The sequence below is a fragment of the Protopterus annectens genome, chromosome 2.part1 (assembly GCF_019279795.1).
Source record: "Protopterus annectens isolate FY-2018-M chromosome 2.part1, PAN1.0, whole genome shotgun sequence".
Lineage (NCBI taxonomy): Eukaryota > Metazoa > Chordata > Ceratodontiformes > Protopteridae > Protopterus > Protopterus annectens.
Genome location: NC_056729.1, coordinates 898,183,105 through 898,255,193, shown reverse-complemented (window position 1 = coordinate 898,255,193; position 72,089 = coordinate 898,183,105).

The window sequence follows — 72,089 nt, the reverse complement described above, 5'->3', positions numbered from 1 at the left end:
TACTTGGGCAGCGACATGAAGCACTGGTTGGACAGAAAGGGTTCTGCAGATTTTAGCTTGCCCAGCTAGGCTGAGATCTGGACCCTATAGCTGTGCCAGTGGTGGGTCTTATTAGGCAGTTGGGAGCAAGGGTGCGACCAGCCATGGACTGACTGTGATCTCTGTGTGCTCCTAAGGGAAATTGTACTTTACTGTGGGTATTTGTTATCCTTTACTCTCATATGAGACGCCCCCCTCTCTGGTGTTAGTGGTGAGGATTGACGCTCCTTGATTGATGGGCCAGGGCACGGGCGTCACACACCCCCATTACCTGATCCCTGTGCTAATGTTGATGTGATTATTGCACCTCATAGGATCATAGCATGTTACTAGGCTATAGACCCGGAGGCCATTTCAAGCCTAGTCATTTCATTCCAATGTAATACGACAGATACTCTAATCAACACCCAGGATTGTATTTATTAATGACTGCCCATGTCCTGGAGGGTTGTGGGTGCTACCCCTTGGAAGAATTTACAGTGCCCCATCCATTTGTCCAGGTTCCTTTTGATCAGTGTCATAGAGGTGGCCTGCTTCAAATGAATTGTGAGCCTATTCCAAGAACACGTCAGTCACTGGTAGACAATTCTGTCCCTAAAACACATCCTATTCAAGTCTCAAGCCGTATTTATGTCTCTGGAAAGGGTAAATCTAGTCTTGTGTTATTTATGGATGTGCAGCAAATTCATTAGGTTTGGGTTGGAGATTGCTCTTTAAGCCAGGCATAAGTCTCCCCTAAGAAGTGTATACAATGCTGAGTACAGTGACAGAGACTATAGTCAGTCTGTGTATGGCACATGCTGGAGTCTCTTGATCTTCTTAGTTAGAAACCGCTGAGGTATCTTCAATTGTTGCAGGTGCTTTGTATGGTACATGCCAAAAGGGGTGTTATACTTAATTATGGCCCTGATTAGTATTGAGTATAGAGGGGTTTTAACCACCTTTGCTCTAGAGGAGATGCCTTTGCTAATCAAGTGTGCTTCATAGAAAGCCTTCCTTACTAAAGTAGATACATGGTGGTCAAAGTTAAGGTCGCAGTCTACTTGAGATCCCAGATCTCTTTCCACTTTGTAGGTACATAGGCTATTATTTTTAATTTGATAGTGTGAAGGGACATTGTTTTTACCACAGGGAATGATGATGCATTTCTTTGTATTCAGTTTAAAACCGTGCCTAAGACACCAGTAGTTGGTCTGCGTAAGACCCTCCTGAATTATACTGACATCATTTGGGGATTTAGTAATTGCACCAAATTTGCAGTCATCCACAGACTTAGTCAGCCATGGCCCCTTAGGTTTGGCCTGAACCTCTGAGATGTATATACCAAACCATAGGGGGCCCAGCACTGATTCTTGTGGCACACCACTGGTGACAAGTCTGCTGGTTGATGTGCAGTGACCTATTTTGTTAGTGTGTGACTGGTTTGTGAGCCAATTGACAAACCATCTTACAACAAAGCGGTTTACATTCAGTTTACTAAATTTGTTGGTAATGCTTGAGTGTGGAATTGTGTTAAAGGACATTAACAAGTTTAGGTATTCTGTGTGCAAAGATTTTCCCTTGTCAATGGGCCTGGTCACATTTTTGAAGAAATCCACTAGATTTAACAGGCAGAACCTGCTCTTGACGAGTCAGATCCAGGATTTGGAGGTCGACTATGTTGTTATTTATGAATTCCATGATTATACATTCCATGGCTTTACAGAAGAGGCTAGTTAGACTTATGGGTCTATGATTCTCTGGGTCTGTTGCTAAGCCACCTTTCTGGAGGGGAATAACTGTTGCTATTCTCCATTCCACAGGAACAAAGCCATTGGTTAGGCTGTGATTGAATAAGGTACAGAATTGTGATGCTAGTCCATGTCTTAGTTTGTTTGGAAGACAGCCAGGGATGCTGTCTGATCCCACAGATGCTGTGTTTTTTGCCTTAGAAAAGGCTTTAATGATCTTCTCTTTGGATATGTATGGTGGAGAGGAAGCTGGGGGCAAAGTTTGTGATATGTTTGGAGGGGATAAAGGAGTGAAATTTTCACCAAATCTGTCCGCTAGTAGGTTTGCTATCTCTGCGGGATCAGTGTGTGTGTGATACCATTAGTCACTAGTTCAGCACATGCTTGGGTCCTATAGTTTAACTACATACGTAGTTGTAAAAGGCCTTATTCCTTTTCTGTGATTGTCAAGTTTTTCTCAAAGTTACCCTCAGAGGATATGGCATGTTGTCTTATTTGTCTGTTGAGACTGAGGAAGGTGCTTTTCCATTGTTGTGGCCTTGCCTTAATTTTCCTTTACAGCAACTTTTTGCATTTGTTGTAAAGTTTGTTGATGCTGGATGGCCACCAGGGCAGCTTTTTTTAACTTGGGCCTCTGGCTTTGATTCTTTCTGGAACAGCCAAGTCGATACACTTATACAAGTGATTGTACAGGGCTTTAGTGTAAGCTTTGGTGTAGTTACCACTTCCAGCTGGGGGTGGGGCCTGGAATGTATTTATACCTTCCCCAAGGAAGGAATAGTTTGTTATGGTGAAGATTTTAGTTTGACTTCATCCTTTGTGAGTTCTAGTGCCAGTTCTAAGGTGACTGATTTGTGGTCAGACTTAACTAATGAGGGTCTGACAGTAGTGGTGGTGCATCTGTTTGTTATGTTAGTGAGGACTAGATCCAGTATGTTTCTTCCTCTTGTTGGGGTTTGAACAATCCATTCCAGGGCATTTGAGTTAACAAAGTTGAGGAACTTTTGTGCTACTGAGTTACAGCTACAGTAGGTTTCCCAGTTGGGATAATTGCAATCCCCCATGACCAGAGAGGTTGGCAATATTTGTATTGACTACAGTTTCGTCAAATAGGTCTCATGTGCATCATGATCCATGGAGGTGGATCTATAACTAGCTATGACTTGAATGGAGGTCTTACACACAGTAATTTGAACATGGAGTAACTCCATGGAGTTGTCCAGTCAAATTAGTCAGTAGGTTAATTTATCTCTAATATAGACAGAAACACTGCCTCCTTTAGTTCTCAAACATTCTTTTTGCAGTCTGAAGGGACAGAAGGCATTGTAACCATGCAAGGTCAGGCACTGTATGAGGCTCGACCAGGTTTCTGTGACTGCACGGACATCTACATCCTCCAGTGATAGAACTGCTTCCAGGGTGTGCAGTTTTTGGTTTAAGCTCCTCAGATTTAGCAGCATAACCCTTATTTTGTTATGGTTGGTCATTTCCACATCGACAATTTTGTTTTTGAGACCTTGCCTAAAAAAGGCAATATGAGGGAGACAGCAGACTTTGCCAGCAGCCGAAAGCCTAGTAGTTCCAGGTGCAAACTCTCTCTGGCAAAGCAGCAGTGTTTGTCGATCATGTAATCCCAGGCTGACAGAAACTGGATCCCCTTTGAATGACACCAAAAACTAAGCCAATTATTGAAATTGATCATTTTTTTGTTTATACTGTGACATCATTCTAGGTGAGGGCAATATGCAGCTCAAGGCTAGGGACATACCTGCCTGAGACACATACGCGGAGGGCTCAGTCATGCCTCTCTTCAAATAGTCCAGTGAGGTATGTTTCAGGTTGTTCACTTCAGCATGAACTATGACAGAGTCATAATGGTACCTGTTGTCGAAAGACCTGAGTGCATGCATGATCTAACGAATCCCGGCAACGAACAGGCAGCTGACTTTGAATTTCTCCTTATCTAACCTGGTTAGTGGGACATCCGTATGTCTCATTATGGAGTCTACAATGACAAGAAAACATATTTTGTTGAGTGTTATACCTTAAGGGCTTGGTAGGTGAGACACTGGTGTTGCTATGTGTCTTAGGTGCTGTGGGAACTGTGTTAGCTGTCTTTTGTTTTGGAAGTCTAAGGTGTTTTGGTGCGTTTTTTGAGAGAACCTCCATGTATGTGGATTAATGTGTTGGATGCATACTATGTGTATGAGTAGTGGTGGGTGAGTTGATAACCTCTTCAGTGTTACTGATTTGAGTACAAGAGAGCAGGGATTCAAGATTCTTGGTGTCGATACATCTCTTGCACTCTGTACTAGAATGAGTTATTAATAGAGGGTTGTCAATGTACATGGGACACTTGCTACACTGCCTCAAGGGGCCCAAGTCAATAAGGCTGGCAGGCGAAACAAGGGTAGTCCATCTGTCCATAACGCTAGGTTTGAAGAACTGTTATCCCAAAGGGGGTGCTTTCAGGACTGATTTATGAGGTGCTCGGTAGATGGGTATTTCTGACTGGGTTTTTTTGCTGGTGGTTTAATAGGTCACAGCTCACTAGCAATACTTCCTAGACCAGAGATGTACTAAAGATGAGGACTACACTAATGTACTACAGCTGCTTTCCAAACAATGAAAAGTAACAACAGTTACTTTGCAAACAGTGAAAATAGGAAAAAAGCTTTGCAACAGTGAAAACAGGAACAAAATATGATTTAACAGGTACAATAAGGCAGACAAATGCAGTACAAAGAGTGCAGTTTAGTTTACAGAACTTAAATACAGTATTAAATAAGGAGAAGACAATAAAACGTGCAGTAAGTGGTATAATCAAGCAAAAAACAAAAAAAAAAAAAAAAACAGGCAACTTATGTTTTTTGAGACACTCAATAGCCTCTAGTCATCTAGTATTTCAGCTCAGAGTTGTGGCTGATAGCCCACCCAGCTTGGTTCAAACACAGGGCTTAAATACCAGAAGCTAAAAACTTAAAAAAAACTTAAAAGAATCAGTGAGGGTGCTTACTCTAAGCCTTAGACCAATCACAATTCACTAGACAGGATCAAATCAGAATAGTTCTCTCACAAGGGTGCAGAAGAGCCCTTTCCAATTAAAAATGGCTTTTAAAATGTGCTCAGAATACAACAGTCACTACAAACAGACCCTGTATCTGGACTATGCTACAGCTTCTAACTACTATAATTTAGGTTAGAACCATTAAAAAATGTTTTAAACAGCAGGAAAAACAGCAGTGAGACACTAAAAATATCCACCTTAATCTGCTCTGCCCCTACCCTCCAGCAACTTCATATCAAGACCCAAGAAGTGTTTACATCCATCAAAACCTGGCTAACAAACTCCCAGCTAATATTAAATCCTAAAAAGACCCCAACTTATGCTCTTCCATCCTTACAAAGCAGCAGCACCTACTCCCTCATTCTCTATTTCTGCATCAGATAATACCCCTATCTCCTCTATCACACAAATCAAATTACTGGGGCTCATTATTGACAATAATATGAAATTTGACAAACACATAGCTCATACAATAACCAAAGTCAACAAACAACTAGGTACTCTTACAGATGTAAACATTTCCTAACCAGCAACAGTCAAGTGACCCTAGCTTGTACCCATCTTCTCTCTACCTTACTGTATGATTCTCCTGCCCTAATTAATCTAAACAAGAGTGATTTAAACAAGCTATCAGTATGCTACAACAAAATAGCAAAATTCGCCATAAACTCCTCCTACCATACCCACCACTGTCAAGCCTAAAAAAGCTTTCCTGTGTGGAACTATCTAACACATTAGCTCTAAATCAACTTCTTCTAGCTCACCAAATACTGTAACAACCTGACAAAACTCCAGCCTTACATGACCTGATCACCATCTACTTCAATAACCCAGAACTTAAATCCACTAACAAGGCACTAATCGCAATATCCAAAAGCCATTACAGCTCTGGTGACCCCCTGTAGTATAGCAACATTGCCAAGACTTGGAACTCCCTATCAATACAAATCAGGGTACAGCCTAACAAAACCATCTTAAAAAAACAGCTTATTTCCCACCTAAACAATTAGGTTCATAGGTTCATAGGTTCATAGGTAGGTACTAGGCTATCGACCCAAGGGTCTACATAAGCCTAGCCAACAAGGTTCCCTGGCTTACGCCACCCAAGAAAGTTATTTTCCTGTGCCACTGTTAAGCGGAAATCTATTTCCAGTTCCAGGACATGCAACTGCCTAGCACCTGGATGACACATTCTAACATCTTTCCCCTACCCACTATACATCCTCATATTTAAACCTCCCACAGATGCACTATATATTATCACACGTTACTTGTAACTACCTATCACCTGGGTGACATATTCTAACTAATTTCCCCTACCCACTATCCAACCTCCTCTTTAAAACTCCCACAGATGCACTATATATTATCACACATTACTTGTGACTGCCTAGCACCTGGCTGACATATTCTAACTCCTTTCCCATACCCACTATCCAACCTCCTCTTTAAACCTCCCACAGATGCACTATATATTATCACATGTTACTTGTAACTGCCTAGCACCTGGGTGACATATTCTAACTCCTTTCCCCTACCCACTATCCAACCTCCTCTTTAAACCTCCCACAGATGCACTATATATTATCACACATTACTTGTAACTGCCTAGCACCTGGGTGACACATTCTAACTCCTTTCCCCTACCCACTATCCCCCCTCCTCTTTAAACCTCCCACAGATGCACTATATATTATCACATGTTACTTGTAACTGCCTAGCACCTGGCTGACATATTCTAACTCCTTTCCCCTACCCACTATCCAACCTCCTCTTTAAACCTCCCACAGATGCACTATATATTATCACATGTTACTTGTAACTGCCTAGCACCTGGGTGACATATTCTAACTCCTTTCCCCTACCCACTATCCAACCTCTTTAAAATTCCCACAGATGCACTATATATTATCACACATTACTTGTAACTGCCTAGCACCTGGCTGACATATTCTAACTCCTTTCCCCTACCCACTATCCAACCTCCTCTTTAAACCTCCCACAGATGCACTATATATTATCACATGTTACTTGTAACTGCCTAGCACCTGGCTGACATATTCTAACTCCTTTCCCCTACCCACTATCCAACCTCTTTAAAACTCCCACAGATGCACTATATATTATCACACATTACTTGTGACTGCCTAGCACCTGGCTGACATATTCTAACTCCTTTCCCCTACCCACTATCCAACCTCGTCTTTAAACCTCCCACAGATGCACTATATATTATCACACATTACTTGTAACTGCCTAGCACCTGGCTGACATATTCTAACATCTTTCCCCTACCCACTATCTACCCTCCACTTTAAACCTCCCACAGATGCACTATATATTATCACACATTACTTGTAACTGCCTAGCACCTGGGTGACATATTCTAACTCCTTTCCCCTACCCACTATCCAACCTCCTCTTTAAACCTCCCACTGATGCACTATATATTATCACACATTACTTGTAACTGCCTAGCACCTGGCTGACATATTCTAACTCCTTTCCCTACCCACTATCCAACCAACTCTTTAAACCTCCCACAGATGCACTATATATTATCACACATTACTTGTAACTGCCTAGCACCTGGCTGACATATTCTAACATCTTTCCCCTACCCACTATCTACCCTCCACTTTAAACCTCCCACAGATGCACTATATATTATCACACATTACTTGTAACTGCCTAGCACCTGAGTGACACATTCTAACATCTTTCCTCTACCCACTATCCACCCTCCACTTTAAACCTCCCACAGATGCACTATATATTATCACACGTTACTTGTAACTGCTTAGCACCTGGGTGACATATTCTAACTCCTTTCCCCTACCCACTATCCAACCTCCTCTTTAAACCTCCCACAGATGCACTATATATTATCACACATTACTTGTAACTGCCTAACACCTGGCTGACATATTCTAACTCATTTCCCCTACCCACTATCCAACCACCTCTTTAAAACTCCCACAGATGCACTATATATTATCACACGTTACTTGTAACTGCCTAGCACCTGGGTGATACATTCTAACTCCTTTCCCCTACCCACTATCCACCCTCCTCTTTAAAACTCCCACAGATGCACTATATATTACCACACGTTACTTACCAACTCACTGTCACCTCCTCCCCACTCTCCCATCTATACCCACTAACTATCCCCTAAACTAAGTTGAAAAGCTTTCCCTTAAAATGTCACTGAACCTCATATGAACTTGTCTATATTCCCTCCTTTGACAAACTGGCTTGTATTTTTAGTTTTTCCTTTCTTCTCATCTTCATCACATCTTCATGATTATCTCTACCAAACATCCTGTATAAACAACAATCATATGTTACTACCTGCTATACTTTTAATTGTATGTCTAAACCACTATGCTTATGTAAATATCTTATGCAATCATATGTTATCTGCTGTATTTTATAACTGTATGTGTAAACCACAATGCTCTTGTATATATCTTATGTATTGTATGTTAGCAATTGTTTCTGGAGTTTTCTCCCTGGTCCTTCACTGAAACAGACAGCTTTGTCCATTTGGACATCCCCGGTAAACAAATGTAAAATAAATAAATAAAAAATGTTTTACATAGCAGAAAAACAGCAAGTAGAATGCTTTAAACAGCAAACAAATCAGTTACTTAAAACACACAAGTGTAATCCCTGGTGTCTAGAGATTTACTCTCCCTGCTGATTCCTGAGCACCATCCTGCTGTTCCTGCTTTAGGACACTCTTCCCTGATGTTCAGTGTATACCCTGCCTATTCCCATAGTAATGTTGTGGCTGGTATGCCACTGTAGAGTGTGTATTCCCCACCTCCTGGTCCCTGTAGAAATAGTAGTTCTAACATGACACTTTTGCACATTATTCTCCTTGGTGTCTGGTTGCCCCCGCCCCCCCCACCATTCCCAGTCCCTATTCTGATGCTGACAATGTTATGGCATTTTTACAGTAAGCCCTGGCATCTAATAACTCTGCTCCACCATATTCATGTTTGCTACCATAACATGGTAGGCATGACTATGCTGATCTACATGGTTGAGCACTTTTTTGAATCACCTAGCCATGTACACGTCTTCCTGGGGCAGTTCTTGGGAGACAGCACTTGCTAATTATCAGATACAAGAGAGAAAGAGCACATGGCTAATTATCATATGCCTTTCTCCTCAGAATACCTTACTAGCATTCTGCACTGCCATGTGGCCAGACGATCTTAGTGCTGCATGTTTTTGAGTTCAAGAACCATGCAGCATCATATAAGAGTGCTTACTGATTACAGAAAATGCACTATGTTGGTTATGAATCTGGCCCTATGCCTTTCCTGAAAAATTCCAGGAAGCAAGCTTAGAAAAGACCCTGGCAGGGTGAATCCAAGAACAGGTGTCCTTTTTCCAAATCCCAACATCAAGTTAAAAATCAGACCACGTACCTCTCATCTAGTCAGCCTTGTGAATTGGTGCCAGATTCTGGGTGTTCACCTTCCTGTTTGCAACATACATTCTCAGATTCTTGGGTAGTGCACATCATTCTCAAGGGTTACCATTGACAGTATGATTTCCTATGTTTATTTTAGGTGATTCTCTCATACCCTTCCAATCAGACCCCTCTCTTTTCTCCCATTCTCCATCACATGCTGCCCCAGAGTATAATAGAACATGTGCCCTTTCCCATCATCCAACAGGGGAAAGGGGTTTCATTCAAGGATGATTTTGGTGCCAAAGAAAGGAGGAGCATGGAGACCTATTCTAGACATTTCTTTTCTCTACCTTGACATCAGTGTTACAAAATTCTGTCACTTCAGTCTGTCTTATCTCTTATTCCCCCTGACACCTTCCAAATGATGTTAGATTTAAAAAATACTTATTACCATATTCCAGTCCAAAAAATTTTTAGATGATTTCTGTGATTTTCTCTTGCCAGTTCCAATTTTTCAGTTTCATGTTTTGCTCTTTCAACTGTCTGCTAATCCCAGGCTATCTTCATAGTACCTGACACAAGTACTTGGCATTCACATTTTTCCATACCTAGATGACTGCTTGATGACTACCAAAATTCCCTCAACTGGATAATGAACTCTTTTCTCAGTCTGGGATTTCTGGTAAACTGAGAAAAAGTTTCTCTTATTCCCGTTCACAGAATAATATTTCAAGGATGTCTTCTGGATGCATCTTTAGTGATTGCTTTTCCTCCTCAAAACAAAGTATTGTTCTGTGCGGCACATTTTCTGGGTTTCGCTAATCTGGCTTAGTCACCTGCCAAGGAATATCTCATTCCCATGATTCCTCTGGTGAGACTTCATATGAGAAAAACTCAAGGGGTTGCCAACATTTCCTGGATTCAACGCTTACATCCCCTATCCTTTTGTATTCCTGTTTTGGAGTTGGTGAAAAGGGAGCTGCAATGGTGGAGAATTAATTGACACAACCCAAGTCTTCCTCTTATGCAAAGACGGCTACTCAGTTGGTGACATCAGATGGCTCAGAGTTTTCTTATTGAGCTGTGTTCAGTGGAGTAAAGGTTCACGGCCATTGGAATATCCCAAACAGGTTAAAACACATACAAAGAAATTCTGGATCATCCACATGCTCTCAAATCTCTCCACCATCTCTGGGTTCCAGGTCCTTTGCTTACCACCAAAGGCAATACTTCAGTGTACCAGGAGACAATCTCACAAATGAATATTTAATCTTGGGTCTTCCGGGAATTAGTCCTTCTGTGGAACACCTCTGGTAGAGCTGCTTGTCTCCAGCCAAAATGAACAGGTGATGATATTTCTTTGCAGGGCTCCATGCACTCAAGTCTGGAAGACAAATTCAGTTTTTATTCTCCTTGTTGGAAATATTCCATTTTGCCTTTGCAGTCTTTCCTCTAATAGCCAGAGTTTTTTAAAGATTGAGAAGAACACTACAAAGATTATAGTGGTAGAGATGCCCATGGTTCTCCCTTCAGTAGAAATAGGCCAAAGGCAGTTATGAAAAGCTTCTTCATAAGATGGACTAACTCACACAGGACAGGGGGTGGCTGATACACCCCAACCTTCAACTTCTGAGCTGACTGCCTGGATGACAGAATTTTAATTCCTTGTAAGCACATTTTTTTTTTTCTGAGGACATGCAGCAAGTATTGCAGGAAGCTAACAAACTTGTTCTAGAAAAATCATGGAAGTAGAAGACATTTTCTAGTTGGTGCCACTTTAAGAACCAGGACACTTTTCATGACCAGATGTCTCTGGCTCTTCAATTTTTGTGTGAGTTATTATTGCTGGTCTTTCCTATTTTTCTGTTAATCTTCACCCATTTTTGCTTGTCTGTTCGTAGATCCCCCTTTCTACATTACCATCAGTAAAAACATTTTAGAAAGGATATTTTGCATGTGTGCTTACCTATTAAATGGGTGGGTCTTGGTATCTTAAATTTGGTCTAGAAAAGCTTATATTGTTTCCTCGTGAAACTACTAAAGAAGTAAACTTGAATTTCCTTGTGAATCTACTTAAAAAGTGGAGGTGAAGTTTGTATCATGGAAAACAGTCTTAGTCACTTTGACATCTCCAGATGTGTATCTGAGTTACAAGCCTTAACAATGAGCCATCCTCATTTCATATGGCTTCCTTGAGAACTAAGCCTTTGTTCATGTCAAAGGCGGTTTCAGAGTTAACTTGAATTATGCCATTTATTTTACAGTTTTCCATCTAGGACTTAAAATTGTGGACAAAAGGATTCTCCATTCTCTGGATGTTCACAGACAACTCAAACTATATTGACAGAATCAAAACCTTGAGAATTGCTGATTGTCTGTTTATTTCCTATGTAGGTAAGAAAAAAGGGCAAGCAGTGTGTTAACAGATGATTTCTTGATGGTTGTCCAAAGCTATTATCTTTCGGTATTCTCATCATGGCAAAGTCAGGGTTCAATCTACTTGTGTTTTAACTTATACTGTGTCATTTTGGAAATGAGCAAACTCCAGAACTATACCAGAGGTGCCAACATAATCATTAATACACACTTTTGCCAAACAATACAAACTGGACTCCTGCTCTAGATCAAGAGTAGACTTCACTATGACTGTCTTCCAATCTTCCAATGGCTTTTGGATTCTGACCCTCCTGGCCTCTCAACACTGATGTTTATTACATGCAGCCCAGGCTGCTGCAGTGATCTAATGAAGAACATCATGCAATTGTGCAAGTCATTTACCATAACAATAGAAGTTTAAGCAGATGACAACTGTAGTAGCCCCCCCCCCGATTTTGTGGATGTTTTGATACAGTGTGTCTTTTTTGCTTCATTTTGGCATTTTCCCTATTTGTGGGACTATAAATCCCATCTTTCTCTGTTGTTTGGTGTTATAGCTGATCTTTGTTTTTTAAGTTATTTACACAGGTCAAAGCTATGGTGTATGGAAGGTGCCATAAAGCTTTGGAGGTAGTCCAATGGGAGTTGATCCTTGGCAGAACATTTCCATATAGCTTAGGCTACTGAAGCAGTGATCTATATGAATATTTACTCTTATGGTAAGATTACCTATACAACTGTATTTTAGTTTTCCATGTATTGCAACATATATGACTCCATTCCATAACCTTGCCTGTAGTAGTACTTGATTGCAGATTATCTCTGTTCCCCCAGTTCCCAGTTGTGCATAGGATCTGTTTTTTTCTGTTACTTCTCAGTAATGACTTAAAGTTGTAGCTATTTTATCTGCTTAATTTATATAAAACCAAGGGCTTGATTCCAAAAATGTTGAGTAGTGAATGGAAACAGCCTTTGCTCTCACTAGTACAAACTGCGACATCCACGTATATAGGTGGGACAGGGTTCACCAAATTAAATTTCTCAGTATTCCAAGGTACTGCACTGAAGACACTATACCGAAGCTCATAATGAAATATGTATAACACGTTGAGTAATTGAATCTGATTACCTGTATTGAGTATAGCCCCACACCTACCTAAGGGCTAGGTGAGGCTGCCAAAGCTAGTCAAACATCACCACTGCTGCATCTCCACCTATACATTAGAACAGGTACTGCAAGCAGGACATCTTCCTGCAATTCCATATGTCACATGTGCAGGGAGTTGCATGGCATTGATGCCAACTACTGCAGGAGCTCCATGTGTAGATTGGACTACTGAATGAAGGCGCAATGGCCATCATGCATTTATTCTTCCTATTCAGAATGATGGATGTAAATGTGGGGCTACTAGCCAGACAGGGAATGACATCTTGATTTAATTATCAGGTAACTGTGAGCTGTGCCATCATCATTAAGGGAATGGCTTGCACAATACCAAACTGCTGTTTGTAACCCCTGTCTTCCCTTGACTTCCAAAACCTGTAGTACAGTTTATACTGCATAAGGAACACAGTAGTACAGGCAATATGAGTTCCCAATATGTACTCTTTGCAGTATATAGGTCCACTAACAGATGGTCCTGCCATTTTGCAACACTATCCAATTCAGTTTTACTAGATTCTCCATTAATTTGCATTGATGAGCCTCACCAATTTACAACTCTGAATTAATTCATTGGAACAAGTCCAATGCCCTGTTGGATTCAAGCATAGGGCTCTGGCAATCCCCAATAATGTATGCTGTATGGGGAACAGAGAAGTTCAGAATCTGGTATTTAGGTATGTTGAATGCAATTTATTACTCTCTTCTAAAGTTATTTTGGAATCCAGCCCACAGTGCATAACTTTTTTTTTTTCAGTTAAGTAGTACATTTTATGAACATGTCTGCTTTATGTAATTTGTAGAGAATTGATTGGAGGAGTGTTTTCTTTACCAGTATGAAAGGACATAGCTTAATAAAACCATTTAACTCCTTCACATCTACAGTCTGTAGAATGCTTCACGTCAAATAAACTGTACTCATTCACAGTTTCCTAAGCATTTTCTGAGAATGTAACCCAAAAAGTGAAAATATCTTATGAACACTAAATGCTATCAAAAAGGCCCAAAAAGCTATGTATTCAGACAAAAAGTCTTCTTTACCATGTCAGAAGTCATTCCGTTCATACTCTGTGCATCAATACTGTAATATATTATAAAGCAGAAAAATCCTGAATGATATTTTTCTCTAAATTTTTGCAAACAGCTTTTCATAATCTTTGAAGCTGCATGACCTGGGCATACAGCAAACACAGCACTTTTATTCAGGAGACTACAGCCACATAACATGATAGCAATATATTTCTGTCTATGTGCTGATTTATTGAAATATTAACAAAAACATGGATAGTTAAACCTATGAACAAAATTAGCAGTATAAACTACTGCCACTTACAATGCAAGTAAGTATCGATGACAATTGTATCCTTCATCTAACATTTTTTCTGAATTTGTGCTATAGTTTTTAAATCATTCAGTGTTAAGGTACACAGGGAAAAAACTACACATTTTCATAATTATGAGAAAACAGAAATGTATCCGGGTGACCACATTATACATGGACAGTGACAACAAATATTTTTGTCTCCTGCATTCCACTTCACACTGTGTATGCCCTTTAATAAAATGTAGGCCATGTTATCAAAGGGCATACAAGGAACATAAATATGGAAATATGAATATAAAGTGATAAGTAGGGGTTAATGTCTCCCCTGCTATGCGTTCTGCAATGATAGCAGTGTCAAATGTTGTTTCTTTCACCTTACCCTTTTATATGTTTGCTATTATTAACTTGTAAATCATTTGTAAAGGAAAAAGAACATAGGAATATTGAAATGATGCCAGGCAAATGATCATCCCTGTACATTTATGTAGACAAAGTTAAAAGCTCTTGCCATGCTTGTCAAGCACATAATACTGCTTACCTCCTAAAGTGAACAAAGCTTTATATGAAAGGTCTGGTGTAAATTTTGTATACCTATCCAGTCATCAAAACTAGCCTCAAGGTAGCCAAAGTAGTAATTTGTTTGACATATAGTGGCAACTTATTCTATAGGCTGATATCCATCCAGAAGTCTTGTGTAAGTTAAGGTTAATAGGATTGGGTCTTTCATGGCTTGCAAAACTTGGCAAAGATCATTTAAGTGCAACTAAATAGGGTACTGAGTAAAAGGAGAGTTGTTTTAATCTTTTTGGGAGGGTTACAGGATACAATAACTTTAATTTTCTTGGTTAGAAACATTTGGGACCTTTCCAGTTGAACAATATGCTTGGAGTTGTACATATCAAAACCAATAGTGGGGCTAATAAGGGAAGAATACAGAGGTAGGAAAACTTCCTTGGCTCTTGATGATATTCCTTTGATATTAACTGGGCCAGATAGAAGGATTTCCTGGCTAAGGAGGAAACATACAGTGTACAGAAGGCATAATTCTTAAATCTTTGCCTACCATGAAGAAGATAGAAAGGTTAAATCCTGACCTCAGGCCAGTACCTGTTGCATGTTGTCCTTGTGTTTCTTTGGGGTTACTCCCATCTCCCAAGAACATACTCCGTGTTTCTGCTTCAAACTCATCAAAGAATGGAGTTACAGGCTGCAGCACAGATTCTAAATGGTGTTTGTTTGGGGACAGTTGAACAGACCAACCATTTTTGGGCATCAGCTATGGTGTGGAGTATCCCTTAGATAGGAAAACACAAATCACAGATTGTGTGCCATGTCAGAGCTAGTCGCTCAATGGTGTAAAAATTGGTCTCTGTGATTTGGTTGGGGGAAATATGATTACTGAAGAGAGAGAATTGTCCAAAAAAGTACCCAAGTTACTTATTGTCATCTCTGTCTGAAGAAGAGCACTATTTATAATATATCAGGTGTTTTTTGTCAAATGTTATTATGTTGCACTTTTTTCATTTAACTGTAGACTATTTTCAGTACAGCAAGTAAATACATATTGTAACCCTTACTGGAGCTACTTAGTGTTAGTAACTGAGTGGATAACTGTACATAGCTTGCAATCATCAGCAAACTTGGTCACCTCTGGGACATTGGCTTTGATGTCTGAAAAATAAATGTTGAACAGGATAGGGCCTATCACAAATCTCTGTGGAGCTCCACTCATTACAATTTTATATTCTTAGAGTGTACCAACATCTTTCACAACCTGGGATCTATTTGACAGCCAATTTTCAATCCAGCAGGCATTAAAAGGATTTACATTGTTTATCTAATTTTTCAGTAATTCCAGCATGGGGAATAGTATCAACATTCTTAGCCAGGTCAAGATAAGCAGTTTGCACAAAATGTCTGCTGTCCATGGCCTCTGAAACTTTTTCAAAGAACCTTGCTATGATCAGGAGGCAGGACTTCACAAAACCAAAATGGGTGAGGTCTAATTCAGTTACGTTGTCTGTGTCTTTGTAAATTAGTTCTGCTATGATATATTCCATGCTTTTTGTATATAAGGTTGGTGAGGCTGATGTGCCTATAATTACCTGGGTCTATAAAGATGCAGTCCTATTGTATGGGAGTCACAGTGGATGTTCTTCAGACATCAGCCAAACATCCAGTAGACAGGGTGAGGCTGAGGCTGACCAGTGTAAGAAGAGGATCAGACAGTGCATTCTTGGCACTGACAAAAAAGCAACCTGCTATACTGTCTGACAGGGAATTTAAGTCTTTTCCAAGATGACTTCAGGGGAAATTTAAATTTTCCTGGATGATAGTACAATAATGTGTGTCGGTGGGGCAAAGTCAGCACTAAATCTGTTTGGTAATATATTAGTTATATCCTTGAGATCAGTGTATGTGGCATTATTATTATTATTATTATTATTATTATTGATTTTTTCACATGGTTGAACAATGATTTGTAGTTTTGTTTGATGTCTGTGAAAACCTTAAGTTTGTATTCTGCTTTACTGTTTCTAATAGTGCTCTTAAATTACCTGCTGGCATATTTCACTGTGATATTGAAGTAGGGGGATGAGAATCTCTTGCTAATTTTCATTATTTTCTTTATTTTGTGATAAATCTTATTTATACAGTATTTCTACCAGACAGTTTTAAATTTACCACTGTATTTTGGGTAGATGGGTGTTGACTTTTCTATGCAGCTGTTTAAGTGCTAGTAAATGTCAGAAGTGAGTGCAGCGGTAACCATTTGAAATGGCAGGATCCACTACAGCAAGTCCCAAAAAGTAGAGAATGAATGACCGAACGAATGGACTTACATACATTAAGTCCAAGATACCATTTCGCAGAATATTCATTTTACTTCAAAGTATAGCAATCTTGGATTGGATATAAGTTCAGTGGGGTGCAGGTGAAGGCTTGGCCCCCTGCAAAAAGAAATTTTAAGGAGAAGAGCAATTTTTGAAATTCGGCCTTCTCTAGTTTTACATTCTTTCTTTTTTGGCTGTCCACCACTTGGCATTTTGAATGCCAGCATTTCAATAGACAGCCAAATGCAGCAGCCCTCTCACTTGAGTTTACTTGTAAGGGATTGTTGGGAATTTTTCATATGTATTCTATAAGTTGAAGTAGGTTTTACCTTTAGAAATGCCTAAAGATGGTGTCATTTGTTTTTGGTAGCACAATTAGGTATTATCCTGCCCTTATAGCTCAGATGTTAGAGCCCTAGTCTTGTAAACAAGATGTCATGAGTTCAAAGTTCATGATGATCTTTACATGTTTCCTACAACGCAATTGCATGATTTCAGAACTACCTAAAGGATAGAACCCTTCAGGTTTATTGTGACAACACTTGTTTTGACACAGGCACATTAAATTATGGTGCCCGTCAAGGTTCAGTACTTGGTCCTCTCTTCCTATACTCTTTCTCTTTGTATCAGTGATACTACCCTGGACCTACCCAATCTCAGCTCAGTAATATATGCTGATGAAATATGTATGCTTAAAAATAGAAACGTGGATTCTCTGCAAAAAAATGTACAGCACAAATGTTCCTTACTTTGTAATTGGCTACAAACAAATATACTTCTTATCAGTACTACTAAAACTAATAGTATGCTATTTACCACATCAAGGAGGCTTTTGTCAGTACCACCCCTATATCTTACATACCTAAATGGAAATATTGTTCTAAATGTTAAAGAACAAATATATTTAAGACTTACTCTGGATCCCCTCCTTACCTTTAATAATCATACAGAAAATATGACCTCCAAGGTTCTATCTCAATTAAAACTATGTTATTGACTCTCTCACTTTATTAACCCCTCAACACATAAAGCCATAGCCAAAAATCTATTACTACTGAAGCTGGAATATGTACTGTACTTTATCACACCAAATTCCACACAAAACACTCCAAAGTTCCAAAACACAGAAACGTTGCTCTACTAGCAGATAGGACCTCCCATCACTGTGACGTACAACATAAAATCCACTGGCTCCCTATAACATGCAGCCCCACATTTCTTTAGTCCCCCACCTATTTAAAATACTACACATGGGCTACTTCCTACCATTAAGAAAAAACTACCTAACAGAGTAGAGGATCCTAAGATTTCAATCTCGCATTAGCTAGGGCACTCTTTAAGCTATCTATTGGTGAATAAGGCATTGCCTTCTTTCTATTAGGCCCAGTCTTATGGAACAACATATTAACTGAGATTTAAAAAAAAAAAAAAAGAAAACAGTAAAAACCTAGGATTACCTTAAAAAACTGCAGGAATTCTTACATCAACATGCCAAGTATACTTATTTATGTGATACTGGTTAAACTAGCATCTCTCTTTTTAAGTAAATGTTCATACATGCAAAGTTACTTATTGACAATACTTCAGCTTAAAACTATGAGCTACTATTCTGAAAATTTTCATACACAATGAATTTCCCCCTACTTGTACACCCTGCATAAACTGTATTAATGTTGGACTTTAATAACCTCTTCTTCTAAATTGTAGTATAATGTTAACCTACTTCATTTTCAACACAATAAACTGCATCATTTGATTTTGTATATATTACTTGGTTTTGTACTATGTAGAATTGACAGTTTAAATATCTTGTACTTTTTGCTCAGGTCATGACTGAAAAGGGTCTAGAGACCAGCTCACTCATCCAGTAACCAGACTGTTAACACAATAAATAAACTAGGTCTGACTGAGAATATGACCAATTTGTGATCATATTTATCCAAGAATGAGGAGATGCAGGGTGGGGTACATATAGGGACTAGACTGGTAATGACCAGGTAAAGGATGTTAGAACTTCAATTGGAAAGTTTTACATTTTTTTCCAGTGCATTGGTATTAACAAGATTTAAAACAATGAGTGAGAAGGTCACTGAAAAACCAATCAGTAAAAACAAAATGAAAGCTCCAGCAAAGCTAGAACATCCACTGAGTGACCTCCTAAACCTCTTGTATTAGATTTACATGGGATATATGCAAATGATCCTTATGAACATCAACGAAACAAGTCGTGGGCATACAGAATTGCCAATTAACTGAAACACCTGATGTTCATAAGGATCATTTGCATATATCCCATGTGCCTCTGATACAAGAGGTTTGGGAGGTCACTCAGTGGAAGTTCTAGCTTTGCTGGAGTTTTCATTTTGTTTTTACTGATTGTTTTTTCAGTAACATTCTCACTCATTGTTTTAGTTTGTTGTTTGGGATATTTTTGCAGTGACCCTAATGATAATGGAAATCAGCTGGGTGTATGTGCACTCTCAGGTAGTGGAATTAGGTTTTATTGTTCTGAAAGTTTCCATTAAAATAATAAACATGTCATGGGTATTTATTTGCTGAAACACCTGATGTTCATAAGAATCATTTGTATATATCCCATGTGCCTCTGATTGGGAGGTTACTCAGTGGAAGTTTTAGCTTTGCTGGCATTTAAATTTTCTTTTTATTAACAAGATTTAGGAAACACTGAGCATACTTATTTTTAAAAATGTAAGTATACCAATCAATCCTTACGCAGCAGAAGTCTTAGCAAGAACAGATTTGGTTTGATATTTAATGCCTCAGAGATGTTCAAATAAATTGTGAATGTTGGGCTACATTGATGGTAGTCTATAGCTAGCAAATAAATCATATTTGATTTGATAAGGGTGACTGATCTCCTAGAGCCTTACATTAGGATCATGAGTATTTTGATGTTAAGAAATGATACTTCTAAAAAATATAACTACTCCACTACAGTACCCAAGTATCTAAAGGTATGATAGAGTTTAAACCCTGGTATAGAGAGGGTGCTGTCACTCACTGAAACCATGGATAATCCAGCTGATTTTACTGTCTCCCAGGAGAGGCTGTATATACTACTGTAGACAGCGCAGAAGCCAACAGCCAGTGGGATTAGATGCACCAAGTGTCCATGGAAGTGTATGCTATAGCTTCAGCCAAACATGGGAGTAGTTCACATAGTTAGAGACCATGCTGCAGTGGTATGACACATATGCAAATAAATAAACAAGTAAATAAAGAAGTAAATAAATAAAATCAACTGAATAGTTGCTTTCCATGGCCAGATCATACCTCTCAAAGGCATGAATGAGCCAATTGGTCATCACTCCATGGAAGAAATGAATAGGATGAAGGTAACAAGAAAACTGATGGCTAGAAGACAGTAAGGGAAAGGCAAAATAACTAACAAAATTTTCTAACTCTAAATACTGAAATGTAATTCTCTAGAAAGTATTCTTCTGCTGTTCCCCAACCTGGTGAGAAGAATTTGAAATACTATGAATGATCTGTGTTTAGGTTTAGCAGTAGTGAAGTATGTTTGCTTATGAGAAGTTTTGTCTTCCCCTGATTTCACATCAATGATATTTCATTTTGAGGTTTGTTTATTGCAACTTGTAAAAAGGTTTGAGTGTCCATTGCATTCAACCAAAATTACCTTGTACAGACAAATTATGACAGATAAACCCTCTAGGCCTTACATACTTAGAATTAATTTAATGTGAGTATTCAACATATTTTCATGGAAGACTTTGGTGCAGATACCTACCAGTGGATATTTCACAGTGAAATATTTACTTGACAGTATTGCTGAAGTTCTTATTGTGTATCACTTTCCATAACTGTTGTAATCTTCTGCCCTGCAAGTGAAATAAAGTAAGCATTGCCCTGCCAGGATATTAGAACATCCATTCCTAATTGCAAGTTTAATATAAACAGATCCCCACTTTTACTGTATTTAATAATTTAAAACATTTTTGAAGAATACGCACAATGTAGACAAGCCATACTCTCGAACAAGAATTTGCTTATTATAGCTGCATGGTTTTATTAATCTCTATTATAAATAATGTCAATTAATGCAATTTCTGAGTGTTGATATACAGTTGGCATTTAACAAAACTATTGCATGCCATTTATTTATTTTTTTTCATTTAAACACATTTCTTCTACTGATTTTTAATTACAACATTATTTATCCATCTTCAGACAGAGCATGAATCTCCAGCCTTTTATTAATGAGTCTAACAAGTTGCAAATCTTCTAATCTGTTTTGCTGGTGTCATACCAGGCTGTTATACATCCTCCAAACCTTCTTAGGAACATTTGGGAAACATAATAAAAGTGCCAGCATTCCATAAACAATATTCATTGATCAGCATATTACACATCTCTCAGATCTATGTCCTAAGCATACTAACAGGGCAACTTGTTGCAGATACTTCATCCATTCTCTGCCTCAATTTGTAAACCTTCGAAATCACATATCTTTTTTGTCCATTCAGTTATAATCCTTCTAAATCAGATATTTCAATCTGTGTTTATCATCTACTTAAAATGTAAGAATTTTTGCAACAGATGGAGCAAACCAGCTCTTAAATATATAGGTTATTTCATCAATACATATATTTGCAATAGAGAATACTCTTATACAAATGGAAGTATACAATGACATGAAAGTTAGCATATCCTTTCTTTTAGCCACTATGCTCTCCAGACGTCAACTAATTTTAATTTTCTGTTACAACAGTGTGAATGAGTTTTATTAAAATCACACTATGGTATTAAAGATTTGATAAAGCAAGAGTTCCATCATCCTTTTGTCAGTTGGGGAATATCTTCATTCCAATATACAAGAAGTAAACCACTAAGGACTATGAATGTTTCATGATACAACGAAGGAGGAGTCAGAGCTTTAGGGAAAAATAGACTTGGAAAGGAAAGGCAGCATCACTAGTAAAACAAGCTAAACCAAAAGACAGTCAAGCATGTAACCAGGAAAAAGGAATCAAATAGCTGGGACCATGGCACTGTTTAATGAGTTGTGATCTTTCAAGAGACAGCTGTACAAATGCAATGTTATCTACTTGTAGATAACTTCCTTGTGTTATGCCAGGACAACCCATTTCAGAAGCAAGTGTCTTAGGATACAGAAGATTGGGGGAGGGTCTAAAACATGTTACATTGAGCCAAACCAAGTTATCAGTTTAATTAAAGAGGCAGTATAATGTTTTTAGAATATCTGCACAGGCAATATAACAAGCAGAGTTAATGTTCTATATGCATGTGAACTGTATCATTGACTGTACAGCTTTATGGATAATGTACTAATGCAGACTATATTGGAATTGATTTCATTAGGATTATACAGATGTGCACACATACACATCTCTGAACATGTGGCTGTACACACACACACACGCACACACACACACACACACACACACACACACACACACACACACACACACACACACACACACACACACACATGTAAATAAATATAGGACAGCATTGCACTATGTGTACATAAAGAGAAACAATACCTTTTCTAAATGAACTTGCAGTTATTCCTTTTTCTGTATACAGCCACAGCGATATGCAAATACCTGTGGATGGTTTGGTTATACAACATAAAGCCCTGGACAGTTTTATTCAGCAAACAACCTTCTATTATATGTCTATGGACAACATACATGTGTGGAAAAGTATGCATTAATGTCGACAAAAGTTGCCTACAACAAGCATTACAGTATAACTACTGCCATCTACATAGAATGGTTTCCAAAGAAAACCTCACAAATGTAAGTAATATCATAAAATACAGGTAATATCTTCCCTACATGTGTTCAGATTGAACACGCATGTGGCATCACTATAGTCATGTACTTATTGAACACAGAATAAAAAGTGATATAGCACAACTTTAATGATATAAAATAAGTGAACATACCATAGTATCTGGTGAGTATATATTTTTTTCTATACAGATGTAGTCCCATATATACATGAGCATCTCAGAATAATACAAGTTTATATGACATACTGGCTGCCACATTTTGCTTTTTTATGCAAGATATCATTAATGGACCTCACTAGCATACAATGTTTCAGAATTTGGAAAAACTGATAGTTCACAGCAACAATGTCTGCCAACCCTTGTTTAATCCAAAATGATGTCCCAAAATGCAAACATCTTACAGATGAATCCAGGTCTGTTGGCATACAAGGATAATGTCATTACTACAAGACAAGCAAGGTAGTTTCAATTAGAGTCCCAAGCACCTGCAAGAGCTGGTGAGGGAAGAGAAGAGTGCTGAAGCTACCCCTGCTCATCCCGCTGCAGAGAAGGCATGTGTGTGACATACTGTTATGAGGGTGGATATTCTTGTAGCCTCAGTGAAGTCCAGAGCCATGAATGTATCCTAGGTAGGTGAATGCGCAGTCACATCTTTAGTATGGGTGGGACTCATCTACAGAGATGCTCATGCCCAGCAGCTCACTATTCTGAGTGATGCCAGCATAGAAGGGGATTGGGCCTTTAAGTATTGTATCAATCCATCCTCTTTGAGCAGCAGTGGTGGCTCCCATTCTGGTTCTTGTACTGCACCTTAATTTTACAAGTCTGTACCAACTGGGGAACCCATTTGTGTGTGTGTGTGTGTGTGTGTGTGTGTGTGTGTGTGTGTGTGTGTGTGTGTGTGTGTGTGCATGCGCGCGCACACGCGCACATGTGTATAGGGGTTTATATACTTGTGTGATGCTGTATAACTGTGGTATCATGGAGAAGCGGGCACAGGGGATCCACCCGCAGAAACCATCAAATCCTGCAGAACCACAACAGATTTGAATACAAAGTCCTGCAGATAAATGTGCACAATGCAGAACATACTATAAGACTGAGAGATGAGCAGAAGTGTCCAGCCTTAACAGTAAGTTTAGACTATTACAGACAGAGTAAAAAGCTGTATGGTTATATTTGGATGCACATACAGCTAATATCTGCTGATATGTGGTAGTTTGAGCAGTATGACTATGTGTGTGATCGCTACTCAACAGTGGTTATATGTGGATATGCATACAGCTGATATCTGCTAATATGTGGTAGTATAAGCAGTATGACTACGTGTGTGATCGCTACTCAACAGTGGTTATATGTGGATATGCATACAGCTGATATCTGCTAATATGTGGTAGTATGACTACATGTGTGATCATTGCTCAACAGTGGTTATATATGGATATGCATACAGCTGATATCTGATAATATGTGGTAGTATAACTACGTGTGTGATCATTGTTTGGCAGTGGTTATATGTGGATATGCATACAGCTGATATCCACTAATATGTGGTAGTATGACTACGTGTGTGATCATTGCTCAACAGTGGTTATATGTGGATATGCATGCAGCTGATATCTGCTAATATGTAGTAGTATGAACAGTATGACTATGTGTGTGATCGTTGCTCAATAGTGGTAATATGTGGATATGCATACAGCTGATATCCGCTAATATGTGGTAGTATGACTACATGTGTGATCATTGCTCAACAGTGGTTATATGTGGATATGCATACAGCTGATATCTGCTAATATGTGGTAGTATAACTACGTGTGTGATCATTGTTCAGCAGTGGTTATATGTGGATATGCATACAGCTGATATCCGCTAATATGTGGTAGTATGACTACGTGTGTGATCATTGCTCAACAGTGGTTATATGTGGATATGCATACAGCTGATATCTGCTAATATGTAGTAGTATGAGCAGTATGACTATGTGTGTGATCATTGCTCAACAGTGGTAATATGTGGATATGCATACAGCTGATATCTGCTAATATGTGGTAGTATGACTATGTGTGTGATCATTGCTCAACAGTGGTTATATGTGGATATGCATACAGCTGATATCTGCTAATATGTGGTAGTATAACTATGTGTGTGATCATTGTTCAACAGTGGTTATATGTGGATATGCATACAGCTGATATCCGCTAATATGTGGTAGTATGACTACGTGTGTGATCATTGCTCAACAGTGGTTATATGTGGATATGCATACAGCTGATATCTGCTAATATGTGGTAGTATAACTATGTGTGTGATCATTGTTCAACAGTGGTTATATGTGGCTATGCATACAGCTGATATCCGCTAATATGTGGTAGTATGACTATGTGTGTGATCATTGCTCAACAGTGGTTATATGTGGATACGCATACAGCTGATATCTGCTAATATGTAGTAGTATGAGCAGTATGACTATGTGTGTGATCGTTGCTCAACAGTGGTTATATGTGGATATGCAAACTGCTGATATCTGCTAATATGTAGTAGCATGAGCAGTATGATGACATGTGTGATCATTGCTCAACAGTGATTATATGTGGATATGCATACAGCTGATATCTGCTAATATGTAGTAGTATGAGCAGTATGACTACGTGTGTGATCGCTACTCAACAGTGGTTATATGTGGATACACATACAGCTGATATCTGCTAATATGTGGTAGTATGACTATGTGTGTGATCAGTACTCAACAGTGGCTATATGTGGACATGCATACAGCTGATATCTGCTAATATGTGGTAGTATGACTACGTGTGTGATCATTGCTCAACAGTGGTTATATGTGGATATGCATACAGCTGATATCTGCTAATATGTAGTAGCATGACTATGTGTGTTATCATTGCTCAACAGTGGTTATATGTGGATATGCATACAGCTGATATTTGCTAATATGTAGTAGCATGAGCAGTATGACTATGTGTGTGATCGTTGCTCAACAGTGATTATATGTGGATATGCATTCAGCTGATATCTGCTAATATGTAGTAGTATGAGCAGTATGACTACGTGTGTGATCGCTACTCAACAGTGGTTATATGTGGATACACATACAGCTGATATCTGCTAATATGTGGTAGTATGAGCAGTATGACTATGTGTGTGATCAGTACTCAACAGTGGTTATATGTGGATATGCATACAGCTGATATTTGCTAATATGTAGTAGTATGAGCAGTATGACTATGTGTGTGATCGTTGCTCAACAGTGGTTATATGTGGATATGCAAACAGGTGATATCTGCTAATATGTAGTAGTATGAGCAGTATGATCGCTACTCAACAATGTAATTCAATGTGTTACAGAGAGTTGATTTTGTTTTATAAAATGTAATGCAACTAATATGCACACAAGATAAATCTAATGCTATGGTAACATACTAATCCTAAGCAACACTAGTAGCTGAACTACTGTAACTAGTATCTGATACTATTATAAAATGCTCTGACATGTTTCAAAAATATTAGGACATGAGCAGTTGTGATTAGCACATTACCGAATCACTTATGAGTACTAGTTACACACTTGTAGTAAATGTTATACAATTCATGATAGGTCACGTGAGACTCTATGTGTCCCAACAGTGGTATCCACAGGTAAAATAAAATGCACTTGTCATGTGTCATGAGTCTGATACATTTTCCTCTGCTTTGTAAGAACATAGTAACAGTATCCTGCTGATATATTTATGGAGTTGCTGTTGGATGTGCGCTGTGACCTTTAGTGTATGATTACTGGAAGTATGTACAGTAGCAATACTCCTTGGTTTATGGGAAGCAAAACTGTAAGAAGATGTGCTGAAGACGTGCTCAAAAATGAAGAAAATAGAGTATGTATCTTAGTGTTCAGCCTCAGAGATAATGATCCTTTTTCGATTGGCACACAGCTTAAGGATGTCACCACCATTAATATGAATATTACCAAACAGTCCTTGTTCACATAGCTATAATAATGTTCCTATAACATCAATTATCTAAATTAGCACTCTGTATTCCCCAGATTAGGAATATATCAAGTATGGTGTCAGAATTATGTCTGTTGTGACTATACATAAAATATGTTACCACATAGACCTTCAAGCACCAAACAATATGCATGAACAGCCTTAAATTAATAATGCACACTGTCATACGTTACTGAAGAGGCGAGACCTTCACATACCAAACAACATACACAAAGGGCCTTAAATTAATAATAAAAAATGTCAATTTTTTATGACCTTGTACTTATATTTTGACCATACATAATATTATTTTCAATTGTGGTGATGATATTATATGATTGTACAGTATGTTCATAATAAATTGCACTCTGATACAGCAGCATCTAGTACACACTGAATACACATCAGGATATAATTATATTAACAGATCATGTATAATAAATGTATCTTGCCATGACTCAAAAGTAACACACAATTTATAAATGAATGTATTTCTCTTGCTACTCTGTATCCAGACATAAAAGGTCAAAGTGGATGTGTGAATTGCATCATTTATACATTGAACTGCCTGCCAAAACTACTTGAATTAAAATAACCGAAAATGACCCAATCAACGAGGCACATGTGCACTCCAATTTTTCTATATTATTAGAATACTAGGGGTAATACAGTGACACAACAGCACACAATCTTTTAATCACAACCTCAAACCAACGCATGCCTCCATTAACTATACATGCATCAAAATAGACAGGATGGTGTTGGAATTCACAGGAGCAAACTGGCAAAGGAACCAATATATTTGCAGAAAATTATTAGAGAGAAAACAGTAATAGAGTAGGTTAAGGCCAATAAGTTTCAACTGCAGCTTAAAGACTGCATTCCATACCAAGGATTGATATCAAAGTATAGGCAAAGAGAAAGGGGCAGTGGTGTCCTAAGTGAAAGACCTGCTCTGGTAAAGTTTTTACTCAAATCTAGAACAGAGATTGTGGTTAAAATAGAAAGAGTTACTAGGGCATGTAAACTATTACATAATAATTATAAGAATCAATCATAGAAAGTTAGAAAAAAATTAGAAAGAGAGACTGGAAAAGCAATTTGCAAGGGAACAATGGGAGGATATATGTACCTATGTGTTCATAGGTTCATAAGCTGGTACTAGGCTATTGGCCCTAGGGCCTATACAAGTCTAGCCATAACAATTCCATGGCTATTTCTTCCCACAATATTTACATGTATGCAGTAAAGTCCAAAAGGTTAATGGTTTTTGCAAAGCATTGTTTCCATAGATATTTGTTTACCCCAAGGAGAGTTCAAATAACTTTTTCCTTAGGGAGATAGCAAATTTTGGAGATGTGATATTGAAGAAAGAGATAAATGGGAGCATGTCTTTTGGGAAAGAAATTATTTGACAGATTATAAAAAATTCCTGTCAGAAATATAGGGAGAGCTAAGTTGGGAAATGCTGATTGAGGGCTCAGTGTCTGTTATTCTAAAAGTGCATTAGTTCTGGTTTAAGCACTTGGGCTTCAGGCCAGTTATTTTACATTAAGAAGATTCATGGTCTGCACTCTTGTGGGAAGAGAGGCTGGACTCTGCCCTTCTGAGCTGGGAATTTCTGGTTAAAGGCTTAGAGTGCCTGCATATTTGAACTGTTTCTTACTGAAATTGGTACACCTTGTTTGCTGTAGCATAGACTAGATCCAGGCCTGCTGAATCTAGCTTTGTTTGTATGCTTGTTTATTTGCTTATTTTCCTGAAATGCTAATTTCACCTAAAATGCGGCTTTTCAGCACTTTTGTGGATCCCTAGTGATATCTGCATTGCTTGCTGTACTTATTTCTTTGTTTCACTTGAAAGAAAGTTACTGTTTGTCGTTTTTGCATTTAAGTTACCTGTAACACATAGCATTTAAGTTACCTGGCACTTGCTCACTAAGTCAGCACTAAAAAAATAAAAGCACTACACCCTCACAAACTCCCCTTGAGTACCTTGTTGCCCATTGGCCCTTTTTTTCAATTATAAAGGAATTCCCAATACTATTCTAGCATGTCCAAAGGTCAGTTGTCAATCTCCTCTCCGGTCCAGCTGGTGAATATGGGAATCTTGAGGCAATGTTACAACTGCCTCATGTACACAGACAACCCTTTCCTCCTCCCAACAAATTCCAACACATGTGAGAGATGCAACCATATAGCCAAACTGGAGTCTAAGCTCTCTCAACTCAGTACTGGCGCAACCAGTCAGGAAGAGAAGGAAACAACACTGACAACAATTCCAGTCTCACATAGACCTACCACGACAGCAAATCAAACACATAAACACATAAAAACATACTCTGAGGCTCTAAATAAAAATCTGCCTAAGCAGCAGAGACCTCCAAAGCAGACACCCAAGCAACCGCTACCCCAAAACAAAACACGTGCAACACATAGCTCACAAAGCCAGTGTGCTGAACAGTCACAGCCCTTAAGGCTAAACAACACACCTGATACACTTGTAATAGGTGACTCTATTGTCAGGCATACTGACGTCCTGCTCACCAGGCAGAACAAGGAGAAGGTCACGGTGAGCTGCCTGTCGGGCGCTAGGATCCGCCACATAACACAAGCACTCAAGTCACTCCAAGGCAAGTACAAATATGACTCAGTCATTGTCCATGCTGGTGTGAATGACCTGAGATGTACCTCCCTGGACTACATGAAAAGAGACATAGAGGAGCTATCTGAGCATGTAGCCCAGGCCGGTATGACCCTGACCTTGAGAAGCATCTTACCCTCACCAAGAATGATGCCGCAATATGAAGACAAGATGATCAATTTCAGGGACGGCTTGCACCTGTCACCCCTGGGCTTTTGGATATTGGCAAAGGCTCTTGCTATCCCCATAGTACCTTTTTTTAGGCAAGGCTCAAAAGACAAACCCACCTTCATAGGTATCACAAGGGATAAGAAACTAAGAGTAATGCTACTCAACGGCAGAAGTCTAAACCTCAAGATGCATGCACTTAAAACTCCCCTTAGCATGGAGAACATCGATATCTGTGCAGTTACAGAAACCTGGTTCAAGGCTCCCAAGAGCACCCCAGCACTACCAGGTTATACCTCATACCATGCTTTTCATCCCCAAAACTTTGACCGAACCACAAAAGGAGGGGGAGTATCAATATTTGTCAATGATACCCACACCTCCAGGTTGGTGGCACAGCACGCAGCATCAGAGACTATCCATGTGCAACTAACAAGGGGTAAAACTGCCTTCCAGTTTATAGCCTGCTACAGACCACCCTCCCAAACCCAGGAACCCCACTCGGCCTTCCTGAGAACACTGGAAAATATGAATGTCTATCCAAACACCATTATATTGAGCGACTTCAACTACCCAAACATAGACTGGGAGCATTACTCTAGCTCCAACACCCTAGCCCAAAGGTTCCTAGAATTTATAAACTCAAATGCTATGGAACAACTTGTTAGCACTCCCACAAGAGGGGAAAACATACTGGACCTTATCATCACCAACATGGGTACTCTATGCTCCAGACCAGAAGTGTATCCCTCACTGGTAAGATCAGACCATAAACTAATCTCACTGGATATTCACATCCCGATCCCACCCCCTGCCAAGAAAACCACAGTGACAAACTTCTCTAAAGCAAATTTCACACTCATCAAAACTGAGGTGGAATCCTTCAAAGCCCCTGGGCCTATGGAAAATACGGCCTAGACTACAGAATCCTTTATAAACGCATTCTATGAACATCTTCAGGAATGCATGGATCTTGCAATCCCAAATAAAACCAAGACCCAGTCCTCCAAAGGCAGGCGTCCTGTCTGATGGACCCCAGCCATAAATAAACTATACAATAGAAGGAGGAAGCTACTACATGATAGAGCAAAATCCCAAAAAGGGAAGGCATCTCTGATCAGTATTAGCAAAAAACTACGGGCACTCATAAAATCGTCTAAGGCCAGCTTTGAGAGAAAAATTGCACAGGACACTAAGGATAATCACAAGGCTTTCTTAAGTTATGTTAGGAACCTGGGTGGGAATTCCCAGATATGCTCAGAATTAGTTCAAAATGACAAAAAATACACCGAACCCACAGACATTGCCAACATCCTAGCTGACAGGTTCAGTGCAAACCCCCCCCCCACCAAAAGGGCAAATATCTATCCCAGCAGAGTGCTGCCCCCCTGACATCTCAGATGCTCAGGTAAGAGCCGCCCTCTCCAAAGCAAAAAACACAGCATCAATGGGACCAGACGGTGTCCCGGGCTGCGTCCTATATGAACTCCAAGAAGAGCTAAACCCAAACATAAAACTACTGTTCAATCTCAGCCTTACTGCAGGATATGTACCCAAAGAGTGGTGTACAGCAACAGTGGTCCCTCTCCACAAAGGTGGTGCCTCAATGGATCCTGGAAACTATTGCCCCATAAGCCTGACTAGCTTGGTCTGCAAAGCTATGGAAAGGATCATCATGGACCTCATAAATAAAGATATTGGGGACCTACAGACACTGGATCCTACCCAGTTCGGCTTTGTTAAGGGCAGATCCTGCCTCTTAAACCTGGTCGATTTCTTTGAAACAGTCACCAAGGCCATTGACGAGGGGAAGCTGGTCCACACAGCCTACCTGGACCTCGCAAAAGCCATCGATACAATACTCCACTCGGGCATTATAGATAAGCTCACCAGCTTAAATATAAACCACTATGTCACTAGATGGGTTGCAAACTGGCTCAAGGACAGAACCCACATGGTTTGAATTGCTGGAGCCATGTCAGACTCCAAACCAGTTACAAGTGGCATCCCACAAGGCTCAGTCCTGGGACCTCTCTTGTTCGGTATATATTTCTCTGAGGTACAGGCCAACACAGAAGGACTGTGGCTGATCAAGTTCGCAGATGACTGCAAACTGGGCGCCATAATCGACTCTCCAGCCGACACAAGCATCCTCCAAAAGGGCCTCATATAAACAGACAACTGGTGCCAGAGCCATGGCCTCAAGCTAAATGCCAAAAAGTGTATAGTCATTCCCTTTGGCAAAAACAAAGTGCCCACAAATTACCACATAGGTGGTAATCCATTAAGTACATAAGAAGTAATTAGGGACATGGGGACCCAAGTTGATAGCAATCTCTCATTTGACAACCACGTGGCCAAAGTGCTTAGAAGAACATTTTATATAGCCCACCTAATCATGACGGGATTCACATCTAGATCAGGGGAGGTCATCGTGCCTCTTTACTCATCCCTCATCAGGCCCATAATTGAGTACAATGCCCCTTTTGGGATGTACCTTACCAGACACCTGACGCAACTGGAAAGACCCCAAAAGTACCTCACCAAGAGCATCAAAGGGCTCAAACAGATGCCATATGCTGCCCGATTAAAGAAACTCCAGCGCTACTCAGTGGCATACCGCCTGCTCAGAGGCGATCTGTGCCTGACGTATAAAGCCATGTCCAACCCGGAATAAATGGACATGCTGCACCTCAGAAAATCCAAATCCCATCGAGCTACATGCTCAAGAGACTTGAACCTCATCACTGAAATAAATAGGACATGCTGGAGGGACAGATTCATAACCCAGAGTCTCTCTTCACTCTGGAATAAAATCCCAGTCCAGGTTAGGCAGAGTCCCTCATTGACTCTCTTCAAGAGGAATCTTGATGAGTGGATGGGAGATCGTAGGTTTACCCCGGGTATCACTTCTGTGTCACTGTTAGACAGAGGCACAGTATACTAACCTCGAAAAAGGGCATAGCAAAATTAATTTAAAATGGGTGGCGAAAGCCAAACACACTCTGGCTAGGCTTAAAAATTCCCAAGGGCAGATAGCCTAGTATGAACCTATGAACCTATGTCTGTAACTAAGGAACTGATTTTCTTGTGCCAGGTCAGAGTATCTGGATTGATTACACATAGTAAGTTCTTATTAAGTTTCATTCTATTGTCTGACAAAAAAGCAATTACCAGAAGATGGAAATCAAAATCTAAACTAACTGTATTTGAAGCACTGAATATTGTAAAATAGACAAAAGATCTGGAAGTGGGATCTTTAGAAAAGGAAAGGAATTACATAGAAATAAATGGAATTTGTGGGAACACTACATGCAGAATCATGTTTAGGAAGAGGAATGAGGCTTAAGGGAAATGAGAAATTGAACAATTTATGGAATACTGGACTGAATGACAGTGGTCATAAAGAAAAAAAACATATATACAATATATAATAAATGTAAATGAAACAAATATTAATATGGCTTGCTGTCTTTTTTATTAATGTATATGTACCTATGTATTCAGTGAACATTTTATAAAGGTCTTTAAAAGCAAAAGAAAAATAACAATATGCCATTGCCTAGCACATAATATAATGCTATAATATTCATAACACATGTGAATGCTACACTGCCTGGTAAAAATATGCATATTGAACATACTTTATATTATATATGAATTTTCAGTACATTATGTGGGACATTTACTGCTATGTTATCACTAAAAATTTTCTGTTTTTGCTCATGGGTCATTGAATGCTATATTAACTACAACTGTGAAAGCCATTTCTCATGCCATCTTCTTTTCCCTGAGGTACAGCTATTATAGTCGGTATATATATATATATATATATATATATATATATATATATATATATATATTCACTTTATATCCATGAAATACTGAAATGACGAAATTCAGTATTTCGAAGCTATAAAGTCAAACTTTTGAAACAGAAAACTCAGAAGTTTGAAATTCAAAATCTCGCACACCGGAGGTTTTGAATTATGTGCTACTACTGCACACACACACACACACACACACACACACACACACACACACACACACACACACCATCCTCCCCACACACAAACACAAGCTCTCTACTACAAAAAAGCAGGGGGGCAAGCCCCACTGAACCCCCCATGTGGGAGGCTGCGCCCCCACACCCCCCTACTTAAATATTTTAACTCTGAGGTCGCACTACACACAAACACACAGACACCACCACACAAGCTACATTCTGCTCGTCGCACACACACATCACAGCAACAAAACACACTAACACACACCACAGCGCCTACCCAAAACCCTTAACACACACACACATACCTGAATCCGTAACCATAGTGGAACCTCAGAAGCGAGAAATTCAAAACCTCCGGTATTCGAGGTTTTGAAATTCATGCTTCTGAGCTTTCGCTCTTTTCAGGATTCCACTTTATGGGCTCGGAATACTCAATTTCGACATTTCAGTATTTCGACCTTCTAAAGTGAATCCATATACATATGTATATATATATTTGGGGGTGTGGAATTGCAGGGGAGGCCCCCTGCAAAAAAAAAAAAAAAAAAAAAAGGAGGAAACTTCAAGTAGAAGAAGTTGTTTCAGTATTCATTCTTTTCCCATATTTTCTGTCATTTTTATGGGGCATGTCATGACTCAGCAGTCTGTATCTTGCCTTTTCATTAGGAAGCCAAGAATATTGCAGGTGATTTGTGGTATAGATATCTAACTATGAGACACTTGAAGAAAACTAGGATGGAAGAGACTCCCAAACTGTTTACTCACTACACAATAAACAACTATGAGTTTGAAAAAGACTTTCCTTCATAGGTGAGACTGAAAGAAAGCTTCTGTGGTTCCTCATGAAACACATGAAAACAAGGAATTCTGCAAGCCTTCATGGGTGGTCCTTTATAATACCTAATTCTATATCAGAAATATTACTATTCTAAGCTCTGACTTAGTATAACAAGCTGGAAATTGCTGGTAATGACATGCATGTGCTAATGTTACACCCCCCCCCCCCATGAGATGACACAAACTGGCACCCACAATGTAAAGCAAGAATGCCATCATCCAGCAGTCAGCAATTGGAAGTTTTACTGTAAGCTGTTACTTAGTTTTAGATAGTTGTGTTTTCCTGGATATATAGGCTTTTGAGGTTCCAACCTTCCCCCCTTATAATTGAGTTATAAATGTAGTAGAGCTTTGTAGCATGTTTTATTCCTTTGTGTGTTAGTATGCTATGTATTGTACATTTTATTTTAATGCAACTGTTTTGTATTTTCTATAGGCGATTTCATTATTGGCACATGATTCTGTTTCCCCCGTTTTGTTAGATGTGTGTAGTACATATGCTTAGAGCCACACCATCCACAATCACTGTGCATCCACTCAGTGTAGTAATCTACCCAAACTACATATCGGGTTCTCAGTGCTCAGGTTCGTAGGTTAGTACTAGGCTAATTGCCCTTGTGAGCCATTTTAAGCCTAGCCAATTATCCCTTGTGAGACTCAAACCCTGCACCTTTTTTTGTTTTGCAAGGCAAAACCATTATTATGCCACCCTCTCAGGATAAACAAGTGGTAGTACTGAAACATTCCTTTATGTAAAATAGCATTTAGCATTTGGAACAGAGTACACAAACTCTAAATGATAAATCCTTTACCTACTCTGTGTTCTTTTTTCCCAGTTCTCGGAATTTTGCTCATAAGCTCTACATGAACACACACTGTTATCTTCTCTTGGTTTTCCCAGCAACCACACTGTAACACAGATGGTTGTAGTCAGATGGAATCCTTGTAGACTATGAATAGTAAATGTGGTTCATTATCACTGAATATTCACATAGGCAAATACTAGGCAACTGTCTGTAGACTATTATATGCCTAGCAAAAAGCCAGGCAGCAAACAAAAGTGAGTCTTAAACCCTAGACTTTGGGTCTGTGAGGTGACCACCTTAACCATTATGCCAACGTCCAATCCCACAGATGGGACCTCAGTTTAACATCCAATGAACAACATCCTCAGGACTGCAACACTGCAGTCCCCCCCCCCCCTTGAATGTACTACCTGCTATGCCATGCGACCTAGGAAAATGATTCATATCTTAAAGTTTAAAAGAGAATCCATCTCCCCTTTTTTTGTATACCCACATTCAAAATCAATTTCAATGAAATTATCCTGAGTAATGCTTTATATTTCTGCAATACTTTTAAGATTACTCTTAGATTCTCTGAGAAAACAGTAAAGATTAAATTATTGCACCATCAGGGCTGGGAAATATGGTGACAAGGATCCATAATCTTTTGTAGAACTTTCTTTGAAAAATAATCTTTGATTACTGTCATGACAAAACCATATAATTATCCTACTGAATAATCTATATGCATGGTACCTTAATGTCTCTAGGATGTCAGTGGATGAAGATGCACACTATGTTCATGAAACAAGTTGGTAGGTGCTAAAAATTCAATGGTTTGCTTTTTGCACTTATTTGTACTGGATGGAAAAACATAACAATGTGTACAACAGAAAGCTAGCAGCACCCTATGATAGTTGCTTTATGCTGCACTGTTCAGCACAGGCATATGCATTCTGATGCACAACACATGTAACCGTGTGCAAAGTGTGTTTTGTGAGTACTCTTAGCAAAATATATGGCATTCATCAATGTATCCTACAGTTAAGGAATAGGATTAAGGTAAAAAGCTTCTTCCTAAAACCCAGGAAATATGCTCCATTGTCCAGGTTTTTTTTAAATGTTCAGATTTTCGCTTCATATTTTTAACATGATCCTTATAACATTTATGGTTTTCTAGAAGTCATTGAGAACTGAAAACACTAAATAATGACAGACATTTGAGATTCAGACATTATATCCATCAGAAAATGTACTATAATGCAAAGACTGTTATTCTAGCAACTCTTTAACTTTATAAGTGCAATATTTACAATCTGTCACAAATGTTTGGTCTTTGCACCCCCTATTACTTTTGGCTTTGTCCACATTTCTTGTTTTAAGAGGTTGAGAGGTATGAGCCCAGGGTTTGATTCTTTCAGAGTACTCTATGAATCCGGGCAAGTCAATTAGCCAGACGTGATTCCAGGTGACCCCTGCAGAGGGGATACTGTGTCATATAGCCTTAAATGGTTACTGATTTAAATGAATTAGTTTGAGTAGAATGCTGATCTATTTGGAACACTTTCAAGCTTGCCCAAAGATTACAAAATAAAGTAAGTTATTATAATATTGAATGAGCACAAATCACATAATTTGAAAGTAAAAACAACAGTGCTTAAAAGTCATAATTGCAAACAGCTGATATTGTTGTGGAAAAAACAAAACTTCAAACAATGATGTTTACATTATATATGAGAAGAAAAAATAGAAAGAAGACCAAATGAAAGGTAACAGACAGAGTAAAGAGCTGTTAGAAGAACTTTAGAAAGAAAGGGAGGAGAATAAAAGGAAAAAATAAAGCTATACACCAAAGATGTACAAAAGAAATGATTGTGCATTTTTTTCTGAGCTGCTGTGCCAGAGTTGTAAGAATATGGCACTGACATGACTTAAATACTTATCTGACTAGATCAGTACAATGCGAGCAGTCCTTTTAACTCACAAAAGACCAATACTTGAGCTTTGGAATGGGTATCTTAACTAGGAGGAACAAAAGAGTACACCATTCCTACAAGGAGACAATACAATGAATGAAACAATGCAGTTAATGATGTGGGATTGCGAACAACTTTAAAAGACTAAAGATTCTGCATAAGACACAAAAAACAATACATTAAAGATATGCGAATTGTAACTTGGGGATGGCTATAAGAAAAGCTATAACAGGATATCTTACTAAAGATTTGTATCTCATGCTCTGAAGCTAGTTTAGTCCTACAGAAAAGTAATGATCCCATGGATGTATGTTGACTGCAGGTCAGAGGATTTATCTTGAAGAATATTTTTCTGATGTTAAATTGAGCATGCTTCTGTAAGTTTGCTACTTAGAGCTGACAGCCTGCTGGGCATTATAGTGAGACTTTAATTTGGAATGTTGAAAATAATGAGGTGGTAAAGTGAATAGCATGCCTCTCAGAGGAACAGATGTTTGAGCTTTCTGGAACCAAGTGTAAAACAAAGATTTTAAAAGCACTGATCCTCAGAGATGTGCATTTGCTGATGCTCTCTAACAGCATTTAATAGAAACAATGACACTGGCTAAGCTTTAGGCCTCAGAAAGGCAAACTCTGAGACATCTTGATTACATTAAGATGAAGCAATTGTGCATAGTGTGAGCTTGCAATCAATGAATGAAGTTAATTCTGGGGTCTAACACTAGTGTAGTATTTTCTGAAGATAGCCAGTGAAAATTATTAATATTCGAAAGCTTGGAACTCATGGTAATATAGCCAAGAAACACACATGTAGAGACAGCTATACAAATACAAAATATACAACTATTCATACAGATAGACACACACACACACACACACACACACACACACACACACACACACACACACACACACACACACACACACACACACACATATATGCACACACGCATACACATACATATATATATATATATATATATATATATATATATATATATATATATATATATATATATATATATATATATATATATATATATATATATATGTGTCTGTGTGTGTGTGTATGGATCCCTTTCAGAAGCTGGAAGTTTGAAAACTTCAAACTTCAAACGGCTGCGACCATAAGATCGAAATTTTGAAACTTCAAATGTTTTGAATGGAGAATGCTGGACAGCAATGAATGGAATATTTACCATTTTTCTCACTGTAGTGCGATCTTGGATTTGGTACATTTATTTAGCAGGGGGTGTTGGGGGGGGGGGTCCAGAGGGGATTGCACCCCTGCAAAAAAGTAAAAAATATTTTTATTTTTTTAATTTATTTTTTATTTTGTGTTTGAAGTTTCAAAATTTTGATCCTCTGGTCTCGGCCATTTGAAGTTCGAAATTTTGAAACTTTGAGCTTTAAAAGTAGATCCATATTTGTGTGTGTGTGTGTGTGTGTGTGTGTGTGTGTGTGTGTGTGTGTGTGTGTGTGTGTGTGTGTGTTTGTGTATGCTATACAGATAATTGAGCACACAAACTGAAAAACACCAAACGACTGAAACTATACCCACTTAAAACCATAAATAAATAAAAACTATTCCTGCTACTTATATATACACAATAACAGGAAACGGGAAAATGACCAATCCACTCTTCTCCCCAACCTAACACAAAATAATGCTCGCACGTGGCTGACTATCTGATCACTTGTGCTGGCATTAAAGACATTTGTTATTTCAAAAGATCGACTATTCTGAGTGTTTTTATACATGTATGCGTGTGCGTGTGTGTGTGTGTGTGTGTGTGTGTGTGTGTGTGTGTGTGTGTGTGTGTGTGTGCGTGTGTAAAACTCTGTGACACACAACTGGCAGTAAAAGAGTATGAATACAAACTCACCAAACAAAAGCAATTACAATACAACCAGTCAAAAGGAAATGCTAGACTGCAAAACAATTTGCCATAAAGTGATTTTTTGCATCCTTGCCTTGGGAGGGCTGGGGACTCTGACCATTGCACCACATATTACTTGCTTATACATACCATCTCTGAGATCACAAAACAGTGCAGAAGGGGAAATCCACCCCTACCCCCATACCATCATCTCTCACATACTAATATTGGCATCTTAGCATTTTATATGACTATTTGATCACTCGTGCCAGTATTCAGTCATTCAAGGAACTTAAGAGAGCATCACCAAAGTGACACCCGTATTTCATAGGATCATGATAGTATCATAGGAACTTATTGGCTATTGGCCCTGAGGCCCTTTTAAGTCTAGCCAAGAGTTTAGCCCATGTTCAGATAAGTCAGCACCCAAATCCCCTGTCCTGCAGGGACACAGATGGAATCCCAGAGGTGTATTTTTTGTTTCCCATCCAGTTATCCAGGTTGCGATTAAAAAGGGATAATGAGGTACTCTGCTTGATGTGGAGAGGGAGTCTATTCCACAGATGGGGGAGTCTCTGGGACACAAATCTGATCCGCCAACAAGTCCCATTGATGTCACAGACCATGTTGAGGTCACTTATGTGGGTTACTCGAGTGAAGCACGACTTGCGGATATGCAGCAGTCCTATCAATGCGGGGTCTGAGATTGCTTTGCATGCCAACAGAAGTCGCCGTTGAGGAGTCTGTATGAAACTGAGTAGAGGGACAGGGCTTTTAGCTTATCTGTGTAGGGTAAATGTTGTAGACTTGGGATTCTCCTGGCAAGGAACCTCTGTGGTCTCTCCAGCTGCTGCATGTGCTTAGTGAGGTACATGCCGAAGGGGATGTTGTGCCTTATAAGGGAAGAATACAAAGATGTTATGACCTCCTTGTCCCTGGATGAGATACTCTTGCTTATAAGGTGGGCCATGTAGAAAGCTTTCTATACAACGGAAGCAGCATGGTGGTCAAAAGTCAGGTTGCTATCAACCTGGGTGCTAAAATCCCTCACGACTGATTGCATGCTTAGGACACTGTTAGTAATGTGATAATATGTGGGGACATTAACATCCCCAAAAGGGAATGATAATGCAATTTTTGGCATTCAGCTTGAGGCCATGTCTCTGGCACCAGTCATTTGTTTGGATGAGACCCTTTTGGAGAACGTCTACATCACTTGGGGAATTAATGACCGCGCCCAACTCACAGTCATCTCCAAACGTGATCAGCCATAGCCCACTGGTTTTGGCCTCTGCAGAGAAGTATATCCAGAATAACAGAGGCCCCAAGACTGATCCCTGGGGTATTCCACTAGTTGCAGTCCACTGCTTGAGGTGGCTTCCCCTGTTTTGATTAGGTGGGTTCTATCAGCCAGTTTGCTGCCCATCTCATAACACATGGATTGATGCCTAGTTGAAAGAGTTTATCTATTATGCCTTAGTGGGGAATAGTGTCAAAGGCTTTGGCCATATCAAGGTAGGCAGTGTTCGCCATCGTCCCCTCGTCCATGTATTTAGTGACCATCTCAAAGAAGTCAACCAGATTTAACAGACATGACTTCCCTTGACAAAGCCAAACTGTGTGGAGTCGAGTGCTTGGAGGTTGCCAATGTCCCTGTTAATAAGGACCATGATAATCCATTCCATGGCTTGGCAGATCAGGCTACTTAGGCTGATGGGTCTATAATTTCCCAGATGTGGATGCTCCACCTTTGTGTAAAGAGATGATAGTGGCTGTCCTCCATTCAGCTGGGACAAAGCCAGTACTCAGGCTTGGTTGATAGGATGCAGCCTGGGATGTTATTGGGTCGCATGGAAGCTATACTGGTTGTCTTTGAGAGGGTAGTGATGACTTGTTCCCTAGAGATAAGAGGAGGGGAGCAGGTACTGGGATTGCCCTGATTTACTGATGGGGGGGGGGGCAGAGGGGATACGTTTTTGGTGAATCTGTCAGCCAGTAGGTTGGCTATATCTACACCACTTGTGTATGTGGTGTCCTTAACCACCAGTTCTGAACAGATCTGGGTGCTTCCTTTGAGATTGCCGGCATATGTGAAGAAGGCCTTATGATTGTCTCTAGCAGATGTGGCCAATTTGGACTCGAAGTTGGCTTTAGAGGATTTCACTAGTGCTCTTATGTACTTACTCAGGTTAAGGAGAGATTGCTTCCAATAGGGCACCTGCTCTTTCTTGGTCCTGGACAGCATTTTTTTCTTTTATTATAGAGTGTATTTATTGTAGATGTCCACCAGATAGGATTACTTTTCCTTGCGGAGGATGACTTTGTCCTGTTGGGTATTCCTGATTCCATGCATCTATATAAATGTTTGTATAGTATTTTGGTGTAGATTTGGACATTTGTGCCAGTTCCTACAGAGGAGGAGGGGGCTGTGAAGCTGTTTATAGCATCCCTCAGGAGGTTGTAATCAGCTTTGGAGAGTTTTTTTGCTTGATCTTAGCTAGAGAAGGGGTCAGGGGAGATGGTGACTTAGAAAGTGACTGCTTTATGGTCAGATCTTACCAGTGAGGATGATACTGTAGGAGTGCTGCAGTGCAACAACTCATATTGGTTAATACTAAGTCCAAGATATTATCACCTCTTGTGGGGGTATCGACTAAATGTTCAAAGGCATTTGCATTGATAAACTCAAGGAATCTCTGGGCATTAGTGTTCTGGCATGAGTAGTTTTTCTCATCTATGGTTGGGTAGTTAAAGTCACCCAGGAACGGGGTAAAGGGTTGAATCTTGATTGATTCAAAGAGGTCCAGATAGGTGGAGTGGGCATCTTGAGTCAAATTTGGGGGCCTGAAGCTAGCTATTATTTGAACAGGGGTCTTAACAACAGTTAACTGCACCTGGAGTGTCTCCTGTGCGTCATGCTGTTTGACCAGCCTGGTGGTGTTTGTGTCTTTAATATATACTGAAACATCCACCTCCTTTGGCTTTGCTGCCCACAGGTTGGGGTCTGAAGGTATGATAGGATGAGAAACCAGGTGAGGCTGGGTTGCTATCCACAGATTTAAACGATGTTTCCATGACTGCACAAATGTCATCATCTTCCAGGGTTAAGAATGCTTGCAATGAGTGCAGTTTCATTCTTTAGACTCCTAGCATTTAGCAGCATGACCTTTAATTTGCCTTTTGTTGAACTTTTTACGTTGGAAGTATCAACCTCATGACTTTTCCTAAAAAAGGCACTATGGGGAAGCAAGGGCCTTTGCCAGAAGCCTGAAGCCCAAGAGAGACAGATGCAGGCCATCTCTAGCAAAGCATCGTGGTTTGTCTGTCATATCTTCCCAACCTGTGAGGTTCTGGATCCTCCTGGAATGACACCAGAAACTAATCCAATTGTTAAAATCAATCATTCCAATTGTTAAAATCAATCATTTTATGTTTGTATTGAGACATCATTCTGGGTGGCAGTAGAATGCTGCTTAAGGCTAGGGACATACCTACCTGGGACAAATATTTAGCAAGCTCAATTATGTCTCCTTTCATATTGTCCAGGGAGGTACATCTCAAGTCGTTTACACCTACATGGTTTTCGACAGAGTCATAACAGTACCTGTTGTTGAGAGACTCGGGTGCGTTTGTGATATGGTGGATTCTGATACGTGACAAACTAACCGTGACTTTCTCCTTATCCAGCCTAGTGAGAGGGACACCAGTGTGTCTCACAATGGAGTCTCCTATGACTAATATGTTGGGTTTATGGTTAGGCTTTAGTGCTTGCAAGACACAGGTGTGTGGACTATGCATGTTATGTGGTGTGGAGGGTTGTGGAGTTCGTGTGTGGTTTTGCATCCGAGGTCTCCTTTGCTTGGGTTTGTTTTTGTTGAGAACCTCCGCATATGTCATTGTGTGTTGTGTAGTTGTGGGTGGTGTTTGAGGTGTAGTGATGGTCTTGACAACCTTCTTAGTGTCAGATATACCTGCTTGTGAGGGAAACAGCATAGAGCCTAGGTTCTTAGTGTAATTGCATCTCTCACAAACTGTGTCCCTAGGTGATAGTAGTAGATGGTTGTCCGTGTACATAAGGCAATTACTACACTGTCTCAGGATGCCCATATCAACCAGACTGGCAGGAGAAACCATAGGAAATTGTCCATCCATATTTGTCAGAATCTGAGGGAGAGAGGTCAGGGAGAGCTAAGTGGTAGGCCTAAAGCCCAAGTCCTTAAACCAAAACTAAGATGCTTAGAATAACACAATTTAACAGGTTAAAAAGAAGCAGTAATAAGTGCAGCAGACAAGATGCAATTGAACACTTCAGAGAACAAGTAACAGAAAAAACAAGATGAAGTAACAGAGTAGGAGGAGGAAACAGATACTGTAAAAGCAGCTGAATAAAGTATTTTTTTTATATTATATATCTTGCACATAGCTAGGTGAATAATCAGAAACATGGACTTTCATCATACACACACACACACACACACACACATATATATATATATATATATATATATATATATATATATATATGTGTGTGTGAGTGCATGTGTATAATAGACAGATAGTTATAATACATATAGACAAACTGACAAGCACACAGATCATTTACAGACATTTAAAAAAAATAGCACAACAAGAGCAGAACTGAAGTCCTTGTCCACTTTTGTTGTATTATATAGCACAACCCATCTCATCTCCATATCTGATCTCTCAATAGTGCAAACATTTTCAAACCTGCACTAAAGGAATATCTGCTAAGTTGCTGGACCTGCTCCTATAGTGATCCTACTTGAATGCTAACCTCACCACCTCTGCCTGTGTTTATCTCTTCTCTCCTTTCTATTGACCTAGCTATGTGTAGCTCACTCTATTTCTCAGTCACATATTCACTCACAGGTCTGCTCTCAAATCTACTATCTTTGTCTTCACCCTTTCTATAATTGTCCCTTTGATTTAGTATTTTGGTACATTTTTGTTACACTGTTATTGTGATGACTCATAACCAGATTTTGTGTGACATAACGTCCTTCTTTGCATATTGTTGTTAAATTTTTGTGCTATATTTTCCTATTTGTAACTATAAACAAAACAAAAGTACATTATTCAAATGTAAATATACCTTGTACTTGCTGTATAATTTTTTGGTTTTCTCTTTTTACTGGAGCTTATATCCTCAGGTCTCTGCTAAAAAGGGGCATCTGCCCAGTCAGACTAAACAGGTTAACAAATATGAAATAAATAAATAAAAATAAATAAATAATCTCCCAGGATGATATCATTAAGGGTGAGTGGAGTTTGCCCAATTCAATGCATTGCAACACTGAGATATTAAATTGAATGGAGGTCCAATATGTGCAGAACAGATAATTCCATTTTATAACATTGCATGTTAATGAATCTCATTATGTATTCTGAGCATAGTAAAAATTAATCAACCCATACTCACTTGCATCCTATCTCTCTCATTCATTCAACACCCTCCTACTCTCTGGTGACATTCACCCCAACCCAGGCCCTCAAGCTAAGCATACTGCTCCTACCACTACCACACAAGCTCCCCTGAACACTGCTAACTCTCCTCCAAGGCATCTCTCTTTCTTTTCTATCAACATCCACAGTATCCTTAACAAAATTACAGAATTTCACTCATGGATAACTCAATACTCTCCCAACATAGTCACTCTCTCAGAGACCTGGCTTAAACCACACAACTCTGACAAAAAAATCCTCCCCCCAGGATACAACATTATCTGGCTAGACAGAACCCATAAGAAAGGAGGTGGTGCTGCTATTCTGTACTCCAGCCACCTAACCCCAACCCCCCATTCAATCCACCTCCATTCATCTTCTCTACCGAGCTTTTAATAGCCAACGTTAAACCCAATCCATACAAGACCATAACAGTATTTGCTATCTACATACTACCTGGTGACAACATACCCATACTAGAACAGATTCTAAACTGGTTATCTGACCACATCTCCAATGAAACCATTATACTGGGTGACATTATTATCAATTAGCTTACCCTTACCAGTAACTCCCCTTCCATCAGCATAAACCTATATGGTTTCACCCAACTCATTTCCTCTCCCACATTCCTTAACAAATCCACCAACTCTAGCTCCATCATTGACTGGATCCTCGTTACCAATCCCAACCTCTATCCTCACGCTGAAACACTACCTGACTCCATCAGTGATCACTGCCCTATACAAACTCTCTGAATCTACACCCACATCTCCAAATCCCACAAATACAAAGAATTCTGAAAACTATCCACTTTTAATCTGTTGCAGATGTCTTGTGAGGTACATACCAAACGGGGCATTATACTCTATAATGGGTCTAATGAGGGATGAGTACAGTGGCACAATGACCTTTTTTTTCTGGATTAAAAGCCCTTATTGATGAGGTGTGCCACATAGAAAGATTTCCTGACTGTTGTGGCAATATGATTATCGAAGTTGAGACCACTGTCCATCTGTGTCCCAAAGTCTCTCATCACACTTTCAATGTTAAGTGTACTGCCACCTATGTGGTGATTCAGGGGGACATGTTTTTTTCCAAAGGGGATAACTATACATTTCTTGGCATTAAGCTTGAGCCCATGGCTCTGGCACCAGGGATCTGTTTCTGTAAGGCCCTTTTGTAGACTATCCACATCATTTGGGGATTCAATAATGGCTCCCAGTTTGCAGTCATCTGCAAACTTTGTTAGCCAGAGTCCCTTAGTGTTGGCCTGTACTTCAGAGAAGAAGATGCCAAATAAGAGTGGTCCCAGGACTGAACCCTGAGGTACTCCACTTGTCACTTATCTGGAGCTGGATTTGGAGTTGGCTACTTTTAATGTCTTAGTTCTGCCAGTAAACCAGTTGGCAATCCAACGAGTGACATAGGATTTATGCCCAGCTTAGTAAGTTTATCTATAATTCCAGAGTGGGGGATGGTGTTGAAGGCCTTGGCAAGGTCCAGATAGGCTATGTGGACCATCTTACCCTCGTCTGCAGCTCTGGAGACTAATTAGAAGAAGTCAATCAGGTTCAAGAGATAAGATTGGCCCTTCATGAACCCAAACTGGGAGGGGTCTAGTGTTTTAAGGTTGCCAATGGCTTTGTTTATAAGTTCCATGATAATGCGTTCCATGCCCTTGCAGATCAGGCTCGTTAGACTGATGGGACTGTAGTTCCCAGGATCCAAGGTGGATCCCCCTTGTGGAGTGGGATAACTGTAGCTGTGTGCCACTCAGTTGGCACGAAGCCTGAGGTGAGGCTATGATTAAGCATGACACTTAGGTGAGGTGCCAGTTCATTTTGTAGTTCATGTAGTACACAGCCCGAGATGTCACCTGGTCCCATGGATGCTGTATTCTTCACTTTGGAGAGCGTGGTTTCTACCTGTGTGGCAGTGATTACCAGAATTTGGCAATCTTTTGGTATTAAGATGGGCCCTTTAGAGGGTGAGAGGGGGGTGAAGTTGGCACTAAATCGATCTGCCAGGATATTGGCAATATCCTTGGGATCAGTATATTTAATGTCATTCTGTTGTAGCTCAGAGCAGATCTGAGCATTGCCATTTAGATTCTTGACATAATTATAGAATGTCTTGTGGCTGTCTTTGGAATCTTTGGCAATTTTATTTTCATAACTAGCTTTTGAAGATATTATGAGGGATCTCAACTTCTTACTGAGGCTAGTGAGGGCGTTTTTTGCATCCAGGGATTTTCCTGTCTTCTGCAACAGTTTCTTCCTTCTGTTGTATAGTTTGTTTATAGCAGGGGACCACCAGATTGGCGTCCTTTTTTGGAGGAGAGCATCTTGGTTCTATTTGGGATGGCACGATTCATGCACGAGTGGATGTGCTCGTACAGTGCCTTAGTGTTTGTTTCAGCAGTCAAAATTTCAGATCCCATCTGCATGGGTGTCATGAAGTTTGTCACTTCTGACTTGGGTAGCATGAAGTTGGCTTTGGAGAAGTTTTTTATGGAGGTTTCCTTACTGGGGGGTGGGATGTGGATGTCAAGGGTGATTTGCTTATGATCAGGCCTGACTAATGAGGGGGTGACCACTGGTGTGGAGCATCTATCTCCCATGTTGGTAATGACCAGGTCTAGGATACTGGAGCCCCTGGTTGGACAATGGATTAGTTGATCCAGGGCATTGGAATTTACAAATTCCAAGAACCGTTGGGAAAAGGTGTTGGTACCCGAGTAGTTTTCCCAGTTAATGGCAGGGTAGTTGAACTCACCCAGTATTAGGGTGTTTGGTTGTATCTTAATATTTTCTGGTATGTTTAGAAAGGTGTACTGAGAATTTTGGGCATGGTGGGGATCTGTAGCAAGCTACAATTTGGATTGCAGTCTTTCCTAGTGTTAGTTGTACCTGGAGAATTTCAGATGCATTGTGTTGGGTAACTAGCCTGGAGGTGTGAATATCCTTGGTGAATATGGACACTTCTCCACCTTTAGTGTTTTGGTCTTGGTTTTGTGGCCGAAATGTGTGGTAAGAGTTGTAGCCTGGTATTGCAGGGGTGCTCTCTGGAGCCTTGAACCAGGTCTCAGTTACTGCACAGATATCGATGTTCTCCATTTTTAGGAGTGCCTTGAGAGAGTGCATTTTGAGGTTTAGACTTCTAGCATTGAGTAGCATTACCTTCAGATTTTGCATGCTTGTATCTGTTATGGTGGTGGTTTTATCCTTTGAACCTTGCCTAAAAAAGGCACTATAGGGGTGGCAAGAGCTTTAGCCAGTAACCTGAATCCCAAGGGTGACAAGTGCAGACCATCTCTGGCAAAGCATCGTGGTTTGTCGATCATGTCTTCCCAGGCAGAACGATACTGGATCCCCTTTGTATGGCATCAGAAGCTTAGCCAATCATTGAAGTCAATCATTTTGCCGTTATACTGTGGTATCATTCTGAGTGAAGGCAGGATGCTACTCAGGGCTAGAGTCATACCTGCCTGGGCCACATGATTTGAGAGCTCTTCCATGTCTCTTTTCATGTAGTCCAGGGAGGTATGTCTCAAATCATTCACTCCAACATGGACAATGACAGAGTCGTATTTGTACTTGTTGTGTAGTGACTTGAGTGCATGCGTTATGTGGTGGATCCTGGCACCTGACAGGCAGCTGAATGTAATTTTCTCCTTGTTCAGCCTGGTGAGTGGGACATCAATGTGCCTGACTATAGAGTCACCTATGACTGAGGTGTTGGGTACATTGTCTTGCCTTAGGGGCTGTTGTTGGGTGGCACACTGGTGATGTGAGCTATGTGTCACTTTGGTTGTGACTGGTGTTTGTTTGCGTTTCAGCTTCGGAGGTCCTTGTTGCTTGGGCAGGCTAATGTTAAGGGCCTCCACATATGTGGGTTTAGTGTTGCTATGTGTGGGTGCTGATGGTGTGGGTTTTGATGGGCTATGAGTTGCTTGAGGTGTAGTGCAGGTGCTAACCTTCTCCTCTTGACTGTCTAGCACAATCTTGGCCAGAGAGAGCTTTGCTTCCAGTTTGGCTATGTAAGTGCATCTCTCTCAGGTTGTAGTGTTGGGTGGTAGGAGGAGAGGGTTGTCTGTGTACATGAGGCAGTTGCCGCATTGCCCCAGTATGCCCAGATTCACCAGGTGGACAGGAGAAATCATTGAAAGCTGACCCTTGGACATGCCTGTTTAGGTGCTTTTTTTGTAAAGAACAAGAGCTATTTTCCCTTACCTTTGCAAGGTACTTTGCAGTTATAGGTTGTTTAGTGCCTATGATCAATTTCTCCTTATTGACAAGGAGAGTTGACTGCTTGTATTAGTTTCAGGCTTCCTAGTGCTTTCCAGCAGGTTCTAGAGCAAGTGCTAGTCACAGGGGTTCAGATTTTAGTGCTACTACTGAGAAAACAGCTAGGTCTAAGGGGAAATTTGAAGAGCAGACTTTCTGGCACCTGGAATAGTTTAACTATAGCCCCGTGGTGCTGCATGATGCAAAAAATGCACAAACACACACGTTTGTAAGCCAGAAAGTTGAAAGGGATAGAAATCAGCCCAAAAAGGCTGATAAAATTACAATTTCAGAGCTGGAAGACACTCTAGTGTTAGATAGGCAGTACAATGCTCACCACTCCCACTGGTAAGCAGTAGGACTTCCCTCTACCACTGCAAGGTCTGGATAGCTCTGAACACAGAAAATAAAGTCCTGGACAAGCAAAGCCTGGAACCTGGACTATAATGGCTAGGAAAGGTGGGAAACGAACAAACAAGATAGTATTTTTTTTTTTTTTTTGGTTAAAACAGGCTAAACAATGCAATAATACAGTAAATAAACACAGAAAAGGCTAACACACTTGAGTGTGTAGTCCTAAACAGTAAATGCAATTAAAGCTTTACAAAATTAGCAATTTAAAACTTTTTTGTATGTGGTCCAGCCCCTACCCTTCATCTGGCCATCAAAACCTTCCAGACATCTCCACATGTATGTGTAAGTACAAGTTTGGCTCAGTTCTACATTCAAGCCGAACTTCCTCATAAAAAAAGTCCATTCAGTTCAATGGGTTTTGCTAATGATTCAGCCTTCTACTGCACAATACAGTATTATTTTGATGAGATACAGTGGCTTCACCTTTTGTAATCAGACACTGGGTTCTAGCAGTCCCAGTTAGCATACCCTAAATAGCATCTTGAACAGCCTGTTAAATTTAGACCTGGGGCATATTAGTCTACACCCATATTCTGTTTGAACTGAGCCCAATAGCTTGTACAATGGGAATGATTCAAAGCCTTAGTTAAAAAAAATGAAATGAGTACACTCTCCTTAATACCTGCTCTATAAAATACAATTTTTTTTCATATTTGTTCTTTTATTCAACTAACAAGGCAACATAAAGCACAATAATATTCCCCTAAATATGTCAAATATCTAAATTACATACTAGAAATTTATATTTCTAAAACTATACAACTTGTTCATGATGAAAATTTGTTTATCAAGCAGCTATACTTAAGTGCAAGCAAAGGATTTATCAATACATGACGTCTGACAGCGCTGTAAAATTTATACTGGTTTAGCAAGAAGGAATATAAATTACACACCCCAAGTTCAAAAGGTAGAGTTACAGAATCTATGCTCTAAGTTTTGCTCATGAGGAGGGAAGTGAAAGACAGTGGGAGGTTAGTAAATATGCAGATTAGCAAAGCCATCATCATATTGGTGTTGAAATGCTTTGAATGCAGAACTGCGATACATTTATTAGGTTACTCACTGCATTCTGTCAAGTCATTTGAAAAGAATGCCAGCTGAAAAACTGTGCAATGCAGAAAAGAAGTTAAATGTCTGTATACAACATTCCTATAAAGTTGTGTTGTATATATATCAAGTGGTTAATAGGAACATATAATACTGGCAGGAATAGGGAAAGACATTCCCAGTGTCAGTGAATGGATCAGTTCTTCTGGTTGATTCTGAGTATGATAAATAAGAAACAAACTTCACTTCTGAAGTTTAACTGCTACAAAGTTGTTGTGTCTTTCGGCTTTTCCCGGTTAGGGGTCGCCACAGCTGAACTCCAGTCCGCTAATGATTGGCAGTAGATTTTTACGTGCCGAGTTGCCAGCCCTGACGCACAACCTTCAACGAAGGTACGCCCATTCACGCATGTCTCCACACAGAAGATGCTTTAGCTGAGAATCAAACAAGACAACGTCTTACTGTGAGGCAACAATGCTACCGTAGCACCACCACCGCAGTCTTTAACTGCTACGAATCATGATTTGGACAGTCATTTTTTTTTCCTTTGACTAGATTAGCCCTCTGAGTCACTACACCTAATCAAAAGAGGAATGAAGCAATTAAAGGAAGCAGAACAAACCTGCTACAGTTGCAGCATTTACATTCCTAGATTTTTTTCTTAACAAAAATAACTCATCTAGTCCTAATCTCTCCTCATCCCCTGGTTGTACACTCTAAATAACATGCCACAAGTAAGAAAGTATGTGAACCCTAGGATTCCGAATGGTGTGGGGTGTCTAGCAGAAAGTCTCTGCCATTCTGCAGCACTATTCCAGTACTATATTCTGACTCTTCAACCAGTATGAAATCATATGGGGAGAGTCCTGCCTATAGCACTCAGTGCTATTACATTACATCCCCACTAAGTGGTAATTAGGCTGTGTAACATTCTAAGTAAGCAAACCTCTTTACATATTCCTCTCTTGCTCCCCCTACTGACAAGACTTCCACACACCTGCTGTGTTAAACCAAGGCTGCTTATTATCACAGCACCTCTTGTATGTTGAACATGGGAATGCATGCACGACGGGTGAAAAGTCTGTCCTGTATGGATTTTCAGCTTCCAAAGAACAAGGGCACTTTCAGTTTTGTGAGAACATATTGAGATTTGAGTTCTTTTGGACAGCACACAATATAGTGCTACACATAAATGCCTCTTCTGTCTTCCTCCAAGTGTTTTTTCTAATCTCTGAGTACAGCTCCAGTTGTATGTGGGGGCTGATATTCCTGGCATTTGGACTTACCAACAAGTGCTGCCAGCAGTGCCGCTTCCTACTGGTGATGCTGTTGTTGCACTGCATCATACCGCTCAACCTCTCAGCACAAGAACTCTGGACAAAGCCAAAAGTAATGGGGGAACAAAGGCCCAAAAATAGGACAGAGTTTAAATATTGCTCCTATAAACTTGGAAAGTTGCTAGAATGACAGATTTTGCATTATTATATCTTTTCTGAAAGATAGAAAATCTGAAACTCAAATGTCCATCATTATTCAATATTATTCAATGAACTCAATCCTCAGTTATTTGCCAGAAAAATACAGATTTTATGAGGAACAGACCACAAATAAGAGGCATAAATCTGGGAATTCTGCAAAAATCTGGACATCATCATCAAACCCCTTTTTCCCAATTCCACATGGGGTCCATTTTTCGCATTAACCTTTCCCATCTTTGGGGACGCAATGCCACTCTCCTACCTTCTTTGAGAGTCATGTCGCAGGTCTTCTCTTACACAGTCCATCCATTTCTCTGCTGGATACCTTTGTTTCCTCTTGCTGTCTTCCTGTATGCCCCAAATCTTCTTTACCAAATTGTTTTCTGTTTTCCTGCACATGTGCCAGTACAAGCATAATCTGTTCTTTTTGACGTACTTATAAAATCGGAGCTCCTTGGGCATTTACTCCAATGACGTCATTGTTTCATCTGTTTCACAGTGTGCATCCTACTACTTGTCTCAGGCACTTACTCTCTCTCTCACCTTTGGTTTTCTCAACTGCTCTGCCTTCACTGCTAAGATTTCTTTATCATGCAATAATACTGGTCCCACCTTAATTTTCAGTTTCTTTGGTATTCTTCTGTCACACTCTACCCCTGGCACTCTGTGACAATTGGCAGGAGCCCCTCTGTTTCTAGCTTTTAAATCCTCATTCAAACTTCTCTTTTTCACAGCCATCCCTCACTGATACTTGAAGCTGTTAACATATTCCACAATTTCCTTTCTGTCTTAATGTTCATCTTTTTCTGATTTCCCCCATTTCCACAATTAGAGCCGTCTTATCAGTAATCATTTTCTTTCCATGTGCCTAAAGATTTGCATTTCCTTTCCCTATCATTTTCTGAAGTTTTTGCTGAGTATCTGCCTGTAATGCCTCTTCATCTGCATACAGCAGATTTGTTGATCTGTCCCCGCCCCCCGACTCATTTGCTAATAGCTCATTACCAGTATAAACAACAGTGGGATGTGAGCTGAACTCTGATGTATACCCACACCCACTGGTAACAGCTCTGCGAGTCTGAACACTGTCCATATTTGTATTATGGGTCCTTGTATACAACCTGCACAGATTCAACTGTTTTGGGGACTTTAAGCCATCAACGGATTGGCCAAATCACTTTTCTTGGGATCTTATGATATGCTTTCTCTAAGTATGTAACTATCAAGTTGGACTCTTTCATCATCTCTATTTTCTTTTCAGTTATGCGTGGAACTGCAAAAATTGGGATGGTTGTGTTGCATCATGATCCAGATCTGGACTGCTTATCTCTCATTTTACTTTTTACTTCTCAGCATATTTGTTTAGTAATCACCGTCTCTACAACTTTCATGCAGAGTGAAAGGAGTTTGATACCTCTGTACTGCCCACAGTTGTTAATGGCCACTTTGTTCTTGCAATCTGGCATTAGAATGTTTATTCTGTATTCATCTGAGATAAGCCTTTCTCACTATACCACAATAAATATTATCAGGAATCATTTCCCTCCATCTCACAGAACATCTTGATCATGCCTGGTGTGACCTCATTTCAGCCTGCTGCTTTCCTGACTGTATTTTCATTAGTGCTGCTTTTGTTTTTCTAGGATAGGTTGCAATTTTGGTGGATAAAGCTCTATTACAGTCCTGGAATTCAATGGGCTAGTCGGCTGCTCTGGGTATGCACACTGGTGCTCAAAGGTAATATGTGTGTATGTGTCCGTGAGTGTGTGAGAATGAGTCATGAAACACAGACACTTTCAAAAAAACAGTCTTACATATACTAAGTCCGAGATGAATATCTCTTGGAACAGTCCCTATTTTCCAAGGTATGGAGATCTCAGAGTTGATATAGAAAAGTTCAGGGGGGTGTGGGTGTGCTTTACCCCCATGATGGGGGGGGTGGTGCAGGGCAACTTGGCCCCCTTCAAAAAAAAAAAATGTGGCTGTGGTTAGCTTATCCAAGGAAAAAGAATGCTTTTGAATCTCATTAAATGTTAGTTATGTAACGGGTAAAGGATATGTTTTTTATCAGTGGCATTGAATAAAGTACTGTAGAGAGAGAAATCAGTCAGGACCTGAGTTAGAAATTATCATAAGGGTGGATTAGTGTGGTGGTGGAAGCCCTATATTACACTACTCCATGCTTTTTGGAATCCCAGATAAGAGAATCACAATTACAGATGATGACCTGCATATTACAGTCAATGTATATGAAAATAATGAAACATATGCACCTATTGGTGATGTGCTTCCCTACTACCAGTTTCAAAAGCATGCTCTGTCAGAGGGTGCCTATAAAGAAAGACATGTACTGTAGCGTTCCCTTGGGTTTTGAAGTTTTGAAGTACATAGACACTGCCTCCAATGGTAAATACCTTCCCTAACAGATGGAAGAAAAAAAATGTGTGTTTATAAATGCATTGCTTTAGTATTAGGTGACTTTTTATAATGATTTTTGTTCTGTTATTTGTATTGTTTTTCAGGTATATGCTTTTGCTTTTTCTAGCAAGATATAATTATGGGAAAATGTTTATATACATATGGTAATCTGATATTTTAGAAAAAGGTCAATGTGCAATGACAACATAGTCTAGAAGCTTTTCTTTAGCATGCCATCAGTGATTTTTTTCAAATATGTCATATACGTCATGATTGGTACAACATCAGTGTTGTAATATACATACCAGTGCTAATAAAACAATGGTGCTTATAAGGTACTATAGATGGCTTGCACAGCAATGTCTCATGTGTAATAGCAATTTTATAAGATGCAATTTATAAATAATAATATCTGAAAATACAGGGAGGGCATTCTGTGCATGTTCACTAGAAAAAACAACTTAATTTATTTACTTATTTATTTGTTAACCAGGTTGATGAACTTCTCTGCTAACCCTTTTCTGTCATTACTCGGGTTTAAATGGCAGAAAACATACAGCAAATTGCAAGTTACATTTGCATAATGGAGGAATAAACACAACAGTTTCAATGTACATTTGCTGACTGCAGGAAATCAATAAAATGCACTTATAATAGTACAGTATATACAATATTTACATTATTTACATATAACAGCAATTCAACTCTCATTTGGAGGCATTATCCCAAAAAAACAGATACAATGGCTTCATAGGTTCATAGGTTCATAGGTTTATACTAAGCTATCTGCCCTAAGGCATTTATAAGCCTAGCCCAAATTTTTGTGGCTTACGCCACCCCTTATATGAAAAAATACTGTGCCCATTAGTTTGTTGTGCCTCTGTCCAGCAGTGACACAGAGATAATTCCCGGGATAAACCTATGATCTCCCATCCACAGGTCAAGATTTCTCTTGAACAGAGCCAGCGAGGTGCTCTGCCTCACATGGACCGGGATTTTATTCCACAGCATAGGGAGTCTCTGAGTGATAAATCTATCCCTCCAGCACGTCCTATTTATATCCCTGCTAAGGTTTAAGTCACTTGCTCTAGTGGTTTTGGTGGATTTGGATTTTTTGAGGTGGAGCATGTCCATTAATTCCGGGTTGGACATGGCCTTGTATGTCAGGCACATGTCACCTCTGAGCAGACGGTATGCAACTGAATAGAGCTGGAGTTTCTTCAATCTGGCAGCATATGACAGATTTTGGAGTCCCTTTATCCTTTTGGTGAGGAACTTTTGGGGTCTCTCCAATTGCTGCAGATGTCGGGTGAGATACATCCCGAATGGGGCATTGTACTCGATCATTAGTCTCATAAGTGAAGAGTACAGGGAACAATGACCTCACTAGATCTGGATGTGAATCCCTTCATGATCAGATGGGCAATGTAGAAGGTCTTTCTAACCACTTTAGCAACGTGAGTGTCAAAAGAAAGGCCACTGTCAACCTGGGTCCCCAGGTCCCTGATAACCTCTTCTGTGCTTAGTGGATTGCCACCTATATGGTAGCTTGGGGTTACCTTGTTTTTCCCGAAGGGTATGACTATACATTTTTTGGCGTTTAACTTCAGGCCATGGCTCTGGCACCAGCTATCTGTTTCCGTGAGTCCCTTCTGAAGGATATCTGTGTCCGATGCACTTTCCACTATGGCGCCCAGTTTGCAGTCGTCTGCAAACTTTGTCAGCCAAAGTCCTCCCATGTTGGCCTGTACTTCTGAGAAGTAGATGCCGAACAATAGGGGGCCAAGGACTGAGCCCTGTGGGACACCGCTTGTGACTGGCTTGGAGTCTGACATAGCGCCAGCAACTCTAACCCTGTGGGTTCTGTCCTTAAGCCAGTTTGCAACCCATCATGTGACATATGGGTTTACATTTAAGCTGGTAAGTTTTTCTACAATACCCGAGTGGGGTATTGTGTTGAAGGCCTTTGCAAGGTCAAGGTAGGCTGTATGGACTGCCTTTCCCTCATCAATGGCCTTGGTGACTGTTTCGAAGAAGTCGACCAAGTTCAAAAGGCATGATCTGCCCTTGACGAAGCCAAACTGGGTCGGGTCCAATGTCTCCAAGTCCCCTATATCTTTGTTTATGAGCTCCATTATGATCCTCTCCATAGCTTTGCAGACTAGACTTGTTAAGCTTATGGGGCGGTAATTACCAGGGTCCGTAGAGGCACCGCCTTTGTGGAGTGTGACCACAGTTGTCGTACGCCACTCCTTGGGCACGTATCCTGTGGTAAGGCTGAGATTAAACAGCTGCCTTATGTGCGGGTTTAATTCCTCATTTAGCTCATGTAGCACACAACCGGGGACACCATCCGGTCCCATTGATGCTGTGTTTTTAGCTTTAGAGAGAGCAGCTTTCACCTGCACATTTGAGATGTCTGGGAGGCTACACTCTGCTGGGATAGTTATCTCTCCTTTTGGGGGGGAGAGGGGGGTGAAGTTTGCACTGATCCTGTCTGCCAGTATGTTGGCAATGTCTGTGGGTTCAGTGATTTTTGTATCATTTTGGACTAATTCTGAGCATATCTGGGAGTTTCTACCCAGGTTCCTAACATAGCCGAAAAAGGCCTTATGATTGTCCTTTGAATCCATGGCAATTTTTCTCTCAAAATTGGCCTTAGTTGATTTTATGAGTGCTCGTATTTTTTACTAATAATGATCAGGGTGACTTCCCTTTTATGGATTTTGTTCTATCATGTAATAGCTTTCTCCTCTTATTGTAAAGTTTGTTAATGGCTGGGGTCCACCAGACTGGACGTTTGCCCTTTGTGGAAAGAGTCTTGGTTTTATTTGGGATTGCCTGATCCATGCAGTCCTGGAGGTGTTCATAGAAGGCATTTGTAAGGGCTTCCGCAGCTTGTGTTGTGGTTTCCACTGGCTCAGGGGCCTTGAAGGATACCACACCAGTCTTGAGTAGTGTGAAGTTTGCTTTAGAGAAGTTCTTCACTGTGGTCTTTTTTTTTGGGGTGGGGGCGGATGTGGATTTCCAGTGAGATTAGTTTATGATCAGATCTCACCAATGAGGGATATACTTCCGGTGTGGAGCATTTTGTCCCCATGTTTGTGATAATGAGATTTAGTATATTTTCTCCTCTCGTGGGAACAGTGACTAGCTGTTCCATGGCATTTGAATTTATGAACTCCAGGAACCATTGGGCTAGAAAGTTAGGGCTTGAGTAATGTTTCCAGTCTATATTCAGGTAGTTGAAGTCACCCAATATGATGGTGTTTGGAGATACATTTATACCCTCCAGTGTCTTCAGGAAGGCTGTGTGGGGTTCCTGAGTTTGAGAGGGTGGCCTGTAGCATGCTACAATTTGTAGAGCAGTTTTGCCTATGGTTAGTTGCACCTGGATGGTTTCCGAAGCTTTGTGCGTTGCCACCAACCTGGAGGTGTGGGTATCCTTTATGAATATGGATACACCCCCTCCTTTTGTGGTGTGGTCCGGGTTTTGGGGCTGGAACGCATGATATGAGGTAAAACCTAATAGTGCCGGGTGCTCTCAGGAGCCTTGAACCAGGTTTCAGTTACAGCACAGACATCGATGTTCTCCATACTGAGAAGGGCCTCGAGTGCGTGCATTTTGAGATTTAGACTTCTGGCATTGAGCAGCATTACCCTCAGTTTCTTCCCATTTTGTTTTCTAGGGTGGTAGGTTTAGAATTTGAGCCTTGCCTAAAAATGCACTATGGGGTGGCAAGAGCCTTAGCCAATATCTGGAATCCCAGGGTGACAGGTGCAAGCCGTCCCTTGAAGCAGCGTGGCTTGTCAAGCATGTCATCCCAGGCAGACAGACACTGGATCCCCTTTGAATGACACCAGACATTAAGCCAATTGTTAAAGCTGATCATCTTGTCTCTATATTGTGGCATCATTCTTGGTGAAGGAAGGATACTGCTCAGGGTCAGGGTCATACCTGCCTGGGCTACATAATCAGAGAGCTCCTCTATGTCTCTTTTCATGTAGTCCAGGGAGGTACATCTCAGGTCGTTCACACCAGCATGTACAATGACTGTGTCATATTTGTACTTGCCGTGGAGTGACCAGAGTGCTTGTGTTATGTGGCGGATTCTAGCGCCCGATAGGCAGCTTACTGTGACCCTCTCCTTGTTCAGCCTGGTGAGTGGGACGTCAGTGTGTCTGACTATGGAGTCACCTATGACAAGTATGTTTGGTGTTGTATTTGGCCTTAAGGGCTGTGACTGCTTTGCACACTGCTTTTGTGGTTTAAGTGTTGCTTGTGGGGTGTCTTGAGGTAGCAGTTGTTTGGGTGTCTGCTTTGAAGGCCTCTGCTGTTTAAGTAAATTTTTACTCAGAGCCTCCGAGTATTTCTTTGTGTGTTTATGTGTTTGATTCAGTGGTGTGGTAGCATTATGCGAGGCTGGTTTTGTGGTGTGTGTAGTTGCCTTCTCCTCCTGTCTGGTCTTGCCAGTCCTGAGTTGAGAGAGCTCAGCCTCCAGTTTGGCTAAATAGCTGCATCTCTCACAAGTATTTGTGTTATGTGGGAGGAGGAGAGGGTTGTCTGTGTACATGAGGCAGTTATAACATTGCCTCAAGATTCCCAGATTCACCAGCTGGACCGGACAGGAGATTGACAACTGACCTTTGGACATGCTAGAATAATATTGGGAATTCCTTAATAATTGAAAACAAGGGCCAGTGGGGAGTGAGGGTGTAGTGCTTTTAATTTTTAGTGCTGACTTATATAATTGCTTTAGTGAGCAAGTGCCAGGTAACTTGAGTGCAATGTGTTACAAGTAACTAAATGCAAAAACGACAAACAGTAACTTTCTTTCAAGTGAAACAAGGAACTAGTACAGTAAGCAATGCAGATATCACTAGTGATCCACAGAAGCACTGAGAAGCCGCGTATTAGGTGGAATTAGCTTCCAGGGAAATAACAAACAAACAAACAACAAGCATATAAAAAAAGCTAGATTCAGCAGGCCTGGATCTAGTCTATGCTAGAGCAAACAAGGTGTACCAATTTCAGTAAGATACAGTTCAAATATTCAGGCACTATAAACCCTTAACCAGAAATTCCCAGCTCAGAAGGGCAGAGTCCAGCCTCTTCTCCCACAAGAGTGCAGACCACGAACCTTCTTAATGTAAAATAACTGGCCTGAAGCCCAAGTGCCTAAACCAGAACTAATACCCTTGGACACTGGGCTCTCAATCAGCAGTTCACAACTTAGAAGGATGAAAGCTACCTGTCCTGCCACCACAGTGCTTGCCACAAACCTTCCTAATGTAAAACAACTGGTCTGAAGCCCAAGTGCTTAATCCAAAAGACTTAGAATGATAGCTACACTTTAATCAAGTTACAACCAAGCAGTAATAAATACAATTGAATACTTTAGGGAATGTCTGGATTAGTGCTCAAGTTATACAAACAAAGCTAGATCCAGCAGGCCTGAATCCAGTCTATGCCACAGCAAACAAGGTGCACCAACTTCGGTAAGAAGCAGTTCAGATATGCATGCACTATAAGCCTTTAACCAGAAATTCCCAGCTCAGAAGGGCAGAGTCCAGCCTCTCCTCCCACAAGAGTGCAGACCACGAACCCTCTTAATGTAAAATAACTGTCCTGAAAGCCCAAGTGCTTAAACCAGAATTAATACACTTTTAGAATAACAGACACTGAGCCCTCAATCAGCAGTTCCCAACCTAGAAGGATGTAAGCTACCTGTTCTGCCACAACAGTGCAGACCACAAACCCACTCAGTGCAAAACAACTGGTCCGAAGCCCAAGTGTTTAAACCAAAAGGCTTAGAATGAGTTGCACCAGCAAGTAATAAATACAATTGAGTATTTTTAAGATGATGCAAAAGTAAAATGAAGTAGGTAGAAACACAAGTACAGTAAAAGCAGATACATTTTTTTTTTATCTGAACAAGTGCTGAGATCAAAGAAACAGATTTGAGTGCTGAAACTAGAAAACTGGCTAGTTATAAGAAAAAAAAACAAGCCAGAAGGCTTCCCAAAAACACAGAAGGGCCTGGGGGCTCAGAAGCCTACAAATAGTCTATACCACTTAACAGGAAAGGCAGGAAATAAGCTTAATTTTTTTTGTCTGTTTCCTAGATGCTCTCTTTGTACACAGTAGGAGTGCCTGAAATCAGAATATGATCTCACTGCACTCAGGCCCAGAGGCAGGCTGAGGGGCGGGCAGTTTCAAGGCCACCAAGATTAACAACAAAACAAAAACAGGGAGGGTGGGTGGGATAACTGAAGAGCAGAATAACTGCCACTTGAGTTAAATATTCCTTCAACACAGTTTATATCAAATTAAATACTGTATTTTTTTTTTTAAAAAAGTGCCGATAAAGGTACTTAAATTCTCGTATATGTCCAGTTGAATATAACCAAGTTCTTAGCTGGCCAAAGCTGAGGTTTTTAAGCAATAAAAATTTCACAATGCACCACTTAAAAAGGCAAGGACAGGAAATCAAAGAATGTGGCTACCCCCACACCTGTAATTACTAGCAAATAACACACTAGCTTCAGTTCAAGTTACTAAAGAGCAGAATAACTGCCACTTGAGTTAAATATTCTTTCAACACAGTTTAAATCAAATTAAATACTGTATTTTTTAAAAAAGTGCAGATAAAGGTACTTAAATTCTCTTATATGTCCAGTTGAATATAACCAAGTTCTTAGCTGGCCAAAGCTGAGGTTTTTAAGCAATACAAATTTCACAATGCACCACTTAAAAGGGCAAGGACAGGAAATCAAAGAATGTGGCTACCCCCACACCTGTAATTACTAGCAAATAACACACTAGCTTCAGTTCAAGTTACTAAAGAGCAGAATAACTGCCACTTGAGTTAAATATTCCTTCAACACAGTTTAAAGCAAATTAAATACTGTATTTTTTTTAAAAAAGTGCAGATAAAGGTACTTAAATTCTCTTATATGTCCAGCTGAATATAACCAAGTTCTTAGCTGGCCAAAGCTGAGGTTTTTAAGCAATAAAAATTTCACAATGCACCACTTAAAAAGGCAAGGACAGGAAATCAAAGAATGTGGCTACCCCCACACCTGTAATTACTAGCAAATAACACACTAGCTTCAGTTCAAGTTACTAAAGAGCAGAATAACTGCCACTTGAGTTAAATATTCTTTCAACACAGTTTAAATCAAATTAAATACTGTATTTTTTTTTTAAAAAAAGTGCAGATAAAGGTACTTAAATTCTCTTATATGTCCAGTTGAATATAACCAAGTTCTTAGCTGGCCAAAGCTGAGGTTTTTAAGCAATAAAAATTTCACAATACACCACTTAAAAAGGCAAGGACAGGAAATCAAAGAATGTGGCTACCCCCACACCTGTAATTACTAGCAAATAACACACTAGCTTCAGTTCAAGTTACTAAAGAGCAGAATAACTGCCACTTGAGTTAAATATTCCTTCAACACAGTTTAAATCAAATTAAATACTGTATTTTTTTTTAAAAAAGTGCCGATAAAGGTACTTAAATTCTCTTATACGTCCAGTTGAATATAACCAAGTTATTAGCTGGCCAAAGCTGAGGTTTTTAAACAATAAAAATTTCACAATGCACCACTTAAAAAGGCAAGGACAGGAAATCAAAGAATGTGGCTACCCCCACACCTGTAATTACTAGCAAATAACACTAGCTTCAGTTCAAGTTACTAAAGAACAGAATAACTGCCACTTGAGTTAAATATTCTTTCAACACAGTTTAAATCAAATTAAATACTGTATTTTTTTTAAAAAAGTGCAGATAAAGGTACTTAAATTCTCTTATACGTCCAGTTGAATATAACCAAGTTCTTAGCTGTCCAAAGCTGAGGTTTTTAAGCAATAAAAATTTCACAATGCACCACTTAAAAAGGCAAGGACAGGAAATCAAAGAATGTGGCTACCCCCACACCTGTAATTACTAGCAAATAACACACTAGCTTCAGTTCAAGTTACTAAAGAGCAGAATAACTGCCACTTGAGTTAAATATTCCTTCAACACAGTTTAAATCAAATTAAATACTGTATTTTTTTTTAAAAAAGTGCCGATAAACGTACTTAAATTCTCTTATATGTCCAGTTGAATATAACCAAGTTCTTAGCTGGCCAAAGCTGAGGTTTTTAAGCAATAAAAATTTCACAATGCACCACTTAAAAAGGCAAGGACAGGAAATCAAAGAATGTGGCTACCCCCACACCTGTAATTACTAGCAAATAACACACTAGCTTCAGTTCAAGTTACTAAAGAGCAGAATAACTGCCACTTGAGTTAAATATTCTTTCAACACAGTTTAAATCAAATTAAATACTGTATTTTTTTTTAAAAGTGCAGATAAAGGTACTCAAATTCTCTTATACGTCCAGTTGAATATAACCAAGTTCTTAGCTGGCCAAAGCTGAGGTTTTTAAGCAATAAAATTTCACAATGCACCACTTAAAAAGGCAAGGACAGGAAATCAAAGAATGTGGCTACCCCCACACCTGTAATTACTAGCAAATAACACACTAGCTTCAGTTCAAGTTACTAAAGAGCAGAATAACTGCCACTTGAGTTAAATATTCTTTCAACACAGTTTAAATCAAATTAAATACTGTATTTTTTTAAAAAAAGTGCAGATAAAGATACTTAAATTCTCTTATACGTCCAGTTGAATATAACCAAGTTCTTAGCTGGTCAACGCTGAGGTTTTTAAGCAATAAAAATTTCACCATGCACCACTTAAAAAGGCAAGGACAGGAAATCAAAGAATGTGGCTACCCCACACCTGTAATTACTAGCAAATAACACACTAGCTTCAGTTCAAGTTACTAAAGAGCAGAATAACTGCCACTTGAGTTAAATATTCTTTCAACACAGTTTAAATCAAATTAAATACTGTATTTTTTTTAAAAAAGTGCAGATAAATGTACTTAAATTCTCTTATATGTCCAGTTGAATATAACCAAGTTCTTAGCTGGCCAAAGCTGAGGTTTTTAAGCAATAAAAATTTCACAATGCACCACTTAAAATGGCAAGGACAGGAAATCAAAGAATGTGGCTACCCCCACACCTGTAATTACTAGCAAATAACACACTAGCTTCAGTTTAAGTTACTAAAGAGCAGAATAACTGCCACTTGAGTTAAATATTCTTTCAACACAGTTTAAATCAAATTAAATACTTTATTTTTTTTTAAAAAAGTGCAGATAAAGGTACTTAAATTCTCTTATACGTCCAGTTGAATATAACCAAGTTCTTAGCTGAAGATTTTTTTAAAATCAGTTTTGAAAGATTTTAAGATTTCTTGGTTTCTTACTTTATTTCTTTATTTGGAAATTTGCTCCATGTAACTGGGCACAGTTACAGAAGGTTCTTTCTCCAAATATTGCCTTGGGAGGGTATCTAAATTAAATGTGGAGTTATCCTCAAAGCCTGAAGCAGGTGGCAAGGGGTGTCACCTGAATATGAGTCCCATGGCAGAGTATGACTCCAAAAGTCTACTCACACACACACACACACACACACACACACACACACACACACACACACACACACACTCCTGACAATGTTTTGCCTGTGACACAACTCATGCATGGGAACTGGTACTGAAGACAGTTAGGCTGTGCAGTTGCTAATGTCTATAATACTGTTGCTCACATACAGGTCCACCGAGTTTGCCTATTCACAATGACGGGCTACACAAACAACCAAAATTTTGATGGAAAATTCTAAGTCTGCTAGCTCTGCAGACCAGATTTCTGTTTAGATTTGGTGGACTGAAACTCATTTGGAAACATTTCTGGGGGGATACCCACAGTACTTCTTTTAGAATCAAGAGTAGAAGAACAATATATACCTTCTCCTTCAATAGCATATGACACACCCATTCATAACTTAACAATATGATAAATTTCACTCTAACTGAAGAAGTTCAAAATAAATTAGGTCATTTGATGAATTTTGAGTTAGTATAAATGGAGCATAAGAATGTTTATTCATTAGAATCTGAAGAAGTCCCAGTCTGTAGAGACTTTAATGAGACAACAGTTGTTATATGTTTTTCATTAAAGTATATATAACTAGTTTTAAAAGTTTAGTTTTAAAAGTCTTTGTGCATGCTTTCTTTCCATTTTTCTACAAGTTTTTATGTTTGGAAGCAAGAAGTATCACACGTATTTTTGATTCTTTTTTAGTACCTGTGCAATACCAGGTGTTAGCCAGTGTTTAGTAGTCTTATAGTAAATGGGTAACAACAGGGCAGGACATAGGTCAAGCGGCACTCTAATAAAAGGGCTCCTTGGTGATCTATAAGGTTTGGGTGGAATGCTAAAGAAAAAAATTACATTATCACCAGACCACCCCCCCCAACACACACACACACACACACACACACACACACACACACACACACACACACACACACACACACACACACACATGCACACACACACACACACACACACACACACACACACACACACACACACACACATGCACACATGCACACACACACACGCACACACACACACACACACACACACACAGCGTGCACACACACACACACACACAAACACACACACACACACACACACACACACACACACACACACACACACACACACACACACACACATGGAGTTAAAGGCAGAGATGACTACTAGGCCTGTGGTGAGGCATCACCCCCTCAGAAGCTCTGAAGAACAGGGTATTCTGTCTTGCATTTTATCCATTTTTGTTCAGCGATGACTTTGAAACTGAACAAGTGACAAAAGGGTCAGTTACCTTCATCCAGACAACCCACAACAAGCAGTTATAACCACTTCCATACAATTCAGATGTCTGATTGTGATGAAAGAGGACAGATATTTAATATGTGTCACCTTTGTTCCAGCTGACTATCATTAAAACATTGTACATTGTTTCACATAAATCAATTTTGTCCTGCAAAGCCAGACTAATAAGCAAACAGAATCAGCTAGTCATTTTCCTCCACAAAATGTCCCTAAAATCATATCTACTTTTGATGTACATATCAGGAGTCCAGTTACATAGTCTATTTTACTTCTCAGAAGTGCACAATAGTCCTGCAAAGCCAGATAGTGACTGTTTAAAATGAACAAAAAGCTAGAGGATCAGTCACTTTTATTCAGCCAACCACAACCATCACTAAGCAGTTATATCCATGGCATCTGATGGACATGTAATATAACCGCCACACAATCTAGTTGCCACACATTAAAGTATTCCAAGTTGCTCCAGACAGATTGCAAAGCCAGAAATATTGTCAAACCTATCTGAATGATAACTGCCAGTATCATTATAAAAATAATAAGACAACACTTATCTCATAAATTCTGTCTTTGTGTCATTCATCTTAACTCAACTGTCCAAAATTCTGAATGTGCCTGATTTCATATTTTTTACCTCTGTCCTTTGTAAAAGTTTTGATTTTTCTTGTAAACTGCTTAAGCTTACAGACAGCTAGTAAGGCTAGTTATTAGAGATTCAGTTTTTATTGTTCAAAAATACATGCTGTCAAGTGCAGCTGGAAGTGTTTGTACCTATATTTGGATATTATGAGGTCTCTGCTCCATGATCTTGCAATGGTCAAGTCTAATATGACACGATTCAAGTGGAGCACCTCTCTCTCTGGTGCATCCATCATGCTACAGGTACATTTTGTTCTAACAGGGTGCTTTATTTACTTTTTCAGTTATTTTTTTTTTGTGCTAAGAAACAACATATTTCATCACTTTAAAAGATATATAAATAAAGAGATATGGAAAGAGTACCCCAGAAGTATGTCACCTTAGGCAGCTACCTAGCTGACTTATGGATAAGGCCGTCCATGGGTAAAGAACATTTTGTATGTCAGTCAGGGTAGTAAAGAAAATGTGTAATGGTTCATCAGCATAGGGTATTTAAAAAAGTAGAAAAAAAAAACTCCAGTCAATTTAATGTAGTGACATTAGACATTTTTAGAGTTGTCTTGTGCTCATGTGCTTAGATGGCAGCTTTAAAGTATGAAGTGCTTATGATGGGACAGTAGTCACTAACTGAGTTTTGATGAACACCCTCCACATGCCTCCCATAAAGAGAGTTGAGCGGGCATAGCCAAATCATTCATCCTTCCCCCAAACCAGCTCCTACAGGTGACTAGCCATGAACTGAACCCAGGTTACCTGGGTCCTAGTTAGAGTTTTATTTCTGTACAACAACAGAGGCGGCTTCCTCTCCAAGACTTGAGATTTTTGGCATATAGCTTTGGAATCATCAAGGATTTATGGAGGTTGTGTCTGGACAGTGAGTCACTGGTATGCCATGCATTTTGTAGATAAAATAATAAAACATTGCGTAATGATGTCTGGTGCTCAAGATCTAAATATGTTAGTCAATATGTCAGGCTTGTTGGCTGTTGGTGAAGCACCCTCCAAGAGGAAAAAACGCTGAGAGAAGAAGGGAGCCACTTTTGAGATTTTAAGTATTTTTTCTCTGTTTATTTGCTAAGTTTTTCTGCATAGCTGCCTAGCTTGAGCATTTTCTGGCTTGTTAAACTTGATTTCTGTATTAGTAGCTGTATTTAGAGCACAACCAAAAGCTGTTTGCTGAATTTCCTGTTTGCACTTAATTTTAAATCGTTTTTTCTTAAAACTTGCATATTTTCTGTCCTTGACCTAGCACTCTTGTGTGGGGTCATTTACTGCACTGTTATAACTTGATATTACTTGTGAACCTCTGCTATCTCTGTAAAAAACAAAAACAAAAAAAAAAATCTTGCTTTTTTCCCACTTTTCTGAGAGTTAAAAAAGTTCAGTTACAGGCTTGCTGTTCCTGAACTGTTTGAAAGTTTCTGTGAGGCCATTTTTGCTTGGGCTGAAGGAGGGTCTCTCTGTTGATCAGTGGCAGTGACTAACATTGAGCAGCTTCCCTGCCCCCCGTAGAGGTGGTTACTGACTTGAAACTGTAGTTTTATTGGCCACTAGAGGTCATTTCCATAACTCCTTCATCTTCCTCTCTTAAAACCTAGTTGCCTCATGGTTTGGGCATCTTTTCAGGCTTGTTGGCTGTTGGTGAAGCACCCTCCAAGAGGAAAAAACGCTGAGAGAAGAAGGGAGCCACTTTTGAGATTTTAAGTATTTTTTCTCTGTTTATTTGCTAAGTTTTTCTGCATAGCTGCCTAGCTTGAGCATTTTCTGGCTTGTTAAACTTGATTTCTGTATTAGTAGCTGTATTTAGAGCACAACCAAAAGCAGTTTGCTGAATTTCCTGTTTTCACTTAATTTTAAATCGTTTTTTTCTTAAAACTTGCATATTTTCTGTCCTTGACCTAGCACTCTTGTGTGGGGTCATTTACTGCACTGTTATAACTTGATATTACTTGTGAACCTCTGCTATCTCTGTAAAAACAAAAACAAAAAAATCTTGCTTTTTCCCACTTTTCTGAGAGTTAAAAGTTCAGTTACAGGCTTGCTGTTCCTGAACTGTTTGAAAGTTTCTGTGAGGCCATTTTTGCTTGGGCTGAAGGAGGGTCTCTCTGTTGATCAGTGGCAGTGACTAACATTGAGCAGCTTCCCTGCCCCCGTGAGGTGGTTACTGACTTGAAACTGTAGTTTTATTGTCCCTTTGGGTCTATTCCTGCTTCTTTCCAGCCCCTGCTATCAAGCACGCTTTTAATGTGCTTTAGCTATTTAGCGTGGAGTTGCCACTAGAGCAGCATCGGGCAGCGCCCGGTTAAACAAGGTTAAACTCTTTCTGGCTCCAGAAAGTCTGTTCTTCAATTTTTCCCTTAGAACTGCTCTGTTAGGAACCTAAACAGTTTACACCTACACTAAATAGTGCAGCACTTGTTCCAAATAGCTTTTTCTTCTCAAAAAGCTCAGCACTTGTCTTATAAGCATATCCCTTGTCTTATAAGCATTCTCTTTGCAGGTCAAGCACTCCTATATTATACAAATCTCTCACTAGAAAAACCCCCCAGTAGTGCCCACTTCCCTGCTAAGCCCACTACTTTTCTTTCTCATACCAACTCATAATTCTTTCTAGCATGTCGAAGGGTCAGATGCTGGCGTCCTCTCCTGCCCAGTTGGTGAATCTGGGAATTCTCAGACAATGTTACAATTGCCTCATGTACACGGACAACCCGCTCCTCCTCCCATGTAACACTAACACTTGTGAGAGATGCAGCTATTTAGCCAGACTGGAGGCTGAGCTCTCTCAACTCAGGACTGGCAAGACCAGGCAGGAGGAGAAGGCAACTACACACACCACAATACCAGTCTCACATAACTCAACCACACCACTGAATCAAACACATAAACACACTAAGACATACTCGGGAGGCTCTGAGTAAAAATTTACCTAAACAGCAGAGGCCTCCAAAGCAGACACCCAAGCAATTGCAAACTCAATACACCACACAAACAACACATAAACAACAAAATCAGTGTGCAAAGCAGTCACTGCCTTTAAGGCCAAATACAACACCAAACATACTTGTCATAGGTGACTCCATAGTCAGACACACTGACGTCCCACTCACCAGACTGAGTAAGGAGAAGGTCACAGTAAGCTGCCTGTCGGGTGCTAGAATCCGCCACATAACACAAGCACTCAGGTCTCCCAACAGCAGATACAAGTACGACTCAGTCATTGTCCATGCTGGTGTCAACGACCTGAGACGTACCTCCTTGGACTACATGAAAAGAGACATTGAGGAGCTCTCTGACTATGCAGCCCAGGCGGGTATGACCCTGACCTTGAGCAGTATCCTGCCTTCAGCAAGAATGATGCCACAATACAGTGATAAGATGATCAGCTTTAATAATTGGCTTAAATTCTGGTGTCATTCAAAGGGGATCCAATGTCTGTCTGCCTGGGATGACATGTTGGACAAGCCACACTGCTTAAGGGACGGCTTGCACCTGTCACCCCTAGGCTTCCGGATATTGGCAAAGGCTCTTGCCACCCCATAGTGCCTTTTTTAGGCAAGGCTCAAATTCTAAACCTACCACCCTAGAACACAAAAAGTAAAAACTAAGGGTAATGCTGCTCAATGCCAGAAGTCTCAATCTCAAGATGCACGCACTCGAGGCCCTTCTCAGTATGGAGAACATTGATGTCCGTGCTGTGACAGAAACCTGGTTCAAGGCTCCTGAGAGCACCCCAGCACTATCAGGTTTCACCTCATATCATGCCCGGCCCGAAAATCCGGACAACACCAAGAAAGGAGGGGGGGGTGTCCATATTCATAAAGGACACCCACACCTCAAGGTTGGTGGCAACGCACGATGCATCGGAGACCATCCAGGTGCAATTAACCATAGGCAAGACTGCTCTGCAATTTGTAGCATGTTACAGGCCACCCTCTCAAACTCAGGAACCTCACATGGCCTTCCTGAAAACATTGGAGGATAAATGTATCTCCAAACACCATCATACTAGGTGACTTCAACTACCCTAATATTGACTGGGAACACTACTCAAGCCCAAACACTCTAGCCCAAAGGTTCCTGGAGTTCATAAACTCAAATGCCATGGAACAACTAGTCACCATCCCCACAAGAGGAGAAAACATACTTGATCTCATCATCACGAACATGGGATCACAATGTTCAACACCGAAGTATACCCCTCACTGGTGAGATCAGATCATAAACTAATCTCGCTGGAGGTCCTCATCCCGCCCCACCTGAAATAAAAAAGACCACAGTGAAAAACTTTGCAAAAGCCGACTTCACACTTCTAAAAACGAGTGTGGTCTCCTTTAAGGCCCCTGAGCCAGTCGTAAACATTACTCAAACCGCTGAATCATTTACAAATGCCTTCTACCAGCACCTACACGACTGCATGGATCAGGCACTCCCAAACAAACCTAAGCCTCTTTGTACCAATGGCAAGCGCCCAGTCTCGTGGACCCCACCCATAAACAAGCTCTACAACAAAAGGAGGAAGCTACTACAAGATAGAGCAAAATCCTGGAAAGGTAAGACACCTTTGATCATTATAAGTAAAAACTAAGAGCTCTCATAAAATCATCCAACGCAAATTTTGAGAGAAAAATCGCCAAGGACTCAAAAGACAATCATAAGGCCTTCTTTAGCTATGTTAGAAACCTAGGAGGAAACTCCCAGATATGCTCAAAATTAGTTCAAAATGATGTGAAGATTACTGAACCTACACACATTGCCAAAATACTGGCTGACAGGTTCAGTGCAAACTCCCCTCCCCCAAAAGGAGAGATATCTATACCAGAGGATTGTAGCCCCCAAACATCTCCAACGCCCAGGTGAGAACTGCTCTCTCCAAAGCAAAAACACAGCATCCATGGGACCGATGGTGTCCCCTGCTGTGTGCTCCACGAACTCAATGAGGAATTAAACCTGCAGTTAGGACAGCTGTTTAATCTTAGCCTCACCTCAGGATACGCACCCAAGGAGTGGTGCACGGCAACTGTGGTCCCACTTCACAAGGGCGTGCCTCCACCGACCCTGAAATTACCGCCCCATTAGCTTGACAAGCCTTATCTGCAAAGCCATAACTTGATATTACTTGTGAACCTCTGCTATCTCTGTAAAAAACAAAAACAAAACAAAAAAAAATCTTGCTTTTTTCCCACTTTTCTGAGAGTTAAAAAAGTTCAGTTACAGGCTTGCTGTTCCTGAACTGTTTGAAAGTTTCTGTGAGGCCATTTTGCTTGGGCTGAAGGAGGGTCTCTCTGTTGATCAGTGGCAGTGACTAACATTGAGCAGCTTCCCTGCCCCCGTAGAGGTGGTTACTGACTTGAAACTGTAGTTTTATTGGCCACTAGAGGTCATTTCCATAACTCCTTCATCTTCCTCTCTTAAAACCTAGTTGCCTCATGGTTTGGGCATCTTTTCAGGCTTGTTGGCTGTTGGTGAAGCACCCTCCAAGAGGAAAAAACGCTGAGAGAAGAAGGGAGCCACTTTTGAGATTTTAAGTATTTTTCTCTGTTTATTTGCTAAGTTTTTCTGCATAGCTGCCTAGCTTGAGCATTTTCTGGCTTGTTAAACTTGATTTCTGTATTAGTAGCTGTATTTAGAGCACAACCAAAAGCAGTTTGCTGAATTTCCTGTTTTCACTTAATTTTAAATCGTTTTTTTCTTAAAACTTGCATATTTTCTGTCCTTGACCTAGCACTCTTGCGTGGGGTCATTTACTGCACTGTTATAACTTGATATTACTTGTGAACCTCTGCTATCTCTGTAAAAAACAAAAACAAAAAAAATCTTGCTTTTTTCCCACTTTTCTGAGAGTTAAAAAAGTTCAGTTACAGGCTTGCTGTTCCTGAACTGTTTGAAAGTTTCTGTGAGGCCATTTTTGCTTGGGCTGAAGGAGGGTCTCTCTGTTGATCAGTGGCAGTGACTAACATTGAGCAGCTTCCCTGCCCCCCGTAGAGGTGGTTACTGACTTGAAACTGTAGTTTTATTGTCCCTTTTGGGTCTATTCCTGCTTCTTTCCAGCCTCTGCTATCAAGCACGCTTTAATGTGCTTTAGCGCTATTTAGCGTGGAGTTGCCACTAGAGCAGCATCGGGCAGCGCCGGTTAAACAAGGTTAAACTCTTTCTGGCTCCAGAAAGTCTGTTCTTCAATTTTTCCCTTAGAACTGCTCTGTTAGGAACCTAAACAGTTTACACCTACACTAAATAGTGCAGCACTTGTTCCAAATAGCTTTTTCTTCTCAAAAAGCTCAGCACTTGTCTTATAAGCATATCCCTTGTCTTATAAGCATTCTCTTTGCAGGTCAAGCACTCCTATATTATACAAATCTCTCACTAGAAAAAACCCCCAGTAGTGCCCACTTCCCTGCTAAGCCCACTACTTTTCTTTCTCATACCAACTCATAATTCTTTCTAGCATGTCGAAGGGTCAGATGCTGGCGTCCTCTCCTG